The following is a 72,089-nucleotide window of genomic DNA, read 5'->3' as shown; positions in this document are numbered from 1 at the left end:
TTTGCTCAGGACATGTATGTTTAAGTATACATGATTCTAGGATTGGTTTTGAGAAATGACAGAAAGAGAGGAAAGATTCACTCTGTATTAATAATAGTGGAGTTTGAGGGATCCCTGGGTGGCGCAGTGGTTTGGCGCCTGCCTTTGGCCCAGGACGCGATCCTGGAGACCCGGGATCGAATCCCACATCGGGCTCCCGGTGCATGGAGCCTGCTTCTCCCTCTGCCTGTGTCTCTGCCTCTCTCTCTCTCTCTCTGTGACTATCATAAATAAATAAAAATTAAAAAAAAAATAATAGTGGAGTTTGAATACTACGTCTGATTTTAACTCACAATTTTCAACCCTCTGGGTCCTGGGACAGCTATCCCTTCACCCATTTCATTGTTTTTGTTTCCTATACATACTGTCAGGAAAGAATTTGCCTCCTTAATGGCTATATTCTTGCCTTAGATTCTTAGATTCATGTATTATTTGAGTGAGGGAGAATTGAAAGCAAATGCGGGCTTGCAGTTGGGTCCTTGCGACTATTTAATTAAGAAATAAACCCCAAAGTGGCCTGTCTTCCTCCACCTTCCATTTTGAACTGGGGAGAAAGAAAAAGGAAGTAGTCAGAAGCAGGGGCAAAATTAAAGCTAATTATAAGAAAATTAGAAATACCAGTGTTGCTAAGCATCCCTCTTTCTAGTCTCCTCATAACAACTACAACAAGTAGAAATTGCAAATGATTCCAGTTACATTTGGAATGGGAAGGTAAGAATAATTTGGTATTAGCATTTTTCTGAATTTTCTGCAGGGCAGCTCCATTCCAACATCAATGCTGCCATAATGCACGGCCAAACATCCACTAAAGAAACCATCTATCTACCTGGCATCACCCTGCCTAGAATGTGGAGAATGGACAGTTTTATATGTTGAAATGTCAGTATACAACCTGCTGTTCAAGCCCTCTGGAATCCCTAGGCCAGAAAGTCTGCTTGCAGAAAGGAAATCCTTAATGAATGAATGCTCAGAGCTCATTACCTCCAAGGAGGTCTGAACTTTCTTCCCCATGACCACTGGACAGATGGAAAAAGAAGAAATCTACTGTTATAGTTTCTGAGGGATGAAAATCTTTGTTAATATTTGTTAATAACATGAAACCTGAAATCCTCAGACAGTATTTCTCTTCATTTTGTCTGCAAATCCCCTCACTATCCTTTTCGGTATGATGGAGTTAATTCCCAGAGCTGGCACTAAAATAACAAACATTGACAGCTTCTCCTGCAGCTCAGTGTGGGGAACATGAAGAGTCAGGTTCAAAATGGTGGTCTCATGTCCTGTTGCCTTGTGTTCACTAGCGTGAGGTACACTATAGCCAAAATTATTGAAATCTGCCTTGAAGTCAATTTGCATTGGTCTGTCCCCTGCCCTTTGTTACCAATAGGTGGAGCTGCTGCAAAGCAGATCAATATATATGCAGCGCCTACAGGATTGTTAGTCAGACAGCTGCAGACTTGTATGCACTGGAGCATATGTGCTCCAGTACACCCTAACAGCAGAGGGACCAGCCGTAATTCTATCACCAAAAATGGTATTTATTCATTAAGCGGGTGATCATCCACAAATTAAAATAGAGTATCTGCACAGGATCCCAACTTTGACCTATATTTAAATAAATCTAGGCTTTCCTTTCATCATTTTTCACTTCTTTGCTTTAAATGAGCTTAACTATAGTTTACCTCATTAAAATATTTTAAATATTCATTGCATTACAATTCCCTAAGTAAGTCCTACTGTTAGAGTATTGTCGGTTTTAAATCTCAGAAACAAGTTTTCATTTTTCCCCCTTTCTTCCCTTACCTGACACTGTCACCCTTGGCTTTGAGGAAAATAGCATCTAATCAATGCCATGGGCCATGGAAAAGAACAGAAGCTCTGACTTCAGAAATCTGACAGAGACAAGTAAAGTCAAAACAGGATCAAAGAAGATACACACACAAACACACGTATATACCCATATTTACACACACACACACATATATATGTGCATATACGTATGCATGTTTATCTTCCCTAGAAAATTCACCCATGTTTTATTCATCAATGCCTTTTCATATCTTGACAGAGAAAATGTAGTCATTTTATTAAAGTGACATGCATAAAGTGAGGTTAAAATAACAGCAACAAGTAGAAAATCACTCCTATACATCTGAAATGAGTTGCTGATCACCTAAAGAGAAGCCGCAAGGAAGTTCATGTGCATTAGACCAATGGTCTTACCTGCCTTATGCTTGTCTATCTTTCAATCACAATTCTGGGGATCCTTAGCTGGTGAGTGATGCTGGAGCTCTGCTTCAGAGAATTATGATCCCACAGAGAATGGGATCTGTCCATGAACTATACAGATTCTTCCAAACTCATGAGACATCTCTGAATTTTTTTGCTTCATAGAAATATGACTTCAGCCTTCCAAAATTGGTTCTGAATATTTTTGCTCATAATTCTGGCAAAGCATTAATTTCCAATGACACTCAATATAACTTCCCCTCAAATTATTCCCTTCCCCAAGAGGCTACTAACCTAAACTGTCTTCAAAGCCACATCATTAAGTGAGAATAGGCAAATATTAATTTCATAAACTTGGAAGAACAGAGAGGAGAGTAGTATTCAATAGCCAAAGCAGATACCAGTAGAAACAGTTCACATTAAAGTTACTGGAATTCACTTGTTCTCGACTACAATTGCATCTCCAGTGAAGCTTCTTTGTCTCTGCCAAGCTCAGCCTTTCTAATAAGGGTCATCTCCCCAGAAATAGGTTTAGTATATTCACTTAGTGTTCAGTGCATCTGAAACCTAAGCTGAGCACCATTATAGGTTTTTGGGCATTCTAGGATATTTCATTCGCTAAAGTTCCATGATTAATATTTTAAAATATCTAGTTTCAGGGAGTCTGTCTCTTCTATGTTAGATAATAATGCATTTCTACATAAGAGAAATGTGATGGTATCAGGGAAACATCTCTGACACCCTGACCTCCATCCAAATAGAAAACTATTGAACCATAAATCCAATATTATGAAAATCAATGCTAAACCTCCTACAGCGAAACATCAAGTTTGTTCCTGCTTCTACACATGATACTATATGTCTCTTCAGATGATCTCTTAAATTAATTCATAATTTTCTTTAAAAAGATATATTGTATCTTCCATTTCTAAAACTAAACACTTGTAGCAAATTGAATTATTTCTCATTGATAGTGAAAACATTTTTTTATTTTTTTATTTTTTTAAGATTTATTTGTTTGTTTATTTATTTATGATAGAGAGAGAGAGGCAGAGACACAGGCAGAGGGAGAAGCAGGCTCCATGCCTGGAGCCCGACGTGGGACTCGATCCCGGGACTCCAGGATGGCGCCCTGGGCCAAAGGCAGGTTCCAAACCGTTGAGCCACCCAGGGATCACAATTCTTTTTTTTTTTTTTTTAAGATTTTATTTATTTATTCATGGGAGACTCAGAGAGAGGCAGACATGGCAGAGAAAGAGCAGGCCCCATGCAGGGAGCCTGATGTGGAACTCAATCCCAGGTCTCCAGGATCACACCCTGGGCGGAAGGCAGGCGCTCAACTGCTGAGCCAGCCAGGTACTCCTTTAAATCAACTTAGTCAAGGCAGAGTCTATCTTAGATGACTATCAAGAAATTCCCTCTATTTCTGGTCTCTCTCCCATTCTGTTCCCCTACTTATTATTCACCAAATAACATTAAAGAAGAAAACACACAAAAAAAAAACAGATGCTTGAGCCTACTTCAAGAGATCCTTGTCCACTTGCTATACAAGTAAGAGATTTTAGAACCAGAAATTTAGTGAAAGATTATAGTTTATTCAATTTCCTTTGAATAATACATTTCCAAAGCATCATTTCAAAACACCCATTACACATTCATTGGTCTCAGTGAATTTTTATTAAGTTCTTAGACAGTGGGGCAAATGAAATTTTAAGGATCCAATTTCTCGAAGTGGTTCATCTCAATCTTAGAACAATATTCTTAATGGTACTCATCTTTAAAATTATCATTTTTATTTATATGTTCATGCATTTTTTCTCCTACAACCAAATTAAATCTTGATCAAAAAACATTCAATTAGTGTTTGATACATAGGGACTCAATTATGAACAATGTCTTACACATGCTGGTATTACAGGTAAAAATAATATAAAAAGTTAATTCACTTTAATTCATTGTTGGTGGGAATGCAAAGTGATATAGGCAGTTTTGAAACCAGTATTCTGGTGTCTTATGAAATTAAACCTATACTTGCCATATGACCTAGCATATATGGGACCCAGCAATCCACCTCTAGGTATTTACTCAAGTGAATTAAAAACTTATACTCACAAAAAATCTGTACACAGATATTTCCAGCAACTTTATTTATAATAGAGCTAAAACTGGAAACAATCAAGATGTCCTTCCACAGGTAAATAGTTAAGTGAACTGTGGCACATCCATACAATGGAGTACTACTCAGTGATAAAAAGGAACGAGCTCTTAATGCAATTTAAATTAATTTTTTAAATTTAAGCAAAAAAAAAAAAAAAAACCCGAAACTGCATATGGTATGGTCCATTTATGTGACATTCTTGAGAAGGCAAAACTATAGGAGTGGAAAACGGGTAAGCCTTTGTTTGAGGGATTGATGCATGGGGGCACACAAGGGAGTTTATGAGGCACTAGAACAGTTCTGCATAGCACTATGGAGGTGTATAAATGATGTTGTGCATTTGTCAAAACACACAGAACCATACACCACAAATGAACTTTATTACGTGCTAATTAAACAAACAAATAAACAGAACATGTTGGGATTCCCAGATGGAATGCAGACTCTGACAAATGAATCCAACCATATTACAGATATGTGAGAAAATCACTCTGAAATGGGTGGGGCAAAAAATGAGCCCACTTAAGTCAATTTGACATGCAGTAGCTTAACTGGAAAATGTAGAGCTGAAGACAAATAAGAACTTTACCTAAGTACTGTACTGTGGTCGATAAGTTTGTTTTTCAGAGGTATAGTTAAGCAATTCTGAAGCTACTTTATGTGTATACTCTAGCAAGTGTAAACACTCACTGGAGTATAATGACTCCTAAATAATCGAAGCCAAGTCTTTCACTGCCAAAGGAGGAGATTAGAGTAGGAGACGGTGTGTGTGTGTGCACGTGCACGCATTGTCCACGGAAAGAAAAATGGGAAAAAGGAGGGAAGGTATTGAAATATAAGTATGAGTATATCCACAGGATATACAGATACATTTCCTAGTTCTGCACAGCGAGAGGATTGAAAAGCAATGACAGGCTAGTAGCAGCAAGCACACACAGCTAGTGCCCAGCTCTTGGTTTCAAAATGCCATTCTCTGATAATAGGAACCAGGGCTTCTCAGAAAAATAGTTGATTCTAGGGTTTAGAAAATAGAAGATGATCCTGGAGCATCTTGAAATTCCAGAAATTAGGGGTGCCTGGGTGGCTCAGTCAGTTAAGCATCTGCCTTCAGCTCAGGTCATGATCCCAGGGTCCTGGGACTGAGCCCCACATCGGGCTCCCTGCTCAGCGAAGAATCTGCTTCTCCTCACCCCTCCTCTGCCTGTCCTCTCTTTCTCTTGCCTTCCTTTTCTCAAATAAATAAATAGAATCTTTTTTTTTTTTTTTTTTGGTTCCAGAAATTAAAGAAGTGCTCACAAAAAAAAAAAAAAAATACGGATGGTTCGGTGGCTCAGGTTGTCAAGCCTCTGGCTCTTGATCTCAGCTCAGTTCCCAATCTTGTGGTCATGAGTTCAAGCTCCATGTTTGGGTCCACACTGGACATGGTGACTACTTAAAAAAAAAAAAAATGGAGACATGCCAAAATACATGAGCTTCCAAAGGCCAACACTGGAACAAAATAAAGAGAATATTGGATTATAATGCAAATAATAATAATATAAACAAATGTCTATGATATACTAATATAAATAAGTAATTGAGCAAATTAATTAATATGCTAAATAGACAACTATTCCATCCAAAAGAATCCCAGAAAATACAGAAGATGTGAGGCAAATAGAAAAGTACCTTTAGACTACCATAGTAATAACTACTTTGTTTTTTGTAAGATTCGCTGATAGATGCTAAAGTTAATGAGCAAATGTTAAGAAATAATAGGATAAATGAAGAGCCTCAAAGCATGTCTTCTGTAACTGCCATCATCATCTTTACTATATTTCCAGAAATTCTTTCATAATCCTTCCTACAGGAGGTGGACCTTAATTTTCCTCCCCTGAAATGTGAGCTAGCTAGCGTTAGTGACTCACTTCTAATGAATAGAATATGAAAGGGGAAAAAAAGAATAACTTAGTAGAGAAACCTAGCAGATAAAACTTAATAAAGTGTTTGAGACTAATATTACCAGTGATAAGCCATAGTTGTATCATGTGTCCTCTGCTATAACATGATGTTAAGGATGCCTCATCTCTTCAGTATTCTTCAAAATCCATAACCTCCTCTTGTCATGAGAAAAACCCAAGACAAACACAAATGGAGGTACAGTTTATAGAACACTTGCTCAGTGCCCTTCAAAAATGTCAAGGTCTCATACACACACACACACACGAAGTCTGAGAAACTGTCACGTATTGATGGAGACAAAATGACATGATGATTAAATGCAATGTGGAATCCTGGATTGGAACCAGGAACAGAAAAAGGTCATATTAGAAAAACTGGGGAAATCCAAATCAACTCTGCGTTTAGTTAATAGTATTATACCAAGCGAATGTCTTAGTTTAGATAAATGTACCATGGTATGTAAGATATTAACACTACAGGAAACTAGATGGGGGGCATCCAGAATTCTCTGTACTATCTTTACAACACTTCTGTAGATCTAAAGTCATTTCAAAATACAACTTTAAAAAGAAAAGCAAGCTAATTAATAATACATGCCAAATGAGTGGTGAATGCAAAAACTGAGAAAGGAGATCACTGTGAGTGTGAATGTTATCAAAAAGGGAGCAGATAACAACTTGTTTGTTGCAGGGTGGTTAGGATTTGGACATGGAGAAAGTAAGAAGAAGGTGTAACATAAGTGGAGTTACAGCGGGGAAGTATACCACTGGTTGGGGTTGCCATGAATGAGCCAGTCCAACTAAATCTCAGGCTGACAGAGTTCGCAGGACTCCTTTGTTGTATAAATAATGGTTTTTCAGTGTAGACATTGGATTTAATTGCTTGAAATACTCATTTTTCTAAAAGAAAATATTTTTACTAATATTCCTAGATAAAAAGGGGTGACTTCCTTAATATAATCCAGACATTATCTCATCAACTTGGGACTGGTAAAGACATAGTATTTGTTGCGATTTGGTTTAGGACACTTTTTTCAGCTTTCATGAATCCATTAGTGATCCAAATGGTTGATAAAACATCTGTCCATGTCAATGTCTCAGAAGGAGGTTAGGCAGAAAAATTAAGATCTTTGAGTCTGATTGAACTGTTATTCATGAGCTACAACAGTTGATATGACATGACCTTCCCTAGATCACTATGTTTGTATACAGCTGTCTGTCAAAGACCCTTCCCAGGGCTCCAGAGTGACTGTCCTCAGATATTGGCTATTTCTCTTTTCAGGGAGGTTCCTACCTAAAAAGTCTTGCCACTTTTGTGCATGAGGGATTTGAGCCATCTTTTCTGGAAATGCTAGTAGTGTTTCTATATGATTTAACATTTATTTTAGTTAAGGAATCTGCCTGGGATGACTGCGGCATTCTGTATTTCACATCCCCTATAATCCCCACGTAGGAGGCTTCCTGTGGCACCCAAGAGCCCTCTGTGGTCTTCTTTGGTGTGCACCATCTTCACACATTTTATGGGAGACACACAAAGCTAGTCCTTAAGAGGGCTAGCGTGCTACTTAGCTGAAGGTCAACTAATGATAGGAGCTATAGATAAAGCATGAAAGCTAATTCCCATCACTGCTGTGTTTCATTGACAATCATTAAATGCTACTGGCAAGGTGCTTCCAGGTAGCGATCCTGCCATCCAAACGGAAACACACATTGACTCTCCTCATTGCAATCAGCCTTTACACACACACATGCACACACTGCACAAACTGGCACACACACTTTGCTTTCATCACAGGGAATCAATCCTGGAAATAATTGTCTGCTTTTGGAGAGGAAAATTTTTCCCTTCTTGCTAGTAATAAAAAGTGTAAAAATGTGTCCATGAAAACTCTGTCTCCTAGAAATTCACTGCTTCGTAAGCCAAGATCTCACTGGTAACAAATTCCTGAGGGGGCTGGGGAGGGCCTTTTGATGGCTTGAGGGGTCTTCATCAAAGTCCCGGCAAAAATCTAAATAGTCAGTGACAAAGGAACCCTGGAAAGTGAGTATATACTTTGCCCCCACCCCCAAACATGATTAAATATAGATAACTTTTAATAATTCAAGTTTTGTTCTTAAAATTAATTATGGGCTAGTCCAGAGAGCACTGAAGATTAGCTCTGCCTGACATGAGTCTTTATTGTAAGGGTTGGCAGGAAAACATTTTCTAGGATATGGACTTAATTAAACTGAAATACAGAATGTTAACGTTAAGACCTTAGACTCATGCTGTGGTTTGATCCAGCGAGGGAAAAAAAAATTTCCTTTTAATCTGTGCAGAAAATAATGGTGCATAAGAATGTGAATTTGGGACCAATGAGGGATCCCAGGCAGAGTCCCAGAGGCCAAGAAAAAGCCCAGGTAATTGTAACCCAGAGCCCTTGCCATAGCCTCCCTACCCGCCTGTACTTTGGCCCTGTCCTAGAGGGACCATCCTCTTTACAGAGCAGCACAATGTTGCATTAAGACCTTGGCATCAAAAAAAAAAAAAAAAAAAAAAAGACCTTGACATCGCTGTGGCGATTCAAACAAACACTTCTTTGGAGAAGTGGTTTTCAGCCTGTGGACACCCCATGTTCTATAGGGAAAGGGACAGTGCTCCAATACCGATTTTTCCTCTCCACCATGCTGATGAATTTGCCTGCATGATTCTTTTAGCTCTCCCCATGCTCTCAAATCCTTTTTCCTTGGCACACACGCACCTGAAATGCATTGGAACTGAGTCCTTAAGAAAACTGAGACACAGGCCTCCTTTTTATGCATGGTGCCAAACAGGAGCAAACACTGTCTGCTCCTACTCATAAATTCTGTTTCATTTCAACAAGAAAGCATGCTCTTTCTCTGTCACCATCTCACACACACGCACTTGCACACATTGACTCACAGAAATTTTCTCCCTTTCAGCTCATGATCAATAGAAGGATATATTCCTCAGGAAAGTTGCAGAGTGGGCCTCCTGCATCTTGAAGACAAGGGAAACTCTGGCAAATCTTTGCCTGGAAGGACCATCCGGTGATCAGCATGAAGCCTGATTTCAGTCACCAAGAGAGGAATTGAGTGAGCATTGACCAGGGTGAGTTGGTATCCACCCAGTCACTTCACCAGCTAAACTTGTTACTGGGTGCCCTTACATGATAGCTAGACATTAGATAAATAAATACACAGGATGAGAAATTGCTGAGGAAAATAATTGCACCTAGCAGAGAGGGATGGGATGACATTTCCGGATTCCCAACTGCCTTTTCTAAGAAATCATTCCCTAGCATCAAAAAGTCTCAGAGTTAAAGTCTGATGAGGTTAAGGGATTTTATTCTCTGTAAAGGAAAAAAAAACAACAACAGTCAAACAAAAAAATTTTAATAGGAAAACAATACCATGGTTTCTTTCGCACATCAGATGAGAGAATCTCCAAAATCAATTTACAAAGAAAGTCTTGCTTTTCTTGTGAATTAGAAACTCTGCAGATGAAAAATTCCCCTCTTTGACTTCAATTTCTACTGCAAACCTGAGAAGCAGCCAGCTGATGTTCTTGAAAGCTCCCCCTGTTGAGGACATATGATGTCCAGTTTTTTTGATAAAATGATCTTTTCCTGTCTTATGCATACACATTCCCTTTTCTCCTCCTTGATGCATCAACGAATACAAAAAGTCCCTGCATTCAAGAAGACTTTGTCTTCGACCTCTCTCTTGACATGATGCCCAAGCCTAACCTGAACAATCTCTCATACTGCTTGATGAAATCATTTTCTTTGCTTGAAGAAAAGAAGTTTCAAGCTTTGCAGTGTGATTTCTTTTTAATCTCATCTCATTACAATCACCTTCTAAATAATCAATAATGACTCTCTTTTAACCTTTAATTCTATCTTGGGATGTAGCTAAAGGAGTCACAAAAGTCAGAGGAAGGGGTATTCTCACTCTCCATCAAGTAATTTGTTCTCAGATATGTCTTTCAGAGTCCACCCTCTCATTTGTGCCCATCTTTGTTTCCTTTCTCAGGTGGCTTTTCCTTTACTAGCATGCTGATTTTTTAAAGAATGGTTCATTTAAAAATGAAAAAGTGGGGATCCCTGGGTGGCGCAGCGGTTTGGCGCCTGCCTTTGGCCCAGGGCGCGATCCTGGAGACCCGGGATCGAGTCCCACGTCGGGCTCCCGGTGCATGGAGCCTGCTTCTCCCTCTGCCTGTGTCTCTGCCTCTCTCTCTCTCTGTGACTATCATAAATAAATAAAAAAAAATTAAAAAAAATTAAAAAAAAAATGAAAAAGTGACTTCTAGAATCCAGAAAACACTACTTATAAAAAAGAAGACAAGAGATGTACTCCACCCATCCTCTATCATACATCATTTTCTTTTTCCTTGTAATAAGTGTATGCCAGGCATCACTGATCTAAGTAGCAAATAAGGAGCCTGGGTATGGCTCACGCACAGCTCAGCTGAGATGTGGGCCCCATTCCAGGCCCCTGCTATTGCTGAACCTACCTTCCCTCTGCCACATGGTGCCCTTCCCCAAAGTCATTCAATGGGCATGTGAGAACTATCAGAAAAGATCCAGGAAGTCTGAAACTGGGCATTTTTTTATTTTCTTTCCTTTCCAATGAAACATTAAGTTCTTGAGCTTCAATTTTTAATATCAGTGTCTTAAGTTTTTTTTAATGAGCGCTAGTAGAAATCAGTTAATGTAAAATAATCTTTAAAACCTAATAATTGCACACATTTAATTCCAAGACAAATAGAGGAAATTTTACATCTGTTTAAGCATCTTCTTCTAGATCTTAAAAAAAAAAAAAAATGCCAAGAAAGGAAAAATGGCAGTGCTGAAAGCCAGAAACTTATTAGAAAGAATCTGACCCTTTAATTACCCAAGCTGGATGGAATATAAAAGCATACTGTGAATAAAGAAATTTTTTCTTGGGGAAAGAAATCTTGAGTTAGTAAAAAGAACAAGAACGCATTTTTAACTCTTTGTGTAAGGCATTTACAAGTATACTTAGATCAACAGAATCATTACCACCTACAAATATAAATACAATGTCAGCATTGTACACTTAAAAGTCTAACTTAACGCAATTCAGTTTATTGACAGAGTGAATTAAAATGCTACGTATGGTAGAGGAAGAAACTTCGGGAATCATATACATGAAAATCTATATAGCAATGAATACGTAACATCTAATTGGATTCTCATTTGTTTGTGAATTTTATAATTATAATTGCTTCTCATAGAAGGTAATTATCAAAGTGTGATTACAAAGACCAGCTTAATATTGCAGCAGTATCAGAAATTAATTTAATAGAAAGTAGGAAGGAAATAGCTACATATTGCATATATCTGGTTTTAATGTATAGTGTATGTGTATGTATACATAACAAGCAGTGTGCACCCATACATGTTATACATTATACACTCACATTTACTTGTGTGTATGTACTGCTTCTGTATCAGGGGCTGCCAAATCACACTCAAGGGCCACATCCTGCCCCGCAGCCTATTTTTATAAATAAAGTTTTATTGGAACACAGACCCATTCATTGGTTGACGTATTATGTATAGCTGCTTTCATGCACATGATGGCAGAGTTGAGTAGCTGTAACAGAGGCAATCTGGCCTGCAAAGCCTAAAATATCTACTTTTTGGCCCTTTATGGAAAAAATTTTCCAATCCTTGATCTGTGTATGACACATTATCTCCTGATCAATCTTTGTGGGATTGAGTTTCATTAGGGATTTTTCCTGAATGTATTGCAGCAACAGCTTGTATAAATTGATGAATAGGCCAATTCATATGCTTGAATAAACTCTGTGATTATGTTTCTGCTCAACATGTTAAAAGTGAAAAATTATTTTTATATATTGTGTTATATAATGTGCTATATAAGCAAATATTTACATATAAAGGCAAAAATTCATATGAACTTTCAAGGAAGATTAAAAGTTGCTCCTTATCAGCTCTGAGGACTTAGCCTTTCTAGGCCTCAGTTTCCCCACTGGTAAAATGATGATAATAGTAGGCATATTATTGCATACTAGCATCATATTGCTGTAAAGATGAAAGGAAATGAATGCCTGGCACAGACTAAGCACTGAATAAATTTAAGTTACTAATATTTTTATTACTGTTGTAACTATTATCAGGAATCTTTGCCCACAAGCAGGCACCTCTATCTATCTCTGAAAGGTATTGTGTAATCTTTTATATAGGGAAGACTTCAAATCATTATCCAAGACTGTTAGCTTTGCCATCCAGACAACAAGTATATAAAGCAAATGGATGTGCCTTGATGTGCCAACAGTCTGGACTCCAGATTCTTGTCAGAGCTTAATTAATCTGGGAGAGCTTCTTATTCAAACTCATGTGAAAAGAAAACTTAGAATGATTGGAATATGCTAAGGGGGGTATAAGAAAAATGTGAATCGTCCATTCTTACAGGCTTTCTTGAGTTCATTTTGTATCAAGCTTGCTGATAAAGAGAACACAGAATCTAAGACATATTCATTCATTCACCTCACATCAATTTATCAGGTGCCAGGGAATACATTTAGGGCATTGCTAACACTAGCCTGGTCTTATAAAAATTAGTCTAGATTAGTGGTTTTGAACATCCAATGACATTTGGGGTCTACCTCTTTCCTGTACTTCTTTCTCTCATCAGCTCAACCTGGTTTTTGAGTTATTGATGCCAGGTAATGGTTTCTTAGCTCTAGCTCTGGCTTCTCTCTTGTTTGGCTTTTATCATCTTTTATATATTCCATCATTTCAGTGTTCAGCTCTGTTTTTACTTAATTACAGAGAATTAATAAGATTAATTTGCTGTTTCTTCAGCAAACTTTCACCTCTGTTGCTACCACACAAGATAAAATAAAATACTTTTACTGAATTAAAATCTAACATTACATCCTAATTTTTATATAGGATCATGATAAGAAATGCGTTCATGGGAACACCTAGCTGGCTTGGTCAGTAGAGCTTGCAACCTTTGATCTCAGGGTTATGAGCTCGAGCTCCACATTGGGTGTAGAGATTATTTAAAAATAAATAAAATTTGTAAAGAGAGAGAGAGAGAGAAATGTGTTCATGAAGTAAGTTTTTGCATCTTCTAGCAAATTTTCTTTTGAAGAATTCATCTGTTATTAATCAGGAACTCTAACCTGAGGACTTATATTAAGTTGTCTGCACAGAATTTAGCATCAGACATTGTCTTTTCTAAGTAACTGAAATCCATGTTTTTTTCAGGCTATGAAGGCACTGTAACTTTTCTTATCTATCTGTCTATCTATCTATAGACTAAATATCTGACTAAATATGGCATGTAAGTGTAATTATTGCATAACCTAAGTTTCTATGAGAATTTTTCTTCAATCTGTGAAGTCACAGATCTCTTTTGGGGGCTTAAGAGCAAACATGAAAACAACTCCCAAAATATATTTTATTGTGAGATTTTTGCTGATTTTTTGTTCCTATGATTTATAGATAAGTTGGATATAGTACTAGCATACCATACATTCTGAGTAAATAAGCACTACTTTAAAATATGTTACAATTATGCCTATATACATGTTTGAACAAAGAGAATCCCTCTGTGAAGATGCATGGAGAGAAAATCAGATGCTTTTAAATCTGTGTATTGTTACAGAGATCCACTGATATATCGGTATTCTAGCTTAATAAGACATAGAAACAGCAGTCTACTTGTAAATAGTGATTGTTGCATAAGGTAGGATGCTAGATCTTGGGAAATACAAAACATGAAATGAATAACACTTGCTTAAAGGCAATCCACATCCTTTTCTATGACTTCACACAAAAATTCAGTATCATCCCTCTTGGTTGTTAGAGTAAACCAGGTTCATGTGGGTGGTGTCACTTAGGGGCCTCTCATCCCACTTAGAGTTAGATGGTCATGAGGCCAGAGTCATCTGGAGGCTTTTTCACTCATGTGTGGTGCCTAAGTGGGACATTAGGATGTCTGCTTGGGCATGTCTTTCTTGCTCTCATGCTTTCTCTCCATGCAGCCTTTCCACATGGTATGGCAGCCTCAGTCATTAAATTTCTCACCATGGCAAATGGCTTCCCCTAAGCAAGTGTACCAAGAGCTTAAAATCATCTTAAGAGGTAAAATAAAACAATAATGATACTTCAAAGATTTATTTATTTGAGAGAGAGAGAAAGAGAGAGCATGAGCCGGGGGAGGGGGAGGCAAAAAGAGAGGGCGAGAGAGAATCCTCAAGCAGACTCTTTGCTGTGTGTGGACCCCAACATGGGGCTTGATCCCACGAACCTGCAATCATGACGTCTTGCTTTCAGCAAGAATCGGATGCTTAACCCACTGAGCCACCCAATTGCCCTGACAATAGTACTATTTTAATTATCACCGTTTCTATGCCAGATATTGTGAATATGTTTTATTTTATTCTCCTAATAACCTTGCAAAGTGAGTACCACTACTTCTGGTTTAAAGATGAGGAAACCAAGATTCAGAATTGTTGTGTAATCCACATTGCTGTAAAGTAGGCAGTCCAGGTTGTCCGATCCAGTTGTGTTGGCCAATTTAAGTTTAAGCTCTTGTCTTGCTAGAACCCATATCCTTTCTCCTATGCTGAGCCACCGCTCATAAAACCATGAAAAATTAAATGGCACTACAAGAGATAAATAACAGTTCAATACACAATACACATGAATCCAGTATGATTAATTGCCAAATTAAAATACAGATAACAAGTACTCTAGGAGTACAACAGAGAGAAAATTCCCTAAGAACTAGTATTTCTGAGGAGCTTTCTTAGAATAAGTGATCTAAGTGCCACAAAGTTTTGTTCACAAACTGAAGATAATTCAACAAGGTATACATTTTTTTTTTGTTTATCAGACATTTTTGCTTACCTCCAAATTCTGTGGATATATTTTTCCCTTACGTAGATATTAAAATTCCAGATCTGTAAAAGGCAGAACAGATACCATTTTCTTCAAGTGGCTTAGATAATAACTCTTGGTCATCTAGATAGTTTTGCTGATTTCCTTTTTACTGTATTAGATTATATGACCATTATTATTTAAGCCTAAAAGGGAGTCCAATCCGCTGATTAAAGCAGGAAGAAAGGGTTATTTCATTAGAGGAGACAGTTGTACTTTCCTTTATGGGGAGAATGATCCCATGTTAAATTGGAGTAGTATTTTTCTCTGCTCATTGCAGGGAGAGAGAGAAAGAGAGAGAGAGAGAAAGATGAAGAAAGGTCTTATACAACCCTAAAATGCACTTCAAAGTCTACTTTATGCCTGTTGGATGTGTTAGAAGCAAGTTTAGAGCTTCAGCTTGTGTTGACTCTGGTTTCCTACTGCACACCCTCCCCCCTGCTAACTCCCCCACCCCCTACTCCCCACCCCTGCCCTAGTGAGGGCTCCACTGAGGATCTGTTCCAACAAATACAGATTCCAAAAAAAAAAAAGGGAGAGAAATGACACATGCTCATACTAGACCTGCAGCCGATTCATCTTCATGCTGATTAAATTGCCCAAATCAAGTAAAGTGGGCCCATGACAAATTAGGCAGTGGAGCCCCTTGATGGGTTTGCAAGCTAGAGTTTCACAGAATTCAGTTTTGCCAGAGAGAAAGCAAAGGAGAATATAGTTGCTCAGGGCATGTCTACATACAAGTGTTGTCCAGACCTTTTTTTTTTTTTTTTTTCTCATGACACTTTCTATTCCTGGACTTCCACATTTTTAAGACTTCTGTGGCACCATCCAGAATCTTTTGGTTTGGTAAAAAGTGTAATCCAACGATCCCAACAGGCACCTAGATAAACTCTATGCTTTTTCTACCGGAGGCAGAAATGTAGGCAAGACAACCAGATGCTTCCAGGCATCTCAGGTAGTGGTTGCCCACATTGTATTTACTTTGCAAGTCAGCGTCTCTTGAATGCCTGCCTGCTTGCACACTTCATACTCAAACGAGATCAAACTCTTGCAGTTGGCTTAATACCCAAGTCATGCTCTGTGACTTGTCTATGTCCTTTGCACTCGTTCTTCACTTGCCTTACTCCTGCTTAGCTTCAAGTATCAGCTCAGATGTTTTGCTCTCCAGGAAACTTTCCGAAGCCCCATTCCATGCCATGCACACTTCTATCATGTCCCTGAACAAGTCTGTCGGAGGCATCCATGTATTACATCTGGCTTCATCAGCACACTGAGAATAAAGATCACTCCTTTTTCATCCTTGCATTTCAGTGCTCAGCTCCATGCCTGACTCGTAGTTTGAGCTCAGTAGTATTCATTGCACTGAAGAATGAGATAAAACAGGAAATCAATGAGGCAAACAAGGGAGCCAGGCATCCCAGGTGCCACCAGTGTCTTCCATATCCTTTAGAAAGGATAGCTTGTGCAGGGATTTTTGTTCAGATTAACTCCATGCTGCCTCCCAGAAACACAAATCGATATTTTTTCACTTTTTAAAATTCAAAACTGCTGGTGAAAACAGAATTGGGAGGTTCTAAACAATGACTTGAATCTCTCCCACTTCCCTTCGGAGTTGTGGGAAGACCAAAGAGGAAACACATAGAAACTGATGTCTCCAAAGGTGTTCCACAGGTGTCAGGGCTAGAGTGGGAGTTTCTGATTATCAACAGAGATGCACTAAATCTAGGAAAGCAGGCAAAATGGAGGGATACCACGCTAAAGAAATGTGCTCTCCTGGCACAGGAGAAAAGACAGCAAGCCAAAGAGGTTAAACATAAATGGAAAGGAATTCAAGTTAATTTCCTAGAAGAACTGATGCTATTTGAGACTTGCTTGAATGTGCCAGATTTGAAACAGCCACAGGCTGATTGGATAGTGATGCTGGCTGCCTTGCAGGGCTTTCCAGAGATCAGCTGCATCTGCCGGCCTGCACCACAGCAGATCAGACATGAGAAAGCGTGGGATGTTGGTTGCCCCTGTGAAGGATCCCAGTGCCAACCAGCAGATCACAAAGTTATTTAAGGCAAGAGGAAACAAAGTAGGTATGAGGGCCCCCCTAAGGCTTTCTGATGAGCTTGGAAGGCAAGGCAATGGGACTCAGCAGATAGTTCCCCGAAATCAGTGAACCATCATTTGCATCTCCTTGGGGAGCAGGAGATAGGTGCCAACATGAAAGGACCAGGAGGACATTTCCTTCACCATCATGCTGTGAAGCTGCTGGGAGCTTAGTCCCAGCCTCACTTGCTCCAATGCTATTTGAATTGGATCTCCTGAGAAAATGCTGCTTTTGCAAGAGATAATACTAATGTTTCTTGTTGGGCTTAAAGAAAAAGAGTGAAAGAATTGTCTCATCTTGCTTAGCCTCCTCATCAGTGAATGGGATTCATGACCCTGGACAGAGGGAGGTTTTGGTTTCTTCAGGTCAAGTTCTGTCCCTGAGAGGAAGGCATGTGGGTTGCCCTGAGCTATTGAGAGATGCTTCTGGACAGAGGAGAACAATAAATTGCGGTTCCCAACTGCATACTGAATGTTTCCTATTAGCTCGCTATCCTTTGCAGTAAATCAACTTAGTCTCCATTACAATAGATGGCAATAGTGCATTACTTGTCAGCAACATGCCGCAATAATAAGGCTCTTTCAGACTGCCTCTCAAATACCAATTGTGATGTCTGTGGAGGAATAGAACTGCTTTTAAAAAGAATATGAGCAATAGCTCTGTAATAAGGCCAGATCCAGTATTGAAACAGGAGGGTTTCTGAATTTTCTTACATCATGACAAGAAATGTATTGCAAAGAGCATGGTGAAAATTCATTATTTAATTGAAAACTATTTATGAAATTGAAGTCCTATTAATTCAGCAACAGAAATATAGCCTCCAGAATGTTCAAATTATGAATTATCTGGTGGACTCTGGGACCAGCCAGAAGGACTGGATTCAAAGTCCATCTCTGCAGCTTACCATCTCTGTGACTGCACTTGGGCTACTTAGACCCCCTACTTACCTTCTGTGTCTAATGGAAGTCATAATAAGACGTAGACATAATAAGTCTATACAGGCTTGTGGATAAAATAGCATAACATCTGTAATGTGCTGTAACAATGCCTGTAACACAAGTGTCTGATCAGTGTTATTTATTACCTTATGCTCAATGTTGTGAGTTTCTACCATTGTAAGACCAGACACACCATTTAGTTCAGGAAACCCGTAAGATGCCTGCTCCTTATTTCTTGCCCTTCCCTTCATGCCAATATAGATTTGAATTCTGTGAAAATATTCCAGGGGGATTGAATTCCAAGCTTCCCAAAGGAAGAAATAAAGAGACCAAAGTCAGCTTGTCCCCGCTGAGTTGGCATCTGACAAAGATTTGAAGTGGCTGTGAGGCATCACAGCGAATGGCTGAAAATCACGTTGTCAGCCTGAAATGCATCAAAGCTATTTGCTGGCTTGAGCCACCCCAGGGAGACTCTCCATTCAGCTTAGTCCGTGCAGAATCACGTTTGGCTCTGGCAGGATGGAAACTAACTTCCCATCCCATATGGCACCTAGTTTGTAAGTAAGCACCTGATGGGAAAGAAATAATGACAGTAATAACCCCTCTTCACCCACAAACAATATTCCGTTAGGGACATCTGTTACCATTATCACCACTGACACAAATTCTGATATTACCCTGTGCCGCAGAAAACCTGATGAAGCTCTTCGCTTTGGAGCTAATGAGGAGGGTATCTTGCCTAAGCTGTGAGCATTAAGGAAGTCCACCAGTGGTATCAAGCAAGCCTGCCCCTGTCCTCTGGGGGTGTGTTGTTAGCACACAGAGAGCACTGATACAGCAGCCAGAATCATCTTCCTTGTACCTTAATATAATCCAGATTCAGTGCCACGCTTGTATTTCCATTTGGCTTGAGGGATGAATGTGCCTTTTCCAGAAAGTTCTCTGCAAGTTTGGGGAGGAAGTTCCAGCGAGACCTGTGACTAGTCTCTCCTTGTTCTCTGCCTTCATTAAGCCACCTGGTACACAGGTCAGATAAGCCTTGAATAATTCAGCTTCTTAGCAACCAGGAGTATACCGTGTTCCTGGGACAGTGACTTATAAGAAATATGAAATCACTTTTAGTTTCTTCATAGAGTTAAGGTGCTACATTATGGGCTATTTCTACATAGAAGGAAGCAGGTTAATGACAGAAGGAGACAGCTTTCCAAACTCCAGAATTGGACAAACATCAGCCCAAAATAGAGCCCTATTTTCTCATGATTTCTTAGCAGGTCTCAATATTCTGGTTGGCTAGGAGGAAATAAAATCTCCATGCTTGATTACTTCAAAGCAATGAGCAAGTCAAAGTCCAGTGAAATGTCTTCAATCAAGGCAAGCACAATCCACAGCAGAAATGATGAGTACTAAGTCCCTGCCTCCTGTTGCTTAGACACTGGCATCTTTTGGTAGCACTTGGTTTGTGTCTCTACTTTGGTGCATGCTTTTCCTCATATACTCATCATTTTTCAGAAAAGATTGGGCTAACGGTGAGATATTCTGAATCACAAAATCAGCTAGAAAAATTTGGAATTTAGATTTTCTGTTTGTCACTTAAAATTGTTAGCATGCATGAGCCCAATTCTACAAAAAAACTGTTTTGATACATAGATAATATATTATTTATTATGTATATTCCAAAGCAATCTGGAGACAAATGTTCTAAAGGCCTGAAAATAAAAGCTGAGACTTAGATGAGTAGAGTTATTGTTGACTTGTAGGAGACTGAGTTTCGTACTCTGTTTTTTGTTACCTGTGTTCAGGGGAGCCCTTCTACCTACCCTTCAAATTATTTGTCCTCTATAAGCTTCCTTTGTCATCTCTAAAATGAGAGAAATAATCTTCCTGTCTCACAGAGTTGTCATAATGATGAAATGAACTAATTCACAAATGACACTTAACCGTGTACCTACAACACATTAAGGCCTTAGCAAGCATTATCCATGCGATGTGATGATTTCTATTTCACTTTATATTTTACCAAACATTTCCATGTATATGAGCATATGGGATTTTCTTCTTCATTTCACTCCTTTTGTTCCTCATTGCTAAAAGGAAAGGAGTACTTGAAAGATGGCCAGTGATAGCAAGAGCAAGTTTCCATTGCCTTGTAAAATATTCCACTCTTAAGGAGGTAAGTATCAAAGGCAAAAGATGAGAATTTCCAGAGAATATTTTGCTTAAGTGAGGATCCTATGAGCAGTGATGGGAAAGGAAGGCAGTTATCTCAACTGGGCAGCTGGTACACAGAGCTGCCTTTCTGGGAGCCCTTAGGAGGTGAACTTGTCACTGACCGATGAAGACCCAAAAGAAAGGAAGATGATATTTACAGCATTACCTGAGCAGAAGCTGCTCCTAATTGGCTGCTTGTAAGAGTAGAGTCTTTGGGAAATGGAATAATGTAAATACTTCTCAGATATTGAAGACACAAAGGCAGAGTTATATAAGTTTTACATCAATGTTTCAACTGATGGTCAGCTTCATTCTCTGAGGGAGGTAGCATTATTATCCACATTAATAGATGGTAGTTTCTTCATAACTTTTTTGGGGGTCACACTCATTTTTATCATGATAAAAAATAACAGGCAATCTATCCTTAACAGATCATGATACAGTACAGTATTGTTAACTGTGAGCAAAATGATATACAGCAAATCTCTAGAACTTTTTCATCTTGCATTACTGAAACTTTATGCATATGGAACAACAACTTCCCATTTCTCTCTCCCTCAACCCCTTGGCAACCATCATTCTACTATCTGTTTCTAGGAGTTTGACTACTTCAGATACTTCATAAAAATAGAATCACGCAGTATTTATATTTCACTGGCTTATTTCACCTTACATAATGTCCTACAGGTTCTTCTACATAGTTGCATATGGCAGGATTTCTATCTTTTTTAAAGCTGAGAAATATTCTGTTGTATGCATATGCCACATGTTCTTTACCCATTTTTAGGCTCTGATGAAAATTCTGATCTCTTCTTTAGAAAAGTCTTCATGCATGTAAAGTGCGGCATATAATTTTTAGTAGTCCAAATCTCACCTAAGGCCCATTCATAAAACTCCTCTGGGAAGAAAGGAAGGAATGAACATTTCTCCCCCACAATGGATAAGCTACTTGAGCATATGGACTGTCTTTTCCTCATGTCACCATCACAGCTGCCAGAATAGATATGTGAGATGTGGTTTTCAATGGAAAAATAAATGAATGAATGTCAATCCAGGCCAAGTGTTTTGTAAACATTGTCTCAGTTAATCTTCATAACATCCTATAAAGAAGAGATTAGGATCTCTATTTTACAGATGAGGAAACAGGGAAGGATTACGTGCTTTCCCAAGATCACAGAGCTTGTACATCACAAACTCAGAATTTGAACTCAAGTCTGTCTGACTTAAAGCCTGTGTGTTCAGTATGTACTATATTAGTCAGCTCAAGCTGTCATAGCAAAATACCACAGACTGCATAGCTTAAATAACAGACATTAATTTGCCACAGTTCCGGATGCTGGAAAGCCCAAGATCAAGTGCTGGCTGATTTGGTTGCTGGTAAGAGCTCTCTTCCTGGCTTGCTGATGGTTTCTTTCTCCCTGTGTTCACACACGACAGAGGGAGAGAGTTCTGGTGTCTCTTTCTCCACTCATAAGCCTTATCAGGCAAAGGTCCCTCCCTTATGACCTCATTTAACCTTTATTACCTCCTCACAAGCCTTATCTCAAATATAGTCACATTGAGGCTAGGGCTTCAACATATGAATTTTAAGGGAAATAAACATTCTGTCCTTAGGATGCACTATTCTGCATGTAGAGGTAAGTAGTAAGAGAGAAACATCTGAGTTTCTTGTTGTACTAACATATCAAAGGGTGTATATTTTTGATGTCATTCAGTCTCTCAGAGACATTCTTTGGTAATTTTTGCAAGCTTAGATGATTAATTTCCTATCCAAAAAAAAAGGGAAGAAAATTCATGTTAAGTTAGTGGTATGCTCTGGATCTGCCAGATTGGTTTTCTTGCATCCAGTCAGCATGTGGTTTCCTTAGGACGGAGCTCTTCACATGCTACTAATCATATGTCAACATCGATATACCATAAGAGTTTCAATATCTAAGATGATGGGGTAAGTGAATTTTTACATTTCTATTCCCACTGGACTGGCCAGCTCTCACAGGTTGGTGGTGAGATTTTGTGCTCATGGGACTTTAATGTAACTTTTGATTATCCTAAGAAAAAAATGATTCAAAAGCAGTGGATGGAAGCAGCTGGACTCAAACCTTTCATTCAACTCGCCTTCCACCTTCACCCACCCAACTAGGCTTCAGCTGACAGAGGAAGACATTTTTCTCTTCCTCCTTTCAGTTACCAATCTCAGCAGTCATTAACACTTTAAAAGATCCTTTTTGTAAATTCAATGAGCCGCTTTTAATATCCCCAGCGATGGTCTTAAACTGGCTCCTCTTCCCAGGAGAACCTGCTTTTTTACTATGTGCCCGTGGTGATGGTGGTGGAGGGAATCACCACTGCTTTCTTATTTTTTCTAATATAGAACATATAATGCACTTTGTAACTTTTTATTTTTTTATTTTTTAAAGATTTTATTTATTTATTCATGAGAGACACACAAAGAGAGGCAGAGACACAGGCAGAGGGAGAAGCAGGCTCCATGCAGGGAACCTGATGTGAGCCTCAATCCCAGGACTGGGATCACGCCCTGAGCCAAAGGCAGATGCTCAACCACTGAGCCACGCTGGCATCCCTGTAACTTTTTTTATTATTTATTTTGCTAAGTTAATATTACTTGTCTGAGGTTCAAATCGAAAGATATTCCAGGGTTTAAATGATCTTGAAATAACAGGGTTTGAGCAGATTCCCTCCAAGTAAGTCACCTTTATACCACCATAATGTGTTTTTTGTTTGTTTTTCCAGTTTTGTTGACTACTATGGACATAATGACATTGTATAAGTTTAAGGTGTACAACCTAATGATTTGATACATGTATATATCATAAAATGATCACCACAATAAGTTTAGTTAACATCCATCATCTCACACAGTTATTTTCTTCTTGTGATGAGAGCTTTTAATATCTACTATCTTTGCAAATTTTAAAGACACAATTGAGTATTGTGAATCATAAACTCACACATGTACAGTGAACTAATATTTGACAAGGAAGCTAAGAATACTCAATGGAGAAATTCTCAATGGAGAAAAGACAATCTCTTCAATAAATGATGCTGGAAAAATTGGGTATTCACATGCAAAAGAATGAAACTAGATTACTCTCTTACACCATTCACAACAATTAACTTAAAATAGACTAAACACTTAAATGTAAGACCTGAAACCATAAAGCTCCTAGAAGACTATAGGGGAAAGCTCCTTGACAATGCTCTTGGCAATGATTTTGTTATATATATACAACACCTAAAGCACAGGCAATAAAAGCAAAAAAAAAAAAAAAAAAAAAACGGTACTGCATGTTTTATTAATAACATGATGATAACTAATATTTATTTATCCTTACTACATGTCAATAATATGCTAAGTACTTGGTATGGCTTATAACATTCGATCTCATAATAGCTCCATGAAGGAGATGCTGGGGAAGTATTCCTATTATGTGGATGAGGAAATTAAATTAAGAGAGTTTAATGGCTTGTTGAGTGACAGTCAAGAAGAGATAGTAAACCAGGATTTGAGCCCAGGGTGGGTCCAAACTCCCATCTTTACTTGTAACCACTACAGATGATGCACTGATCTAACATCTTTCCTGTCACACCTTTCCTCTTCCCTTTATTTACTTCCTTTCCCTACGTCTCAGTAGCACTGGTGGTTGTGATTAATTGTGGCATAGGCATTCATTTATTGAACAAGTATTTATGATAGCCCATGAGTGTGTAAAAGCAATTTCAACTGGTAGAAGGGGGAAAAATAGATACATAAAAAATTATTTTCTCAACTCCCAGATTATTTCTTTGTCCATATCCCCTGTGTTAAGTATAATCTCTCCATCTTGCTCTCTCTTATAGAGGCTCTGTCACTTTTTGTACTTAACAACCCCTATTTTACAATATGCAGTGCTATGCACAACAATGTATAAGATGTTTTAAAGACCATCTTGGGTAACTTTCCTGTAATGTTGGAATCTGAAATGTTTTCCCCTAAGCCCACAATTTTCTATATCATCAAGCTGCTAAATTGCCTCTCTGAAAGGCAGGAATTACTCTGCTGATTTGATTTCTTTTGTTTTCTTAAGCAAGTATAAGATATTACCAATTTCTTTTTAATCTACCACTATTGCCATGTCTCGCTCCTCACTTTTAAAACTCGAGACAGTTTTCAACAAAGTACCTGTAGAAATACTAATTTTTAAAGAATGAGGAAAACTTATGTGCTCTAATGTTTTAATTGGTATCCTTAACCCTCTCTGAGAACCTTCTAGCCCAATTTCTAGCAGCAAACAAGCAATCACAGCAGTCTGGAGTCAGGAGTCAGAATTATCTTCTTGCTATGCTTCTATGTCTTCTGTTTGTCAAGCAGTGATTGTAAGGCTGCCTTAAAGGTCTCCCTTAAGAACTAGAGGCAGATGTTTCCTGAAGACTTTTCTATGCGCTAATTAGTCAATATGAGAAGATACAGACCTTTGTGTTACAAAAATTTGTCAGAGAGGTGACACTCCTTCTGGTAAAGACAGAGTCGGACTCTTGTCCTGTGTATATCAGAGTTACTTAAAATTAGAAGGAAGCAAGTAGTTAATGACTAGCTTCTTCCCCTGAACCTGGATCATGACACAATTAAGTCAAGAGAATATCAAGTAGGGATAATTTCTCTCAGTTACAGAACAAGTAAAGTATTATAAGGATTTATGCCACTTCTTTAAATAACTGAATCCAATGATTCAAGAGCTTGAATTTGATTATATACTTGTGACCAGAATTCCATTTTTGTACATACTCTACTGAAAATACAGCATCTCATAAGAGTTTCTGCTTTGGCAAAAAGTTTTTCTATAGAATTTGGTCAGATTTTGAGTGTCTTTTCTCCTTCACCTTAGAGTAGTTTGCTTATTCACTCTCAGAGTTGGCTTATGACTTAGGTGTCTATTGGCTTTGTTATGTGCCATCTGATTTGGGATATTTCAGAACTTCAAGGTAAAGATTTCATCACGGTTTACAGGAGATACATACTAGAGAATGAAACCTACATGCTTCTGTGAATAAGAACAGACTACTTAGAAATTTTAGAAGTTTCTGATTTAAATATATGTTTGCGCACACACACACACAACACAACCTAAATCTGATTTATACAAAAATTCACTCTCACAGAAAAACTTTGGCTTTATTGAAGTCAAAATGGAAAGGCCTAGAACATGCCTTTTAAATAAAATGATTATTTTGATGAAGCATGTTTTAACTGGTTTTTATATACCTGAAATGATTTTCATATTGAGATAAATCAGAACATTTAACTAAGTAACAAATTGAATGTTATTGGTCATAATTTCTTATGCAGAATTTTAGACTTTACATTATATTTACACGGATGCTCATAAGTATGAAAAATAAACAGAGAAGTTAATTTGTCCTTGCCTGAAATTAAGTTTTCTTGTATCATGGTGCAGGGCTGGCTGAACAGAGCCTCGGTGAGTCTGTGTGTGAGGGAGAAAGACTCAGGTGGAGGCTAGGTGCTCACCAGGCCCAGACCTTATGGTTATCATTTCAGCACATCTTCTGGAGCATTGTAGAATCTCTCATCACCCCATAAACTTCTGCCATTCCTGTACCAATTCCCAATCCTGAGCCTTCATCCTGTACTCTCTCCCAATCTTTTAACTCCCAGCTGCTGAACATGAGGAGAAAAGTCATGAAAAAATATTCTCTGTTATGTCCTAATTCATCTTCCCAACTCAATTAGACTGCCTGCACTACCCAGAAGAAACTTTTATTTATCATTTCTTATCTCCTTTAATAGCCCACAGTAGGTGATTCTACATCCCAACCAAGACTACAGAGTCTTTGGATGCCCAGTGTCATCTCCATATCCCTAACTCTCAGGGGTGACCTTTTATTCTTCTTCTTTACATGATTGAGAAATTCTAGCTCATCCAGCCTTAATTCCTAATCTCATTTCTGCTTCATCTGACTATTGCTCCCCATCATCTCAGGGTTGGCCTGAATGTTCCTCTAAGCTCTTTCCCCCCCTCTCCTGGAGAACAAGAACTGTCTCTGTGTTACTGACACAACACTGTTTTGCATCTCTCAAGAACTTCTTTATATTTCTTTTTCTTCAAAGTTTTATTTTGTGACTTTCCATTGGCTTTTTTCTATGTATTTTTCTCTGTGTTTGTCTCCTCATGTATAAAAATAACTAAAACCTAACAAATAAAAAGCACCCTAGTAAGTAATAGCAAGAATTTAAATCAGAATCTTCCCTTGTTCTCTAGGAAATTATAGAAAGAAATAATGGAAAAAAATAAGTGCCCCCAAAAAGATACACACACACTCCATTTAAAAAAGGACAAGAAATTAGAAAGCTGCTCGGGCAGGGGCAGGTTTGTCAGGGAGCTGGCATGGTATTTGGGATCAAGAGTAGTAGTGAACTATGAATGAAATGAAAAGATCTCAGTGCAAGAGTTCCCAGAAAGCACTGGCAAAAATAATTCCTAAAGATAAAGTTTATATCATAAGGTACAAAATCTGCATAGGAATGCTGAGAACAGAGGTGAGGATTATCCAAGAGACTCAGTGCACAGAAATGGCAAGAAAAATGCCAATAGAGGCTGGGACAAGCAGTGTCTGCTGGGAGAAAGCATTTAGTGAAATACCCTGCAATAGATCCCATGAAAACAGCCAATTGCAAGCCCAGAGCTAGTAGCAAAAGCCCTTCTGGACCACATTAACTTCAGAAAAGGGTGGAGGCCTATTCAGAAGTCACAGACAGAAGTACATGGAAGTGTCATACCAAAGTAAACAGTATGTTCCTCCAGCAGCAGAAGACAGATCCTTGAGTTGTGTGGCCATTTTCTTGCTTCACACTTCCTGGTCCCCTCTACCATGGAAATTGCTTGTCTGGAAAAAAATCTAACCTAGTTCACCTTGAGTCATAAAAGAACAGTGGCACAGAATCCATTCAAAGATACTATTAAAAATGTGTAAAGAAGCAGTAAAACTTTCCAACGAGAGAAGGATCTGGTGAAGGCACCAGAAAGATAATTGTCAAGTTGTAGCCAAAGATTTAGCCAAAGATCCCACCATTAAACTGAGTTATGAAGCAATTACAGTAAAAAGGAAGACCACAAAGCAGAAATATAAGAGCGTGTGGGGAATGGCCACACAACACAGACAAGTGAAACAAAAGCTGACAACACTCAGAGAAGGAAGAGACAAAAAAACAAAAGGATTACACAAATGAGGATTATTGGAAAGAAAGCAAGGAGAGCAGTTTTTGTGGCTATCAGTAGCCCTGAGGGGACAGTAGGAACGGTAAAATAAAAGAAATAAAATGGGTGAAATCTCTTAACTCTAAAGACTCTAGAGAAGGGCAGGTAACATATTCACATTTGGAATCCTTAAAATCCAACAACAATAACAATGGAACAAAACAAAGGTTTTAAAATGTAATTCAAGAAACTTTTCTGAAAATAGAGAAACTCAGCCTACATTTTGTTCCAGAAAATACTCATGAGAATAGTCAACTCTATGATGAATGCTAGTAAGGTTACTGAATGTTAGAGATAACGAAAGAATCCTTCAGATATAAAACCAAAAAAAAAAAAAAAAAAGAAGTCATAAGGAAAAAAAAAACCTCTATATAATTAAGCTAACATCAGATGTTTCTCTCTACCATAATATCCAACACCAAAAGACCAAAGACAGTGAGTGAAGTCGTGCCTAAAAAATATGAAAAGCACATAGATTATGAATCAAAAATTTTATATCTAGCCATGCTATCCTTTAAGCATGTAAGATATAGAAAGCCATATATGATAGCTACAGACAGCTTAAAATGGAAAAATTCTGAGAATACTTTTTCTGTAAGCTTTGCTTGATGAAATGATTTAGGGCTTTTACTCAGTGGAGAAATGATAGCAGAAAATTTAGCAACAGGGTAACAGCATCATATGGAAATACAAGATGGTTTGGTGACATACAAAGAAAACAGCTTACAAAAGGAACAATGGAAGAGTATAGACCTAGAAAAAAGGAAGCACTGAAGCAAAACAGAAGCCTTTATTTTAGGTCTTAGAACTTCAATTCAACAGCACAGATTTGAGTAGCATCCCTAATTATGTCTAGTTGACATAGAAGCTTTTATTAGCAGAGCGCTGGGGTAGCTCAGTCAATTAGATGACGGACTCTTGGTTTCGGCTCAGATCATGATCACAGGGTCCTGGGATCGAACTCTGTATCAGGCTGCAAGCTCAGCACAGAGTCTGCTTGAGATCATCTCTCCCTCTCTCTCTGTTCTTATCCCACAACTCTTTCTAAAATAAATAAGTAAATCATTTTTAAAGGCTTTTATTAACAAATGACAGAAGTACTAAGAAACAGGGCAGCCAGGTGGCTCTGTGCCACCTTCAGCGTAGGGCATGATCCTGGAGTCCCACTTCGGGCTCCCTGCATGGAGCCTGCTTCTCTCTTTGACTGTGTCTCTGCCTCTCTCTATGTGTGTGTCTCTCATGAATAAACAAATAAATTTTTTTAAAAAAGAAGTACTAAGAAACATACACAAGTTGCTTTCCAAAAATTACAATTTACATTTTACCATTTATTGGTTATCTGAGTAGCTTATGACAGTCACTAGGAAAATAGATTTTGCAGTACCCAATTTTTACCAAGAATGTGGGTGTAATGGTCTGTGTTCAGTCATATGCCTTTGCACAGCTCAGAGGTTTAATGTAGTTTTGTTTTCAAAAAGCAGGATAAAGTTTTAGGCCCCCAAAATCGAGTCTGCAATGTTCAAAGAGTTTATAGAGGTTCACAAATCAGAGGGTGCCCATAAAATAAACTTGCTGATACCTCATTGCTAGTAACGGAGATGCAAGAGATAGCATTGAAAGCTGGCAAATCAAAAAACAAGTATAAGCAGGGTTACACATACAGTGGTCACATATAGGGAAAGTACTTTGAAGGAGGAGGAAGTAGAAAAGAGAGAAAAGAAGGTGGATGAAGAATACACAAAGCTATCAACTAATTTTCCAATGCCCACAAAAAAGAAACTAATAGATAGTAGGTATGATTATAGTGGTAATCACCTGGAATGAAAAAAGTTTAAATATCAGAGGATGCGCAATTTTAAAAATGAATAGTATACATAGTGGGGTCTACCCATGAAAAATGAGTTAACTGGAGCCTAACTGACATTGGGGAAGGGAAAAACCCAACTTGAAGTAACTCCAGCCACCTTCCACTACCCAACAGGAGAGAAAAATCTGAGAAACACTTGCATATTTACAATCCAAAAGCACAGGCTAAGAGACCAAGCCCTCGGGCCCCTGTGTTGCTCAGTCAGCTAGGCGTCTGACTCTTGATTTCAGCTCAAGTCATGATCTCAGGGTTGTGAGAGCCCAGCACCAGGTCTGCATTGGACATGAAGCCTGCTTAAGATTCTCTTTCTCCCACTTCCCTCTGCCCCTCCCCTTTCTAAAAAAAAAAACAAAAAACAAAACTGAGCCCTGACCACAGTACTATTGAATGCTTCCATTCCCCCACATCTCACTACTACATCACTAAGAGTCCTCTGATAGCAGTAAACACAATGGATAACATATATTCATATTTGCTTATATGCATAAAGAAAAATTAGGAGAGAGATTCAAGAAAATGATACACATGGTGGCCTATGGAGGCCAACAAACAAAAACCAGAGTAAATGGGGACTCATCTTAACATTACACTTTTCACTTGGTTTGATTTTGGTTTGTGTGTTTTTTTTTCTTTACCAAAATGAATGTATTACCTGTAAAAATTATTTTTATTACTCAAAATTAAACATTCAATATTTAAAAATAAGAGAAATTCCATTCCAGCAGCAAAAATTTCATCAGAAAACTGTCCTTTGATTCCATTGTAGCTTCATACTACCATCTGAGTTCATTTTCATATACACTTAGACTTCTTAAAAGTATAACACATGCTATTGTAATAAAAGCATGAGTAAATTATATTGGCTCTCTTCACTTTCTCACCCTCTTCAAATAAATATTTGCAGTTGACTTCCCAAGGTCACCAATGATCTCATGTGGACAAAGCTATAAAAATGATCATCATTAATATACCTACTTAACAATTTCGTATAATGCTGTTGCTAAGTCAAATGCTGGTGAAGTAAGAATATTAGGGAAGTTTGCCATTTACGGGAAATAAAAAATGACTGACTTTTTGTAGTAAGTGATATTTGTCTCTTTATGTTGCAAGTTTTGATACTTTCAATTTTGCCAAAATAATGTTAGATGGAATGACTTTGATTTTTTGAAATGAGATTTTAGTAAGAATATTACTTTTTGATTCTGTTATTTCAAAAAAGGTTTGTATATATGATTAGGTATGCATTTACACAAGGCTTCACAAAATCTCCACACTCCCATACCAGGGCACCAACTTACGCATTGCAATCCAACCACACAGTTCTACATCACATAGTGTCCACTCATAGACTCTCCTTAAACACGCATTCCAGGACCTCTTCCTAGATCATCCCCACCAACACCCCCACAAGTTCTGATAATATTTGTTATTGAAGCAATAAGTTCACCGATAGGCACTTGCTTCCTCTAGTTAAAGCCAGCTTCAGGGACGCCTGGGTGGCTCAGTGGTTGAGTGTCTGCCTTTGACTCAGAGTGGGATCTCAGTTCGGGGATCAAGTCCCACATCTGGTTCCCTGTGAGAAGCCTGCATCTCCCTCCGCCTATGTCTCTGCCTCTCTCTTCACATCTCTCAGAAACAAATAAATAAAATCTAAAAAAAAAAAAAAAAAAAAAAGAGCCAGCTCCATTTTCCAGACATGATGTGAAGAAAAAAGAATCTGAAATAGCATTTTTGTCTGAAGTAATAAGGAATCACTAATTTTCCTGACACAGTTGGAAGAAAATGTGTTTTAAAATTATATATATATATATATATATATATATATATATATATATATATATCCTGCAAAATGGCCTTTGTTTTCCTTTTGGTGCTAAAGCTTACTTCATTATGCTAATTCTAGAGGGCCAGTAAAAGAAAACTGACTTAAATTGAAGAGTAATCCATAGTGAAATTGACTAATCTGGTTTCACTTATTACTGACTCTGTTAAATGCAAAAGTACTATACTAAATTGAAAATAACAAAAGAGCAAATGGTGTTTCCAAATTGCTAATACTTTGGAAAGCCAACATCTTCCTGCATGAGGTATGTGTGTAGCATAAGGGACATGTGTCCTAATGGGGATTTTGCAGCTTGTTCTTATAAAAACCTGTATGAAACTCTATCAGAATTCAAGAGTAATCTTTAACTCAGACAAGTCAAGGGAGCATTTTTATCTGGCAAAACCAGGCACAAACAAAGAAGAGCACGTAAGTGGCAATTAAGAATTTCATTAGGAAAAGCCATAAAACAATATAAATGTTGACTATACTATGTAAAGGACTTCAGTTGTAACAGATACCTCACATCTGTACATTCCCTTCTCTCATCACACTGCAGCCTCTGGCGCAACAGGTTGTCTTTTTTTTTTTTTTTTTTAATTTTATTTGTTTATTCATGAGAGACACAGAGAGAGAGAGAGGCAGAAACACAGGCAGAGGGAGAAGCAGGCTCCATGCAGGAAGCCGGACGTGGGACTCGATACCGGGTCACCAGGATCACGCCCTGGGCTGAAGGCGGCGCTAAATCGCTGAGCCACCGGGGCTGCCCAACAGGTTGTCTTCTTCTTCTTTTATTATTTATTTATTTATTTATTTATTTATTTATTTATTTATTTATTATAGTCACACAGAGAGAGAGAGAGAGGCAGAGGGAGAAGCAGGCTCCATGCACTGGGAGCCCGACGTGGGATTCGATCCTGGGTTTCCAGGATCGCGCCCTGGGCCAAAGGCAGGTGCTAAACCTCTGCGCCACCCAGGGATCCCCAACAGGTTGTCTTCTTAAGTACTGTTTCAATTATAATTAAAACAGTATTCTCAAAAATAGAGAAAAGTATGTACAGTTTGCTATTCATCCATCAAAGGGAGGAAGGGAATACAAATGTGTTTGTGTGTGTGTGTAAATACGTACGTGGGTGTGTACATACCACATGAAATCTATATATATATATAATATATATAAAAATATAAATATATATATTTGCTTACATTGTTATGCACACCTATAAGGGGGTAGGTGAGAGAATAAGGTAAAGGAAACAACAATTCAAGCTAAACTTCTTTGACAGTGGCTTGTTTTATAAATTAGAATTTGAAATTATGTACATCCATTATATAATTATAAAATAAAATTTAAATTTAAAAATGATCCTAGAAATAAAAAATAAAACAAAATAAATAATAACTGTGTAATTCGATTTCTGGCATAGCCATTTCAGAGAGGAAATATTTCAAGGGACTCTAAAACACAATAATTTGGCTGCATGTCCATAGTGGGATAGATCCCAAGGGAAACAAATTGCAAAAGAAAAAATGTAGCTGTTTTCAGTAATCATATCATTGATGGTAATGTTGTATTACTGTTATGAGGCTATTGTGTGTATAATGTGAGATAAAGCAAATGAGTAATTACATTGGTGTTATTGAGAACTATCATTTGAGGCATGGGATAAGTCTTGATTTTTAATTGGAAATATCAGTATAAATTCAAAATGTATTTTTAAATGTATATTTTCTAGCTCTGTCCCCTAGGAAGGCCTAGAAGCAATGAATAATACCCCTGATGCCCAGTCATGGTCCTGATATGTTATCACCAACTGAGAAGAACGAGAAGTCTTTGAAGGCATAGCTGTTACCAGGAAGAAAAATGTGACTTGGATAATTTTCAAAATAATCAAGGAGAAGATACCTGGGAAAGTGTTAGGTGTATGGAAGAAACAGGATGAGCATTTCTTGACCAAAAAGCAAGGCAGCTATCTGAGAAGACTACACTGTGGCAAAAGAACTTAGAAGCCAACTTAAACCAGTCCTTGCTAGTCAAAGATGAGACATTTTGAACATCAATAAAGGTAATGACCAAAGTAGCTTGAAAAATATTAAACTATTTAAATCCATGAGTTCATAATGATATCTATGAAGTCAATCATCACCTTTGGAAAATATTAAGCCTCACGATTTTGAAAATTCATAAATGGAAGAAAATAACCATTCAACCCTTAACAGCTATACCTTAGGGCAATCAAAGAGTTGATGAAGACAGATTTCTCTATATAGAAGTATTTATAGTAAGGATTGAGGAAGGAATGATGGAATATTACCCTTCTGTAACGTCAAATGAATTAATTCATCTAGTGATTAGTGATTAGTGATTTTCAATAGCTACTACTATCATAACAACAGAGAAAACTGGAAATTAGTTACCTCCTATGGGAAGAACACAGCACTACCTGAAGGAGTCTGGAAAAAAACTCTAACTTGAATATGATGACTACTCATGTACATGAGATATAGAGAATGCAGGATGTTAGCATTATGCATATGACCTCCACAACACAGCCTGCAACAAATTCTACAGGAAAAATGATGGATTCTATATCAACAAGAACAACAACAACAAAAAAAAATGCAAGAAAAAAAAGAGAAATGGAGAAGACACTTAAGGGGCATGTTAATCACAGTGCATGGATCTTGTTTGGATCCTAGTTCAATAAACAAAGAGTAGAATTTGTGACAGGTGAGTACTGTATCTGAGGCTGACTTCACCACAGTAGTTCTCGGGCCTGCCAGACTCTTTATGGGTCTCTCTGAGAACATTCTCTGGCCTCAGAAACAGGCCAGATGTCCCAGGACATAACTCTCAACCAGTGAGATGTGACAGAGGATAAATACGCAGCCTCCATGCCCTTCTGTGGGACAATATTGACATGTGCCCCACACTGTGTCTCCAAGGGTCTTCAACGGGATTGGATCCTACTTTCCCACAACAGCACTTCTCCATTAGCACGCTCTTTATTCATTCCCTTGCCCACTTCCTCCCACTTGGAAAGGCTTCCTGGTATCACCTCCAAAGATAGTTTATAATGGCATCCAAATCTTTGTCTCAGGGTTCCCTAATTTGGGGGAACTTGGACTAAGACACTGGGAATTTCATAATCATAACTTTATTTTTCTGTAGTGTGATTATAGGGTCAATGTCTTATTTTAAAGAGATACTTTTAGGGGCACCTGGGTGGCTCAGTGGTTGAGCATCTGCCTTCGGCTCAGGTCATGATTCTGGGGTCCTGAGGTTGAGTCCCACATCAGGCTCCTGGCAGGGAGCCTGCTTCTCCTTCTGCCTATGTGTCTGCTGCGCTCTCAATGTCTCACATGAATAAATAAAATCTTTAAAAAAATTAAAGAGGTACTTTTAGAGATACTTTCTAAAACCTTTATAGATAAAATTATATGATGTCTGGATTTGTTTCAAATTTATGAGTCACTGGCAAAGTAGGTAGAGTTATAGACATATAAGATTGCCTGTGATTTGATAATTGGGAAAGTCACATGGTGGGTGTATGGAGGTTTGTTATACTGCTATCACTACTTTTAAAGATGCTTAATATTTTCTATAATAAAAAGTTTTATCAAATTAAATCCACACTAATGGCACCTCTGGAAGGATTCAAAGAAAATAGAAAAATCGGTTGCCTCTAATAGGGGTCACCAGGGGACAGGAAAATATTGTGGAAGGGAGATTTTTCACCACACAATTTTTTTTTACATCTTTTAAAGTTTGGCTATGTGACAGTATTACATTTTCCAAAAAAAAAAAATTTCTATAATAATAAAACTGCAGAATTTAGAAGAGAAAGTAAAAGGCAGTGTGACTGATCCACTTTCTTATCTAAAACCCTTCATTGGTATAAATGAAAATTCTTTGACATGTCCTAAAAGTCCCTGCAGGATAGTCCACGTCCACCTCTCAAGTTTTAGCTCTTTATAACTTAGCTCAATATACTTCAAACAGGGCACCTGGCTGGCTCAGTTGGTAGAACATACAACTCTTGATCTCAGGATTGGGAGTTTGAGCGCCATGTTGGGTGTAGAGATTATTTAAAAATAAAATCTTTAAATATATATATATATATATATATATATTTAAAATATTTAAAATTTTATATAAAAATAGAAGTCTTTAAATATAAACATATTTTATATATAAAATATTTATATTAAATATATATATATTCCAAACATTTTTTTTTATTTTTGTCAATCTCTTTCTCTCCTTAAAGACTTTACACAAGCAATTCCTTCTTCCTTTTGGTGGGCATTTCCTAATTCTAGACTATGTCCTCATTTCATATACACTCACAGTATCTATGCCCCGATGATCATAATTGTGATTTCATTATTTTTATATTATATAATAATATATACAACACCTATGATTTTAGTCCACAAACTCAGCTCTGTAAGAAATATTTCATTATATGTTTCTTTCTGTTATCTCCTTCTCCCATTAAGACTCATCTTTACAAACACATGTAGACTACTGTGGTCCCTTTGAAAACTCAACTTAGCATTTATTGGATGGAAAGGGATGGATGGAAGGATGATGGATAGATGGATGGATTGAAGAGCAAATAAGTAAATGAATGGATGCAGCTTTTGAATTTTGGCCATTAGTTTTGTTGCCCAAAGGTTTGAGTTAACATGTGGCTGATCTTTGTATTTCAGTGTTTATAAAACTAAATGAAAGCCTTGGTTGTACACTATGAATAAGGAGAAAAGGAGGATACTTGATTGAAGTGGATACCTCTAAGTAAGTTGAGACCACTCCACCCCCATGTGTCAGAGTAAGCATCACTCTCTTTCTCTCTCTCTAAACACTTTGATACTGCCCGCAGTGCAGAAGGGACTCTGTCTCCTCCACTACAACTTGGGAATGTTAAAATCCCTTTGCAACATTATTACAGGTATCAATAAGTATTAATATATGTCAACCTGCATTGTAAATGTCAAGGCTTTTAAAACCGAAGTTAGTCTGTACCTTAAATGATATCAAAGTTAAACATGGAAGCCATTCTTGGGCAGGAAAATTTGTTACAAGAGGAAAAATGCAGATATGGAATGCACCTGGAGGAGAAGAAGACCATGTTGACTATGGCTTTCCAGTAGAATTCAGTTGGCAAATTAGTTCTTATTGTTCATTCCATCTGGTCTTTTAAGGATCATTGTGTCCATTGGGAATGTAGCCTTCTCTGAATTCAAGATGAGATCCTCACTGAAGCACCCTTTTACTTCATGTGTTTAACGCATTTATTCTGTAACTAAGTCAACATCATTTCATATTGTTGGGAAAGAGGGGCATCCCGACAGCTTATTTTCATTATTCCAGCTTTCAGAAGGAATCACGACATGCCTACGAGGGAGAGACCGTGCTTGTAACCTGGAGGGAGGCAATTTAGGAACACAAAGTAGGTACCTACAGGCTTCAGACCTGTGTATTTTATGATCATACACATCCACACTGCTGAGATGCATCATTTCTTTTTTCGAATTGTCCTGCAAGATTAGGCCCACCTCACCAGACAGGGATAATTAAGAGAAGAAAAACTGCAGGCCCTCACCCACAGTATCCCACAGCAAAACATTCAGGGAACAGACACACCATGTGAGTTGGCATTTTTTAGGGTAGTCTCCATTCTCGATTGCCTCTCTCTCCACAGGGCAACCATGCAAGCAACATGAATGGTGAGGGGACACCTACAGATCTTGGACTCCAGACAGCCCAGATATGATTGCTAGCAATTTTACAGGAATTGCCTAGAAATGCCTGCTGCCCAGAACCTGGGATTCTTGGGATGTTGCTGTGCCTCTCCTTCCTATAGGAAAGATCCCATGAATCTCAAAGGAAGCTGACCTTGGTTGCAGCTCCTCTAGTTGGAGAAAGACTTCCCTATGCCAACCCTCCCACTAGCTCCTTGTCCAGACCACCTGGAGGAAGTTCAGGTTCATTTTTAAACAGTCTTGCTTCTTACACAACACAAAGCAGCACTAACATCTGTTCAAATTCACTGTGAGTTAGCAGGGGCATGCAGCACACAAAACCAAAAGTGAGCCTACCAATACTGCTAATCAACTAAAAAATACAAACTGACTGAAAAATATAATTAAACAAGCAGACATTTTTCTGGGCTTTCCTCCCTGTGGAGTCAGTTAAAGGGCTAACTTAAAAACTCTCTAGTCATTCTCATGCTTCTATAAACCCAAGACCAACTCTTCTCAACAGATGGTCATGAAATAACCCCTCATATCTTTATAGAAAAGAGGAACAGTGTGCTCAGAAATGAAGAAAGATCTTGAAATAAAGAGCACAAATTGGAGCAGTAAAGAGAAACTATTTGCTGCCCCCAGGAGGGTATGCCCTCCCTTCAGATAGCAGAAGTTTCATAAGCTACAGACTGATCAGATGAAAGTGAGAGCAGAGAAGCAAGCAAGTGATGTGAAATGACATAAATGTTTCATCACCAACTTGAAGCAGACCTTGTCAGGACTTGCAGAGTAAGATGAGCAAAGTAAGGGCGTGTTGTGCACTTGAAGCCGGACACTCTTTCTTCCATTGGTGTTGCAAAAAGAACAGCTCTTGGTCATGTAGGAGTTTTAGGCAAAAATGTTAAGCTTCTACAGAAGCAAAATTCTCACAAAAATCACAGAAACGGCATGCCCATTGTGGACATTGTCTCTATTACTGTTTAAACAACTATCGAAAACAACTAAGTCTTTTGGTTTCGACGCAAAATCATTGTGGTAGATTCTTGATGGTACAAGATATAATATATGCTCATGAAAACTATTTTCTTTTCATAGGCACTTAATCTTATCTTTCTTTTTTAAATATTTTATTTATTTATTCATGAGAAACACACAAAGAGAGAGAGAGAGAGGCAGAGACACAGGCAGAGGGAGAAGCATGTTCCACGCAGGGAGCCAGACCCAGAACTCGATCCGGGGTCTCCAGGATCACGCCCTGGGCTGAAGGCGGCGCTAAACCGCCTTCAGCCCAGGGGCACCCCGGGCTGCCTTAATCTTATCTTTCTTTTATCAGCATAGCAGGTGCAAATTTATCCTCATATACTAAACTGTATTTTAAGTTAATTAAAAGAAACACTTTCTGAAGAGAGTGACTGTGTTGATTCCTCTTTCAGCTAGTTGTAATGACTCACAGAATCATCCTGTCTCCTTTCCTAGGCAATAACCCATATCCCTGACTCAGCTACAAAATCAGTTGAGTCATCAAGTTGATCTATAATTGCTGCAACAAGTTCTCATTCATCTTGGAATGTTTCTTTGGAATACCCAATGCCAGACTCTTTGGTTATGGTATCGCTAATGTTTTGTCTCTTGTAGTCATCTCTTTTTACTTATTTATTCAAATGAGGATCTTGACTTATGCTTCAAACAGCTTCTGAAAATTAAACTTCAAGTTACCAATCCTTAAATCTTCCAGTTTAATCTTCTGCTAAGATTCTTAAGTGTTAGGGTATCAAGTTATGTGTGGTTTGACCCCTCCCCTTTTATTTGATTGTTCAGGAGACACAAATAGTGTGAGATTGATGTTTAAATATTAAGTGTTGGGCAACCCCGGTGGCACAGCGGTTTAGCGCCACCTGCAGCCCAGGACGTGATCCTGGAGACCAGGGATCAAGTCCCACATCGGGCTCCTTGCATGGAGCCTGCTTCTCCCTCTGCCTGTGTCTCTGCCTCTCTCTCTCTCTCTGTGTTTCTCATAAATAAATAAATAAATAAATAAATAAATAAATAAATAAATAAATAAATAAATATTAAGTGTTGTGGGGCACCTGCATAGCTCAGTCAGTTGAGCATCCAACTCTGGATTTTGGCTCAGGTCATGATCTCAGGGTCCTGGGATCAAGCCTTGCGTTAGGCTCCAAGCTCAGCATGAAGTCTCCTTGAGGATTCTCTCTCTCTCCCTTTTCCTCTACCCCCTCCCCTGCTGTCTCTCTCTCTCTCTCTCTCAAATAAATAAATCTAATATATATATATGTGTGTGTGTGTGTGTGTGTGTGTGTGTTGCACAATGTCCATTGTCTTTGAATTCCGTCCAACTCCCTCACACAATGGAATAACCATGGTAGCTGCCATTGTATCTAGGGTTTTGCAACATGACACCATCTGGACATATGGGAGAGATTTTCCCATGGAACAACCTGAATCTAAAGCATTAACAAGGAGATGTTAACAGAATTCAAACAAGGCCCAGCCACTCCCACATCACTAAAACACAAGGTGAAGAAAATCTCCACAATAACCAAGATCTTTTTAGCAGCAATACTACCATTCAACTCAGTTCCGCTCTCCACTGCGCATGGATTATTTATCATTTCGACAAGTTTTGCACCAGCAATTGTGACTATTCACTAGAGAGTCATGCACACTCATGAATTATTTTGGCAGAGCTTTTTCTCATGTCTTATTTGGATCATGATAACAGGACTGTGAAGGGACATATACCCAAAATATCAGTTGGTACCAAGGCAGAAAGACAGTGCTAAATGATGGTTTGGCTCGGTGTGGACATTTTTATAGCTCTTATTACTCTAGGTCCTAACTCAAGAAATTACTCCAATAAGGCAAAAGCTTGCCCTTTCCTTTGTGTCTAAAATGTGAGAGGAGGGCAGCCCCGATGGCTCAGCGGTTTAGCACCGCCTTTGGCCCAGGGCCTGATCCTGGAGACCCGGGATTGAGCCCCAGGTAGGGCTCCCTGCATGGAGCCTGCTTCTCCCTCTGCCTGTGCCTCTGCCTCTGTGTGTGTGTGTGTGTGTGTGTGTGTGTGTGTGTCTCATGAATAAATAAATAAAATCTTTAAAAAATAATAAAAATAAAAATAAAAATAAAAAATCAAATGTGAGGAGAGAAGAGTCTAGATATACTTTTCTTCTCTCTCTCATATACATAAGAATATATATATATAAGAATAGATGGGATTTTTATATCTCAGGTATATACATGTACATTCATTATACATATATATGTGCTTATATATTATTGTATATATATACACTTGTGCTATATATAATGACTTTCTTATAGCCAATTAGTAGACTTGCATTTTTATTGAATTGCACGATTCTGTAACTGAGCACCTTGGAATGCTTTGCATCATTTAATTACATGCTGGTAATTAAATAACTACATTCAGGGAGAAAAAACACCACCTAGCAGATGTCGTATACTCAAGGAATGTCATATTTGTTCTACAGATAAAAACAATTGTATTAGTTTAGAATAGATAGATGTTAGTGTGGTTTTTTCCCATGCCATGTTTGTGTTTTTCCTCAAACTATATGCTGAGAGTATTTTTCTATTTCGATACTAAAAGCCTCTTCCAAGGTGTCAGTAAAGAATTGCCTATTTTCCTGTAGCTTGGTAAGTGAAGATCTGAAATGAGCAGGTCATTTTCACAACCAACACCAAACCACCCTTCCACCTCTTGTTTTGTGATTTGCAGTTCACACTTCTCAAGTAACAGAATCCTCTTACACGAATACTTATGCATAATACAATTCATTTAATTTATTTTTACCAGGTGGCTTTGCTTTGACTTGTTTCATAGTACTTGAAATTCTGCTTTGTTTACATTTCTCTTTCTGAGTACATTTTGTTTGTGTCATGGTTATCACAAGAACCTCTAGATGATAGGGACACTGCCTTCCTTGTGTTAAAAAAAAATAAAAACCAATCGGTTAATTTGTCAAACCTGCTTTTCTGTAATGTAGCAAAAGCAACATTGACTGTGGCCAAGTTAATGTTGCAATGCACAGTGTGTTCATTCTCTGACAGAATACTTAAGCAATATACAATAGAGCTTTAAATCATAAGGTAATAATCATGTTGTCCTGGCATGAACAATAAGAACACATAAGTTGTTCATTTTTGAAATAACATTAAGCAAAACATAATTGTATTAGATACTGCTTTAGGTGAGGTGCCTGGGTAGCTCAGTCAGTTGGGCATCCAACTCTTGATTTTAGCTGGGGTCATAATCTCAAGGTCATGAAATCAATCAAGCCCCACATGGAGCCTTAGAGCCATTTGTTGGGCTCCGCACTGGGTGTGGACCCTGCTTGTGATTCTCTCTCTCCCTCCACCTTCCCACCACCCCCCTGACCCCACCTGGCTCTTGTGCTTTCTATATCTCTAAAAAAAATAAAAAGACAGAAAGAAAAGGTACTACTTTGGTACAAACCTAACTATATTTTGTTTTAATGATATAATTGAAGCAGGCATATTTTTATAGGGAATGATAAAACTGTAAAAAAGGAATCCCATCTCCACTTATAAATTCAGATATAAATTTGGAAAACAGTCTACCCGAATGTTTTATCACAAAGGACTCAACATATATTTTAGATTAGCTATTGAAAGAAATCTTCAAAAAGAGAATAGTAGTTCTGACAATCAAATGTATTTGGATGACATTTGGGCTATCTTCAAAATCACTTTATATGTACATTATTTCATCATGTCATAATACCAGAACATTTTGATGACTCAAACAACAGTAAAATAAAGAAGCCTGTGAATTAAAGGATTTGCCAATATGTTTTTATATTTTCCAAAATGGCCAGTATAGTGGATGATTCTATTGACCAGACTTCATTATGTAGCTGAAAGACTAGGATGAAGAATGGCAATTTCTAATGTTATGGTAATATGTCAGAGGTACCTCTCAGGGTCCTTCCTGACCTTCAGTACTCTGCCTTCCTACAGAATGAAGGTCACTCATCAAAACTCCATCATCTGCATACCACAATCTTGCAGCAACAGGTAGGATTATTTATTTAGATATTCCTATTATCCCTTGTAGTAAGTAAGCATTCTTGTCTGTCAGTTTAATATAGGCTTACAAAGCAGCCAAATCATTTCATGTCAAATCACTGAGAATAAGTTCTTGAACCCACAAAGGAGATACAAGATTTCGATTTGCAATGACAGAAATAAAGTGCAGGTGATCCTTATAGCCATGCTTTAAATTGAATGCCAACTTCTTTCTGTCCAATATAGCCAATTGTTTTTGTCATATGCTAGTTAGTAAGCAGTTAATGGAAATACTTAAAAAATAATGTGGTTTTTACAAACGTAAGATTTTAGTTTATATATCCTCCATTCATTTGTTCTAAAATTGAGTGTCAATATTCAGAAATGCCTATTTTTTGACATAATCATTATCAAAATCATCATCATCATAGGGTGCCTGGGTGACAGTCAGTTGGGTGTCCAACTCTTGGTTTCGGCTCAGGTCATGATTGAGCCCTGTGTTGGGCTCCATACTCATTGGGGAATCTACTTGAGATTCTCTCTCTCTTCCTCCCCATCAACCTCCACCCTCATACTTCCACTTTCTATCTCTCTCTAAAGTAAGTAAATAAATCTTTTAAAAAAAATCATCACATTTGTACAGACAATAGAACCATCTCATGATTTCATAGACAAAGAGAAGACATACTTGCGAAGAAGTAACTCCCTTTACAACAATGGAATCATGGCATTGTTTTATGTCTAATAGAATGACCACAAGTCCAAGCCTGGGGTAATTTACTCAATGACATAGCCTCAAACTCTATATTTTTGGCAATATAATAATGGTATTTACATAAAAAGAAATGGGGGCACCTGAGTGGCTCAGTGGTTGAGCGTCTGCCTTTGGCACAGGTTGTGATTCCAGGATTCTTGCAGAGAGCCTGCTTCTCCCTCTGCCTATGTCTCTGCCTCTCTCTGTGTGTCTCTCATGAATAAATAAATAAATAAAATCCTTTAAAAAAGGAAATGAAATACAGCTTTTCAAATGAGTTTTAATCAAAATGTAAATTATATATCAGACATATTCTTTCTTATTTTGCTTATGGGGGTTGACCTCCATACTTCATGATTTTTGTAGTGTGGAATTTACCTACAAAATTTTGTCACCTGATGGATCCTGTAAATATTCATACTTTTAAAATATCTAAATAATTGGCTGCATGAAGCACTGTCAGGAAAGATGTAGTTGCTTCTCAGGGGCTGTAAGGAAATGCTAGTTGTTGTATTAAAGATTTAAAAAATAAAAAAGGTTTCATATCAGTATATGAAGCCATAAAAAGAAATTTTAAAAAAGGTGCCCATTTAAGAGAAAAGGAAAATGTGAATATGTCTACTATCCAAATTTATGAATTTACATGTTGCGGAGCTGGAGTCTAATAAATGTTTTCTATATCATCTGATATAATATTCTATTATTAATCTTTGAGAACCTGGAGCATTGCAGAAATTATTAAATTACCAACTTGAATTATTTTCATTGGACAAGAAGCAAGAAACCATTGTATGTTCTGAGGCCAGAAAGTAAGATTGTAACTGAAACTTAAAACAACGTCTTGATTCCACTGTAAAATTAAAACATTCAGAATACAGGATATAGGATAATGGTTAAGGATATGGGCTGTGAAGTCAAGGAAATTCCTTGCTATTGTTTAAGCTATTTATTGAGTTTTAAATTTTCATTGCCTAATATAAATTTCTAGAAATCTGACAGTCATTTTTAATTTGTGATTTACATAAGACAACATTCACTTATTTTAAGTGTACAATACAAAGATTTTGAGAAAATCTTAGTAAGAAAAGTATATTTTTTAGTTTGATGCAGTCCCACGTGTTTATTTTTGCTTTTGCTACTTGTGTTTTAGGTGTCATATCAAAAAAACTTGTTGCCAAGACCAGAGTCAAGGAGATTTTCTTCTGTCTTTTCTTTTAGGAGCTCTATGATTTCAGGTCTTACATTTAAGTCTTTAGTCTATTTCAACTTAATTTTTGTGAATGGTGCAGGATGAAAGGTGCTCAACATTCTAATCATCAGGGAAATGCAAATCAAAATCACAATGAGATATTACCTCACATCTGTTAGAATGGCCATTATATAAAAGACAAGAGATAAGGGCTGACTGGGATGTAGAGAAAAGGAAACACGGTACACTGTAAATTAAACTTATATAGCAACTGTGGAAAACAGTATGGAGGGACACCTGGGTGGCTCAGAGGTTGAGTGTCTGCCTTCAGCCCAGGGTGTGATCCTGGAGTCCCGGGATCAAGTCCCACATCGGGTTCCTTGCATGGAGCCTGCTTCTCCCTCTGCCAGTGTCTCTGCTCTCTTTCTCTCTGTGTCTGTCATTAATAAATAAATAAAATATTTATTATAAAAACAGTATGGAGTTTCCTCAAAAAATAAAAAATAAAATGATTAATATGAACCAGCAATTCCATTTCTGAGTATGTATTCAAAGATAAATCACTATTCTCAAAGAGCTATCTGCACCCACATTCATTGAAATATTATTTACAAAATCCAAGACATGGAAACAGGCTAAGATGTTATCAATATTGATGTAAAAATGCTCAACAAAATACTAGCAAACTAAATTCAACAACATAATAAAAGGAATATATACCATGACCAAATAGGATGCAAGAATATTTGAACAGAAAAACCAATCAGTGTTATACACCACATTAACAGAACGAAAGAGAAGAAAATGACACATGATCATTTCAATGATTCTGACAGAGAAATAGACATTTCTCTAAAAAAAACCCCACAGAAATAAATGGAAGAACTAAAACTCTAAAATTTGTTTTAAAAAATAGAAAAAATCTTGTGATCATGCATCAGGTAAAGATTTCTATACTATAGCACCAAAAGCATCATCCATTTAAAAAATGACCAAATTTGAACTTTATCAAAATTTAAAACTTTTGTTTTTCAAAAGACACTATGAGAAAATAAAATAGTGAGGTGAAATATTTGCAAATCATGTATTTGATTATAAACATATTCAGAATAATTAAAGAACACTTATAACTTTTTGTAAGAGGACAAAAAACCCCAAAAGAATGCATAAAAATTTGAATAGTTGCTTCACCAGTTCAAAAATAAATGAAGACAATCCAAAAGAGAACTGATAGAGGCTATTTATTCAGAGTTTGCTATTGTAAGGGTGTCAGCCACCATCACTTGAGTTTGGCAGAGACTCAAAGGCAGGCAAAGGAGTGGGAAATTTTTATAGTGAAAAATGAAAAAGGTTTCAGGCAGGTTTTGATGAGGGATTATTGGCATGGAGAAGCTGGAGACGGTGCTAACTGGGGGTGGAGCAGCCAATGTAATCGGTTTGGGAGAATATTTGGCCTTCTCTGGTCTAAGTTGAAAGTGGAGGCAAAAATAAGGAAAGCTGGCAATTACTGATCAATTCCTGACCTTTCTCTGCCCATGGGTGCAGCAGCTATTATTTGGCTTCCTGGACTTTTTGCTGCAGAAGTTATGAGTCAGTGCATTTTCATATGTGGTCAGGTCCATTTTTTTCTTTAAGATTTATTTACTTATTTGGGAGAGATTGAGAGTGTGTGAATTGGGGAGGCAGAGGGAGAGAGAGAGAAAGAGTGAGAGAGAGAATCCTCAAGTAGACTCCTTGCTGAGTATGGAGCCTGACATGAGGCTTGATCCCATGACCCTGATTAGGACCTGAGCCAAAATCCAGAGTCAGCCCCTCAACCAACTGAGTCATCAAGATATCCTAATTATTTGTTTTTAGTTAAGTCTTTTTACCAAAGAAAACATGAATGACCAATAAGCATATGGAAAATATTAAATGTTATTAGTCATCAGGATAATACAGTTAAAACTACACAATATACCACTACATAACCATTAGAATGGCTAAAGTAAAAGAGATTGATTATATCAAATTTTGGTGAGAACAGGGAGCAACTGGAACTCTCATACATTGCTGGTGGGTACAGTTAACTTCGGAAAATAGTTTGGCAGTTTTCTGAAACATCTAGCATATATTCATCAACCAATCTTGCAATTTCACTCTAAGGTAGCTTTGCCTTGGGGTTGCAGAGGGTGGTGGCAGTATGGATTGTCTATAAATTTGTGGGTGGTAATATTTTAAGATCATGGAATTGCTCTGAAACTAACAGCTGTTCATAGAGCTCCTAAAAGAAAAGACGGGAAAATCTCCTTGACTCTGGTCTTGGCAACAAGTTTTTTGATATGACACCTAAAACACAAGTAGCAAAAGCAAAAATAAACACGTGGGACTGCATCAAACTAAAAAATATACTTTTCTTACTATGTCTTTATGTGGCTTTGGGAACTGAGTAATGCTCTCACAGAATGAGTTAGGAAAAATTCCCTCATTTTCAATAGTTTTGGAGGCATTAGAGAAAGTTCAGTGTTCATTTTTCTTTAAATATTTGGAAGAATTTACCAATGATGCCAGCTGGTACTAGGCTTTTCTTTGTTGAGAGGCTTTAAGTTACTGATTCAATCTCTTTATTGTAGAAATCTGTTCAGATTTTCTACTTCTCATGTTCAATGTTGGTAGATTGTGTTTTTCATGTTCATTTCATTTAAGTTATACAATTTGTTAATGAACAAATAGTTCATAGCACTCTCTTTTCATCCTTTTTTATCTGTATAATTCATTAAAATGTCCTCACTTTCATTTCTGATTTAGTTATTAAAGTTTTCTCTCTACTTTGTGAATTTAGCTAAAGTTCTGTCAGTTTTGTTGAATTTTTTGGAGAACCAAGACTTGGTTTCACTAATTTTTTCTAATGATTACCTATTATCTATTTTTTTATCTATTTTTTCTCTGTGCTATAATCTATGTAAACATTACAACTATAAATTTCCACCTTAAAACTTCTTTCACTGCATCCCCCAAATTTTGTTATAATTTTTTCCTTTGTCTCAAGATATTTTCTAATTTCATTTATGATTTTTTCTTTGACTCATTGTTTGAATGAGGTTTTTACACATATTTGCAATTTTCCAGTTTTCCCTCTGCTATTGGTTTCTACTTTTATTCCACTGTAATCAGAAATGATACTTTGTATAACATTAATCTTTGTAAATGATTAAAATTGTTTGTGGTCTAATATATGGTCTATATGTGCATAAGAGAAAAATGTGTATTCTGCTATCTTTGGATGGAGTACTCTGTGCATGTTTGTTAGGTTCAATTGGTCTATAGTATTCATGACTTCTATTTTCTTATTTATCTTCTATCTGGTTGCTCTATCCATTAATGTAAATGTGGCTTTGAAGTTTCCAGTTTCCTACTATTATTGCAGAGCTGTCTGTTATCTCCCTTCAATTCTGTCAATGTTTGTTTCATAAACTTTGGAGCTCTTATACTTGGTACATATATGTTTCTAATTGTCATATCTTCTTGGTGAATTGACACTTTAATCAATATATAATGTCCTTTTTCTCTCTTATAACAGTTTTTGACTTAGTCTATTTGTTTGGTTTTACTATAGTATAGCTACCGCTAATTTTCTTCTGGTTATTTGCACAAAATTTATTTCTCATCCTTGTACTTTCAACTTAGCTCCATTCTTAGGTATAAAGTGAGACTCTTGGGACACCTGGGTGGCTGAAGTGGTTGAGCACCTGCCTTTGGCCCAGGGCATGATCCTGGAGTCCCGGGATTGAGTCCCACATCGGGTTCCCTGCATGGAGCCTGCTTCTCCCTCTGCCTGCGTCTCTGCCTCTCTCTCTCTCTGTGTGTGTGTGTCTCTCATGAATAAATAAATAAAAGCTTTTAAAAAATAAATAAATAAAAATAAAGTGAGACTCTTGTGGATATCACAGAGTTGGATTCTGGCTTTATATCCATTCTACCAATCTAGGTGTTTTGATGGGGAAGTTTAATCCATTCACAAATTTTGAAGTAATTACTGATGAACTTATTTTTAACATATTGTTATTTATTTTCTGTATGTCTTAGAGGCCACTTTTAGGTGATAGGCTTGAACTGTGGAAACCTGAGTAAGGTAAAGGGACCTATAGTGACCACCAGGCCAAATGCAAATAGGCCCATTAGGAGACCCACCTCAAAATGTCCATAAGCCCTAGCTGACCAATGGGCTACTTACAGCCATGTGCAAGTGCCAACAAAGGAGAATTCCATATGTCCCCATACCTCTTCATCTTTTCCCCTTAACCATCCCCCCCACCCCCCACAGTCCTGCCAGCTATTCCCCTGCAGTGTATTCAATAAACTTCTCTTTGTTCTGCCTCAAGTGAATCCTTTCACCCCCTGTGCCACCAGCCTCCACCTGATTGGGTCACTCCACCTGTGTTATAACTTTATTGTCCCAACCATATTTCTATGTTTTTATATGGTTTCTATTTCTCCTTTGGCATTTGGTTGCCTCTTTCCTGAATCAATTTATTATATTTAAATTTCAGAGCCTCCCGGTGCATGGAGCCTGCTTCTCCCTCTGCCTGTGTCTCTGCCTCTCTCTCTCTCTCTCTCTCTCTCTGTGTGACTATCATAAATAAATAAAATTTTAAAAAAATAAAAAAATAAAAAAAAAATAAATTTCAGAGCCTGAAAAGGCTCATTTTCTCCAGTTTTAAACTTGTTTATTTTTTTTCAAAAAGGATCCACTGAACTTCTTTTCTTTGAATACATATATAAACTGCTGGAAACTTTCTCACCTAACCCAACACCTTGGCCCAGTAAATTTCTATGACAGTCTTTTTTTCTGAATATAGGTTTCATTTCCCTGTTTCTTTGGGAAGCTCATAATTTTGGTTTAAAAATTGGATATTTAAAATAACATATTGTAGCAATATCCTGGGTTCTCTTTGTTTTTTTTTTTTTTCATTGTTTTTATTTTGAATATCCTGCCTTGAATGAAAGTGTGGAATCTGTCTCCCACCCAGTGCAAGTGATGTTTCTTAGCTTTTGATTTTTCTATTTTATGTCCTAGTCTGGTTGCCTAGGGTTTGCCTAGGGGTTGCATTGCTTAGTGGTTAGCAAGGTGATTTGGAAAGAGCTTATATCCAAACACCTGAAGCCCATAAGGCTGCCATCCTGTGCATTTAGAACTCTGTGGTTTGGGGAGCACATTCAAATTTAGAGCCAGTGCCCACATTTCCCTTGCCTTTTACTTTGTGCTGGAATCTCTCAGGTCTCCTGTGCTCCTATATGTAGTTTCCAGGCAGATAGAACTTATCTTAGCTCTTCTACGGCTCTCACCTTTCCAGAATCTCACATAAATTTCTGCATGATTGCTTGCCACAACTTGGGACCTCAATCTTGGGATTGCACAGTCGCAGGTGTTTCCCATTCATTTCCTATGGAGTGTTCCATTTCAAGCTGATGAAACTAGCAGATGTCCCCCCTGCCCAAAACTGAGTCTCCCACTCTGGCAGCAAAACTCTTAGGACTGTTGCCACTCCTATGCTGGCAAAACCATAGTTCTTACTAGTCAAGTGAGGAAGGAAGGATAGGAGTACCTTAGTCCAGAAAGCCACAGACTCCCACTGTTCTTACCCTCAAACTTGTCTCATTTTGTCCTCTTGGTTTCTCTCAATACCTCTTATTCTTAGAGCCCTGAAATGGCTTTTTTTTTTCCCCAGATAGTGTTTATTGACACTCAATGCCTCCATAAGCATAAGTTTGTTTTCTTTATCAAGTTTGAGTACTCTGAAGTAGTTGTTGTATTCTACAGCCCACCAAGGTAAGTTAGCTAAAACAATACTCTTTGGATTCCTCCTTAATTTGATTTTCATAAATTCTGTCTTGCAAACTTTTGTTTTCAGCTATTTTGGGGGAGCTTTATCAATCACAAACTCTTAGTGAACATCCCTATCTACTAATTGTGTGCTGGATTATAAACATATGGAGAAGAATGACATACTCCCTGCAACCTTCCTGAGGTAAATGATCTGTTTAGCATTTTGTGTAGATTTTGTTTAGCATCTTGTTTCCTGCCAGTGTGTTTTCAATTATTTTATTTTGTTAAATATTATAAAAAGTCTTATGTAAATTGCATAAACAAAATTGCAATATCTGAATTTTTCAGTAACATGACTCTTCAGTTTGTTCATTCTGTTGATGAACTTTCATTGATGTTTATTTCCCGGTATTTGCCATACTGACTGTAAGTTTATTTGCCCAGGTTTTATGGGGGGAAAAAAATCCCAGTGTTCAAGGGTACTCTCTCCAAAGAGGACATCCTTTCCCTTCTGCTACGTACGCTCGGCCTGGGACTCTACCTGTCTAGCACAAATTAGTTTCATGGTTTCACACAGACAATATAATTTTGACCCTCAAACCTACATTTGGGAAGGCCTCATTTAAAATTCTTAGATTTTTTTTTTTTTTTGACCTAGATTTTAGGCCAAGACAGATGACTCTTTTTTGTGGCCTTTCTTTGTTGATAAGTGGATATTTCCGGTCCACATTTTCAGTTGTGTTGAAGTACTTAACGGGTCCCTGGTTTGTATGTAGATCTCAAGTCTAATTCCTCCCTTTTGGAAGACCAAAGAATTAGCCTCTTGTCCTCATAATTAGCATTAAAATGCAAACCCATAGGCTGTAGACTTTGTTAGATACATCAAAACAAACACAGCCTCAAAGTAAGCTTATCATTCTGATTTCCAGAAAAATTTTAAAAATTTATAAAATTTTTGGCTTCTGCACTTTCCCCTTAGTTTTACATGAACTTGACAATGCAGTATAGAGAGGTTTTTGCATTATGGTATTTAATGCAGGATTTCTAGGTCTGTTTGCTTTTTTTCTGGTGCCACAAGCAGAAATCACCATAGTGGTTTTAGTAATTTTTAGTTTCTACTTAGAAAATTATACATATATTTTCAAAAAGTAAAGAAAAGAAAATCATACACATATAAATAATGTTTGTTACCTAGTCTCCATTCTGGTAAGTATAATTTTAATAATACAATTAACCTTTGAACAACGTGGGTTTGAACTGTGTGGGTCCACTTATATATGGGTTTTTTTTTTCAATAAATATATTTAAAAATTTTTTGGAGATTTGTGATTTTGAGAAAATTTGCAGACAAACTACATTGACTAGAAATGTTTAAACACTAAGAAAAAGTTAAGTATGTCATGAATCCATAAAATATATATAGATGTCTCTTTTTTCACATCCTACCACAAAATATGCACAAATCTATGATAAAAAGTTAAAATTTACCAAAACTTACCCACACACTTACAGACCATACATGCCCCCATTCCCAGTCCAGGGAAATGTAGGCAAAGGTAAAGATGCAGTATCAAATCATGACTGCATAAAATTAACTATACTACATACTGTAATAACTTCAGAGCCACCTCCTGTTGCTATTGCAGTGAGCTCAAGTGTGGTGAGTAGCCACTTGAAATGCCATGTGATCCTAATCATCTCCCCATAAACAGTTCATCTCTCCAGTAAACTGCATATGGCAGAAAAAAAGTGATCTCTTGAATTTCTTGTGTATTTTTCATCATGTTTACTGCAATAGTGTAAATTTTGAATAACACCATGGGACCTATACGAAATGCTACTAGTGATTCTGGAGATGCCCCCAAGAAGCAGAGGAAAATCATGACATAACAAGAAAAAGTTGACTTGCTTGATATGTACCAAAGATTGAGGTCTACAGCTGCAGCTGCCATCATTTCAAAATAATAAATCCAGTGTAAGGACCATTGTGGAAAAAGAAAGGGAAATTTGTGAAGCCATTGCTTTGGTTAAGCCAACTGGCATGAAAATCTGGGACTTTTTGTAAGTACCTTTTTATCTCATATTGAAAATGCAGCTTTGGGACACCTGGGTGGCTCAGTGGTTGAGCGTCTGCCTTTGGCCCAGGGTGTGATCCTAGAGTCCCAGAGATCGCATCCCACATCAGACTCCCTGCGCAGAGCCTGCTTCTCCCTCTGCCTGTATATCTGCCTCTCTCTCTCTCTCTCTCTTTCTTTCTCATGAATAAATAAATAAAATCTTTAAAAAAAAGAAAATGCAGCTTTAATGTGAGTGCAGAATTGCTATCAGAAAGACTTACCTATAGACTCTAATATGATTTTTTAAAAAAGCAAAGTTATTATATGACAACTTAAAGCAAATGGAAGGTGAAAGATCTAAAGCTAGAGAATGTAATGTTAGCAAAAGATGGTTTGATAATTTTAAAGAGAGGTTTTGTTGCCTGGTGGACCGGGGGAGACCTCCGGCCCTGAGTCATCTACTTAGCCCATCCATATTGGAGTTTCTTGGTCTCTTAGCAAGAAAGAATTCAAGGATAGACCAGACACAGTGGTGAGCCTTGCAAGTAGAAAAGTTTATTAAAGTGAGGATATACTCTCAAGAAGTGAGAGAGGGTGAGCTAAAGGGAGCAATGAGCCTGGGTTGGGTCTCTATAATTTATTGACAATTGTACCTAGGGAATGGGCTCTTCATTATTTAGGGAGGAGATTTCATTGACAGCAGTGTTTCATATCTTTTCTCCCTTACTTGGTCAGCATTCCTGGCCTTCTTTGTCTTGGGCCTGTCTGGTCTGATCCAGCTTCTTGTGGCTTTGTTTTTGGAGTGCTGCCAGAACAGGTCTCTAACTCCTCCTCTCACGTAGTAGGCCATGATTCCCCCCCCCCCCCCTTTGCTAGCCTCCAGGCATCTTGTTATAACCTAACTGCCTACCCTAACAGTTTGGCTTAAAAATTGCAAACATAACAATAGAGGTAGCTTCTCCCCACTAAGAGGCTGACAAGTTCCTAGGTGCCATCAAGAGAATCAGTGAGGACAAAGGATATCTGCATTAACAGGTTTTTAATGCAGATGAAAGTACCTTTTCTGGAAAAAAAAAAAAAAAGATGCCACAAAGGATATTTATTAATGGTGAAGAGCAATGAGCACCAGGATTTAAGGCAGGAAGGAATAGGCAAATTCAATTGGGTTTATGATCAGGACAGCCCTTGTCTATAAATCTAATACCCTGAGCTTTAAAGGGAAAAGATAAATACCAGCTCTGGTCATGTGGTTGTACAATAAGGAGGCCTGGATAATGAGAACCTTTTTCTGGATTAGTTACAGTGATGCTTTGTCCCCGAAGTCGAGAAGTACCTTGCCAGTAAGGGACTGTCTTTTGAAGTTCTTTTGATATTGGACAATGCTTTTGTCACCCAGAACCCCATAAATTCGACAGCAAAAGTGTCAAGGTAATTTATTTGCTCCAAAACACAATATCTCTAATTCATTGTCTAGATCTGGGGGTCATAAAGACTTTGAAGGCTTATTACACATAGTACTCTAAGGAAAGGATAGATTGTCAACCCTATGTAAGAGAACCTTGATGAAGAGAACATCATGAAAGTCTAGAAAGATCACACCTTTAAAGATGCCATTACTGTTTATATATATATATATATATATATATATATATATATATATATATATATTATACATATATATATATAATAAATACATAAAAGCCATGAAAGCCATCAAGCCTGAAATAATAAATTCCTGTTGGAGAAAATTGTGTCGAGATGTTGTACATAACTTCACAGGATTAAAAAAAAATAATCAAGGAAATCATGAAAGAGATTGTGGATATGGCCAAAAAGGTAGGAGATGAAGGGTTTCAAGACATGGACCTTGGAGAAATTTAACAGCTAAGAGACACCACACCAGAAGAATTAATCAAAGACAGCTTGATCTAGATGCATGCTTCTGAACCAGTGCCAGATGATAATGAAGAAGACATAAAGGAAGCAATACCAAAAAACCATATTGACATTAGACAACATGGCAGGAAGGTTCTGATTATTTAAGACTGGTTTTGACTTCTTTTACAACATGGACCCTTCTATAATATAGGCACTGAAACTAAGCAAATGGTGGAATGATTGGTACCATATAGAAATATTTTTAGAGAAACGAAAAAGCAAAGACAGAAGTTAGAATGTATTTCTCCAAAGTCAACTGCAAGTATGCGTGCCTCTGTCACTTCCCCTTCTGCCTCTGCCACCCCGGAGATAGCAAGACCAACCTCCCTTCTTCCTCCTCCTCAGCCTACTCAATGTGAAGACAATTAGGATCTATTCCATTTAGTTAATAGTGAATACTGATGATTGCATAGAGTGAAAAACTTAGCTGTTGTGTATGTGTGTCTTTGTGCGAAAATCTAATAACTGCACCATGGAACTATAAGAGACATTTTGTGCCATCAGCAGCAGCACCTAAGTATTCATCATGAAAAACCTGGTATGCAAGGCTCATGCAGAGGTGGATGGCCTATCTTTACATAGGCAGAAAGTGAGTGATATTTAATATAAAATTAATAATGTGTTAATTTTTTTTACTATTTTATGACTTTGCTTTTGAAGAATTACATTACTGGAGAGTATGTCTCTCTCTCATAACCAGAGAAACTATGTACCAGCCTATCATCACAGGTAAGTGCTTTTCAAAAATAACAATTTTTCTAATACTGTCTTATGAGTATGACTGTAATACTGTATTTATTTTAAATTTTATAATGACTAATTCATTAGTGTATAGGCTACAATAAAACAATCATATCAATTAGACAAGGCTGCCATATAGAAATCATATTGCCACTTCTTTATCAGCGCATGAATCATTATACCTGCAAATAAATATGAATTTATTTTTCACATTATCTTTTCATTTTTATGTCTAGTGTTAGTAATATGAATAACATCTACACTGTTTTGTATTATATAAGACAATATTGATGTAGGTACTGACAGATGATTCATCTTATAAACAGATAATGTAAACTTAGGGTTTTGAGAAATGTAGTACAGGACTGTAAATGTATTTTCTCTTTCTTACGATTTTCTTAATAACATTTTCTTTTCTCTAGCTTACTTTATTGTAAGTATACAGCATATAATACATATGACATGTAAAATATGTTTTAATCAGCTGTTTATGTTATCAGTAAGCCTTCTGGTCAACAGTAGGCTAGTGGTAGGTAAGTTTTCGGGGAGTCAAATGTTATATATGGACTCTTGGCTGTGTGGGAGATCTATGCCCCTAATACCAGCATTGTTCCAAGGTCAAGTGTAATGTATTATGGTGGCTGAATCATCTGGAGCCTTGTTAAAAAAATTAGAATGAGAGCATTGTAGTTCACTCACAGTTTTAATGAGAATGACTGTATTTTGCTTTATAAATTTGGCTCTGCTTGGAATAGTCAATCATAAGAGTGTCTTCCTCTTTTCAGTTTAATAACTTTTAGTCAGAATATATATGCAGAATGTGGCAAATGTCTTTTTAGCTTCTATTGCGATGACTGCAAAGTTTCAAGTATTTAAGTATTTTTGCCCAGCAAGTGACAGCTGTTATCACCTTCAGGGCAGGGATCTTACTCCATCAGGAGCCACAGTCCCAGGCTGTCAACTCACTCTGTGTTCTGGTGTGGCAAGAAACATGAGTCATACACATATCAGATGGAACAGAGCTTACTTCCAAACAGAAGAGACAGAGCAACATCAGTTTCAATGGTGGCTGTTAGGCCCCCACAGCCAGTGGGTCCCCTCCCAAAGTGATAGAATGATGGTCTGCATGCACCCCTCTCCTGCAAGCAGAAGATCCTGACACCTCCCCCATGGGGTCTGGAATTCAGAAAGCTGAGAGCATGGCTGAGGGTCACATGATGCACACCCTTAAGCAGAACAAAGAAGGCATACATCAAGCCCCGAATAAGGAAAAATACTCCCAAATAGGGAGATATGCCCAGAATAGGCTGTGGGGACTCCTTAGCGTTCCATAAGGAAATATTTCAGACCCAAGGCCCACACTTCTGCAGACATGAGGGTAGAAAAATGAATGCACAAAAGGAAACAAACTGCCTTTCCCAAAAATTTTCTAGTATTGAACCTCTCTACATTCCTGAAAAATCCCTACTTGGTCATATTTTAGATATATATAAATATATATGTAAAGGTATATATATATTTTTTGCATATATATCATATATTACATATATACACATACAGGTATAATGCATTTGTTTTAATTAATTTAGAGCTTTGTAGTTATATTCATAATTTATTTGCTATATTGGGACACTGGGTAGCTCAATGGTTAAGCATCTGCCTTTGGCTCAGGTCATGATCCCAGGGTCCTGAGATCGAGTCCTACATCGGGCTCCTCACAGGGAACCTGCTTTTCCCTCTGCCTATGTCTCTGCCTCTCTCTGTGTGTCTCTCAGGAATAAATAAATAAAATCTTAAAAAAAAAGAATTTATTTGATAGGTAGTTTTCTGTTTCTGGTACACACTGTGTATTTCAGTGAATTATGCTAGTTTTTTAATTAGGAAGGAATTTTTTTCTTAAATTTTCCTTGTCAACTTTTGAATTTCAAAAGAAATACACGTTCATTTTATATAGTGGAATAATGAAAAGATGCATAAAGTTAGCAATCTCTTCCCACTCTCAAAAATTTTGTCACTTTATTCCTACATTTTTCTGCAATAAAAATATACAAATACTTACATATTTCAATGTTTTTGTTTTGGTGCTTTATCGTTCTTATTAAAATGGAATCCAGAGTGCTCATGACTTAGTGTCCTATGTTAAAGACATTGGATATATTGGGTATCTCTTCAGGTCTACGTATGTAAATGTCTCACCTACTTTTTTTAATGGTTACATGATATTTCACAAGATGGATGAACTACAATTTATTCACAGTTTCCTCAGGTTAATGATTATCCATATAGGATTTACAAAGAATTTGTTATTGCTTTGTTGTTATTTGCCCCCACAAAAAATAAACATCTTTGTATATATAAATTATATACCAGTATTTTCAAGCTTATAAGATAAATTTATCAAAGTACCACTGTAGTGCAATAAATATTCTCGGGAAAGTTTCCCAAAGGGTAATAGTAATTCACACTCATCAGTAAAATATGAGTGAGCATTTCTTCTTCATAACATCATTTTTGTATTGTATCTTATGTTATAGGTGAACAGTAGAAGAATATTGTATACTTAACTGGCTTGCCCAGACTACTAATAAAATCAATTACTTCATGTGTGTATTTTCCATTGGATTTTCTCTTTTAGATAATTGCCTTTCTTTGATTATAATATTATCAAATTGCTTTTAGTTATTAATATATAGAAGCATGTTGTTACTAGAACTAGTAATTATTTTTTGTCATTTAAGTTGCGAAAATTTTCCCCATTTTATTGTTTGTTTTTGATGTTATCAAGTTATGATGTTTGGACATAATTTTTTTTTAGAGAGAGAAAGAGCAAGGGTGAATGGGCAGAGGGAGAGGGAGAGAATCTTAAATGTTAAGTCTTTTTTTTTTTTTTAAGATTTTTATTTATTCATGAGAGACACAGAGAGAGAGAGGCAGAGACACAGGCAGAGGGATAAGCAGGCTCCATGCACCGGGAGCCCGACGTGGGACTTGATCCCGGGTCTCCAGGATCGCGCCCTGGGCCAAAGGCTGGCGCCAAACCGCTGCACCACCCAGGGATCCCGAGAGGGAGAGAATCTTAAACAGGCTCCACACCTAGTACAAAGTCTGACGTGAGGCTCACTCTCATAACCCTGAGATCATGACCTGAGTTGAAATCAAGGGTTGGATGCTTAACCGAGTCACCCAGGTACCCTGGACACAATTTTTAAAATCATTATTGAAGTATAACTTACATATAGAAAAATGAACAAATCATACTTTTGCAGCTTAATAATTTATCACAAAATGAACACAGCCATGAGGCCATCAGATAGATCAAGAAATAGGTCAGCACCAGCAGGAAAAAGACTCTCCTGTGTCTCTTTTTTATTCATCATACTCTCCCTCATCCCTCACTTTTAACACCCTGGATTAGTTTTGCCCATTATTAAAATGTATATATGTACACACATTTTAAACACATAATTTCAGGGGCACCTGGATGGCTCAGTTAAGTGTCTGCCTTCAGCTCAGGTCATGATCCCAGGGTTCTGGGATGGAGTCTAGGATATGTTGTGACAGGTGCTTCTCCCTCTCCCTCTGCCACCCACCCCCCCGGTGCTCTCTCTTGAATAAGTAAAAAGTCTTTAAAAAAACATAACATTATATCATTGCTATAATCAATTTTATTTTGCTAAAAATGTCATCTTTGTATTGCTTTTCTTCTGTTTTCATATTTGTCTTTTCATAAGGTATCTTTCTTCTGCCTGAAGAACTCCCTTTTAGTACTTTTATATCTGCTTGTGATAAATTCTCTCATTTTTTTGTGTGTGTGTAAAAAAAGTTTACCTACTTTACTTTCATTTAGAAGGATATTTTCTTTTCTTTTTATTTTTAAGATTTTATTTATTTATTCATGAGAGACAGAGAAGTGGAGACACAGGCAGAGGGAGAAGCAGGCTCCTCCCAGGGAGCCTGAGGCAGGACTCTATCCCAGGACCCCAGGGTCAGGACCTGAACCAAAGGCAGACGCTCAACTACTGAGCCACCTAGGTGTCCCTTGAAGGATATTTTCAGTGAATATAGAATTTAAGTTGACGTATTTTTCATTCTTTTGATGATACTATTCCACTGTCGTATAACTTTCATCATTTTGTTGTGAGGAGAACAATAATCATTATCATTACTCTGCCATTCCTTGGTTTTTACTGCTTCCTTCTAAAAAACAATTTCAGTCCTTTTTCCCCCTTCTTCCAACAGTTTTACTTGCTATAGTTTTGTTTTGTATCCTGCTTCAGCTTTTTAAGCATTTGAGTCTTTATGAGTTCCATCGATTCAATCATATTTTCAGGCATTATTTTTTCAATATTGCACGTGCCCTTTCTTCATTCTTGTCTTCTGGCTACTGAAATTCCAAGTTAGACTCTTCTAGAATGTAATATGTCTCTTGCGCTCTTTCCTCTATTTATCTCTGTTTTTTTTTCTCAATGTGTCATTCTGGATATTTTCTTCTGATCTCTCTTTCACATCCCCAATTATCTCTTCCTCAGTGTCTATTATAATGTTACTCATCCAACAAATTCTTAATTTCCATTATTACTCTATTCTTTAGATCTAGAATTTGTAATGGATTATTTTGACTTTTCTAGTTCACTGATTAAATTTTCCATATTTTCATGTAATTTGCTAAAATATTAATCATATTGATGTACTGATCTGTTATGTGTAAGAAATCATTTAATATGTTCTATACTATAGATTAAATTAATTACCTTTTACATTGATACTTAGTTCACTCTAATAGTCTGGCGATATCATTCCATGGTCTTTAGCCATCCACAATAGCTGATGCTAAATCTTTTCCTTTCTACATAATACATATTTTCAAAAACATCTGATAACTTTTAATAGTTCTCTATTCTGACATATCACTATGAAGTGTTGATATGTGGATATATTTTTATGTATTGCACTTAGTAATCTGAGTATAATTTTCAGCTGAATAATTATTTATGTCTTTAAGCTTGGGAAATTTTCATTTTCTGTTTTCTAAGAAGTTATTTCTCCACCATTTCCTTTATGATAATTCTCTGCAACTCAGATGTTTGTCAGAGTATCTCAATCTAACCTCAGAGTCTCTTAATTTTGCTTAAAGTTTGCAATTACACTTGTAGTTTTTTCTATATCTGAGGTCGCTTCAGTATTATTTTCAAATTAGCTAATTGTCTTTTCAACTTTGTCTGCCTTGAGCCTTGTGTTTATTACTTTTCCATTATTTGACCGTAATGTTCAGTTTCTAGATTTACATTTTTTCTTATTTACCAATACTCATTTCATTTCATTTGTTTGAATTCAGTTATTATTTATTTTCTATAATTTTGTAATCAATGTAGTTCTTTCTTTTACTGCTTGGAGCATTCCAAATAAATATATTTTAAGTTCTATGATGCCTTTTTTCTATGAAGCGTGAATTGACGTTCAAACATTGCATTTTTCTGTATTTTTTTTAACATCCTGTTATCTGCAAATGTTTTAGGATGTTGGTCAGTATGCTCATTTTAAAGGAGGAGGTTCATTTTCTCTTTCCTCCCCACTATCACCTCTGTCCTGTGACTACCACTCTTTGAACTGCAGATTTATGGCTACCTCCACTTAAACCCAGGATCCAAGTAGAAAACTAGGTCTTATAAAAGTCATTCAGGACATCTGAGTTGTAGTATTATTGGGGTATATCATATCAGCCCTTGAACCAGTATATGGCTAGGTTCAGTTCCCAGGGAAGAGCTGTGTCTTTGTAATTCTTGCCTCCCTAAATAGCAGTCTTAGGTTAGCTGATTTTTTTTTTTTTAAGGCAATTCCCTTGCGTTGGGGGATTCCATGCCAATCCCTTCTTTCAGTTGTACAACTGGCTCTGACATCTCATTTGTCATGGAACCATTTATTGCCCATTACATTGCATTATTCAGGTTTCTGTATTCCACACCTGCTTCAAGAGCCAGGGCCCAGAAAGTACACGGATTTAGCCCCAGTCACCATTTAGCAATTTTGTTTTGTTGATGATTCATGCAGATATTTATCTTGGTTTTGAGCCACGCTATATTTTTCAGTTTCATATTTGATATGTAGTCTCATTCCTGGGTGTCTAGACCAGACAAAGGTTAAAGTAAAATTATGAGGTCATCATGGTCAGAAGTTATCTTCTTTTTTTAAGGAGTCTTAAAAATACTTTTAAATGTTTCAGTTCTGTTTTCACACATGCACACAAACCACTCTGATTAATTGTGCCAGTTCATTTATATACACACATAACACATATATGTATGTGTGTATGTATGTATGTTGACATGTGATATATGCCTATGTGTAGAGACATATTGATTCATTCATCTGTATACACATAGTTCATTCATATATACATATTTATAAATATATAATATTCTTTCATGTATATGTAAATGAAATGGCACATCTACCCAGAGTATGTATACATATATATATATGCATGTGCACATATATATGTATGTGTATATATATTGTGAGTGTGTATAATTTGCTTTCTCTTCTCAACAGAAAAGTTATAGTCAGTAGATTGAGTACAGGAGAATCAAAGGAGTTCTAGCTTTATCTTCTGTTTGGATTAGTTTCTTACCAAAGTAATAATAATGACCATGGTCTTCTAGTGATCCCTCCCAAATCTACTCTACAACTAGATTGTCTGTCTCCAGGGAAATTGGTACTTGAATTGGGATGAAGTCATCCTTATACCTGGTAAGATGAGTGGAATATGTGGTTGAATTAAATTGCAAATGGTACTCTCAAACTTTATTTTCAGTAAAATACTACTTAACATGTAAAGTAGATCCTTTCTCCTTCAAAATGCATGACAGCCATTTACTAATGAATGCTTTTAAATCTACTGTCTGAGCCTTAAGATATAACAAATTATAAATTCATAGGGTTTTTAGGGTTTGGGCTATAAAGATGGAGAAAGGAAGCAGGTATGGTAGGATTTGGGCCATGAAAGTCAAAGCTTTATTTGAAAATTGGAAACAATTCTGTTTGTTAAGCTAGCATTTTCTCTTTGCACACCTTCAAATGGAATTGTGAAATAGTTACTTAAGTCCTGCTTTAAAGAATCTACTAGAGCTGTCATCCTTCTCCTAGTGACAGGGATTAATTTATAATATCTTATTCCAGATGAGAAGTCAAGGAAAGTGAAGGAAAGAAGAAAATGAGAGCAGAAAGTAAAAACTAAATGGGAAGAAAACTTATGTTATTTTTCTCTTTCTTTCTTTCTTTCTTTCTTTTTTCTTTCTTTCTTTCTTTCTTTCTTTCTTTCTTTCTTTCTTTCTTTCTTTCTTTCTTTCTTTCTTTCTTTCTTTCTTTCTTTCTTTCTTTCTTTCTTTCTTTCTTTCTTTCTTTTCTTCTTCTTCTTCTTCTTCTTCTTCTTCTTCTTCTTCTTCTTCTTCTTCTTCTTTTCTTCTTTTTACATTTCAGAGAGCCATTCCTTTCTTGTCTTAGTGATTTCTAGTTGGCATTTGTACAAGTCGCTTATGATTAAAGACTTTTAGGGGCAGCCCCAGTGGCACAGCGGTTTAGCGCCGTCTGCAGCCCGGGGTGTGATCCTGGAGACCTGGGATTGAGTTCCACGTCGGGGCCCCTGCATGGAGCCTGCTTCTCTCTCTGCCTGTGTCTCTGCCTCTCTTTTGCTCTCTAATAAATAAATAAATAAATAAATAAATAAATAAATAAATAAATCTTTTAAAAAAAAGAAAGACTTTTAGATAAATTCCTTTGATAGCATAGGCTACCCGCTAAACGTGTACACTAACCTTCTGTTTGTCAGATTTTGTTCCAGAGCCCAGACAACCTCTTTTGGTTCTGGTACTCTAAACAGGTGCATTTGCCCTGTGAGTCCCCAATTTTGACACACAGATATCCTCCTGACTGTGTCTGTCTATTCCTTAGCCCTTTTCAGGGAGGAAAATGGGTAGCTTTAGTGTGAAAACATATCTACTGGCCTGAGTCATGTCTGTTTGTTGAAACTGTATCTAACTCTACCTTCTCACAGAGGTTTGCTGTGGGTGTTGTGCCAGAACCAGGGAAATCAATCACCTCCGGATTTCATAACATTAATTAGGGGATGGTAAGATTGGAATATGAGTTTGTTCAGTTTGTTACCATTTTGACTCTTGACTCTATTCTTTTTTTTTTTTTTAAATTTTTTATTTATTTATGATAGTCACACAGAGAGAGAGAGAGGCAGAGACATAGGCAGAGGGAGAAGCAGGCTCCATGCACCGGGAGCCCGATGTGGGATTCGATCCCGGGTCTCCAGGATCGCGCCCTGGGCCAAAGGCAGGTGCCAAACCACTGCACCACCCAGGGATCCCCTCTTGACTCTATTCTTAACCACAACTGGCAGGGCAACCGTTTCCTCTGGGCTGAAGTCTTCTGTTGGGAGATAGCTATGTGTTTAACCTATGTGTTCTAACTAAGGCTACATGGCAGTTATATGACTTTGAACTATAGATTTCTTTGTCTTTTTCTTCTTTTTTTAAAAAATTTATTTATTGATGAGATAAAAAGCGAGCGAGGGGAGGAGCAGAGGGAGAGGGACAAGTAGACTCAGTGCTGAGTGCTGAGACCAACTTAAGGCTCCATCCCAGGACTCTGAGATCATGACCTTGAGACTGTAACCTTGAGATCATAACCTGAGCTGAAATCAAGAGTCAGATGCTTAACCAACTGAGCCAACCAGGCACCCCTACTTTAGTTGTCTTTGGATGTCTCTTCCCTTGCCTCTTCTAGTAGGCACAGTGTCTACCATAATAGATGAAGAGGAACAAATGAATGAGTGACTAAATGATGTCCCAAGGCAGGATTTGAAAGGAACAAACAGAAACAAAACTGAGCAAGATAAAACCTGTCCCAAATACATATTCCGAAGAGGTTTGGCAGCATCTTCCATTTGACAGTAAGAGCCATGGTGTTTTCTCCCATTGTGGAAAGACACCAGGCTATCCCTCAGCTACCACAAATACCACAAACTGCCAGGATGTGTAAACTGTCACATTTCTGAAGCTAAATGCCAAGGTCAGGTAACACAGGCTCGCGTGTTGTGCTGTCATCCGAGGCTACATCTCTTATGAGTTAACATATCTCATCTTTTCTCCCCAGTTTATTATTTCTTTTAAGCACTAACACATTAATTTTTCTGCCAAAGAATTGTGTTTCTTGTTATTATTTTGAAGTTCTTTCATTCGTCTGTGTCAGCAGCTGAAGCTGAAACTCCAGGATGCATGATTCCAGGAGGAATTCCCTGGGTGCAAAATGGGGAAGGCACACTTGCAATGTCAGGAAAAACTTGTTTAGTTAGACTCTTATCTTGGTGGCCCACTGCCCTTTTTAAACGAATGTATTGGATTTTTGTACTTTATTTGCTGCTCTATAGCCCAATATCTAAAATGGACTTCTCTAATTTTGTGTGAGAGGGTTTACTTAACAAAACGATCCCATATTGCTTTTAACAGGGAAGACTGTTAACCTGGATTATTGTGCACAGATAGAACATGACATGTGAAGAACTCACAGCTCCCTGGTTTTGAACATCCTTTTTACCCCATGCTTCCAGCAGGTTCATGAATCATGAGCTGGGCTGTGAGCACACAGTGCTGCTGAATAAAATTCAGCATGTTCTCCGAAAGTCGCATGCATTTCTAAAATGTGCTGCTCTGATTGAACAAGACCTTCCTGGGGGAAATGATTGGCACAGAGTATTCCCTATGGAAATATCACTTGTAGAATATCTCATTTACTTCCATTGCCAAGTTCACCCATTGAAGTTGCCAGCTGTTGCCCTTTTGTCCAGTTGATATTTGGTCTTCTCTATTTATTATCATAATTGTATGATTGCTACAAATGGTGCTTTTATCAGAAATATCCACCAGTTGTGTCTTCTGAAACACTAGTCAGCTTCTGGGAAGAGAGAGGCTATAGTGTTAACACCTCAAATGTGGGAAGACTACCCTTTTCCTATAACCCATGCCTAGGAAAGGATCTGTGTGCAGTGTACAAACATCCTACAAACCTTAAGAGAAATTCTTGGAGCAGTTCTAACTAAAATTGCCAGTTGAGCCTGGAAGGTTAGATAAAAGCACAAATATATTACAGAATTCTTTTCAGGTCTTCTTTCCCGAAGTCTTTTTTTTTTTTTTTAAGATTTTATTTATTTGAGAGAGAGAAAGAAAACAGGAGCAGAGGGAAGGGGCAGAGAGAGGGAGAAGCAGACTCTCTGCTGAGCAGAGAGCCTTTCGTGGGGCTAGATCCCACGACCTCGAGATCACGACCCCGAGATCATGACCCTGAGGTCACCACCTGAGCCAAAGGCAGCCACTTAACCAACTGAGCCACCCAGGTGCCCTTTCTTTCCCTTAGTCTTAATGTTCAATGTTCTTAAGCTCATTTCCTCTCCCTTTCAATTATAGCTGTATTCCTTTCCGAAAAGTCTTGATCTCACTGACATCTGACATCGTGCTTTTGTTCAGATTTTAAATAAGGCACTTCCTGCTCCTAAAAGAATCCAGGTATCTAGTTTAGGACAATCCAAAAATATCTCCATACTTTCCAAAAGTTTCCACATCTAAGGTCCTTTTGCTGTCTCCTGAGTGTCTGTTTTGTCTTTAGTAATCTAGATACAAACTACAATCCCGTCACCAGTTTTCAGAAATTCACTTGCCTCCATAACCTTAAGGATGATTTGGAGCTACCAGGAGAAAGGTCACATCTTGGCTGGGCGTGGCTTTCCACCAACCCTTTGGCTCCTCTCTTCCTTCCCCAAATTCTAGAACAACAGATTCTTCCTCTTACTTATCATGTATTTCTATTTTCTTTAACTTCCCTTGGAGTTTTACTATTTACACCAAGCAGGTTAGTTAACATCTTTAAATACTTTTCCCCAGTCAAATACAGAGCTTTTCTTAAGGAATTATAGTAAGCCATTAAAAAAATTCATTATATTTGGAAAAAAATTCATTATATTTGGAAGGATGTATCTCTCCATGCTCAGTCTCTATCTCCTCTCCTTTTAAGTTTGATTCAACTCAAACATTTTCTATTTTTGAGACTAGTTGGGCTAAAGATGGTCAAAGGCAATGCAAGTGGAAATGTGGTAGAATGTTTCGTAATCTTTCTGTATAAAGTGTTAGAAAATAGTCAATTCAAACAACAAAGAATTGAGAAATAACACTTTACCAAGTCTGTTCATTGAGTTAATATTACCAGATTACAGCTAATACCTTTAGGGTGGCTATAATCCCAAATAACCTATCTAGAACATATTTTGCATTCGTTACATAATTGCCCCAATTCCAGAATAGGTGGCTTAATTTCTGATTTGGCTGTACTGAGTATTCAGACTCATAACATACTATGGTTGAAAATGATGGATCTGAAAAAGGATTGCTCTTAGAATCCTCTAGTCAAGGGACACCTGGGTGGTTCAGTGGTTGAGCATCTGTCTTTGGCTCAGGTCCTGATCCTGGGGTCCCGGGATAGGGTCCCACATCGGGCTCCCTACAGGGAGCCTGCTTCTCCCTTTGTCTGTGTCTCTGCCTCTCTCTCTGTGTGTGTCTCTCATGAATAAATAAATAAAATCTTAAAAAAAAAAAAAAAGAATCCTCTAGTCAAATACCCTCATTTTTCCAGATGAGGGAACTGAAACCAGATATTGACTTGCCCCATGTTATAGAACCAGTCCCTGGCAGTGTCATGTCCCTGGCAGTGTCATGGGCTAGTCCCTTGGTGTCCGGACTCTTAGGCTGGTTCTTCTACTATGCTTTGCCGCAGTTACCTGGCTGGAGACATTGATCCTGGGCAGTGACTATTCAATTTATTTCTCCAAATGGAATGGAAAACAATTCATTTATGTTTAAAAATAGCCAGAATTAGATTATTACAGGATATACCAATATATGGAACATAATTAGTGCGTGGTCTATAATTCATACATGACGTGTAATATGTGGGAATAATATAAAAGGTTCAACTTTTCCCAACTCAATAGCTAAATAGTACTGAGAAGGATGAGGGGGAATGTATATTTCTGGAACACCTGATTGAAAGGACACTACCTCAACCTTCATCTTGGGTTTAGAATCACACAACCTTGTGTCTCATTCTTGATGTTTAGACACTCACCTATGTGATCTTGGCCAAATCACTTCTATGCTCAGCCTGACTTTTCTTATCTACCAGACAGGCATAATAGTACCTATATTCTAGGATTTGGTACTCCTATGGAAAAAAAAAAGTGAAACACCCATTCCTTGAACAGAGTATGCTCTCAAAGTTTTCTTATTTTCTCTTTCTGTCTCATTTGTCATTGCAGTTTTACTTTATTGACTAAACTAATAATACTAGCTAATCTATTTCTTAGATGTGTTTTCTTTTTAATTTTATTTATTTGAAAGACAGAGTAAGCAGGAGAGAGAGCACACATGACCAGGGGCAGAGGGAGAGGGAGAAGCAGACTTCCCCACTGAGCAGGGAGCCCAACCCTGGGCTCGATCCCAGGACCCCAGGATCACCACCCAAGCCAAAGGCAGACGCTCGATTGACTGAGCCACCAAGGCGCCCCTCCTAGATATTTTTTAATAAATAAAATTGTTTTTACTTTTGCTCCCTCTGGGGACAGTAGTAACACTTAAATACTATCTTGGAAACATAGTAATTCTTTTTTTCTTTTCTTTTCTTTTCTTTCTTTCTTTCTTCTTCTTTTTTTTTTTTTTTTTTTTTTTTTTTAGAAAATACTCATTTGTGATAGAACTGCCACATAGTCTTGAAGAATAAGGAAAGTCAGAGGATGAATGACTATTTTCCAGAAGACAGGTAAAGCATATTTGGTAGATTAATTCTCAATTCACCTTCTCAGAGGAAAAGGACAAAACACTCATTTACCAAGATTCTAAAGAGATTTCCAGGCAAGTCCCCAGCCAGCCCCACATTAGTCTTTGCTTTGAAGCATTCATTCCCCAGAGCTTGGTTTTCTTGACCAGGACCAAAACCTTTTATTGAGCTGCCAGAAGACTGGGAGAAACAAGTGTCTCCTCTCAGTGGCCTTCACATGTCTGGTGGCATTCAGGAGAGGGATGGTTTATGTGCTTATCAGGGAATCAATCTTTCTGCCTACTCTCCTCTTTTTCTTCAGAAGAAAGGAGTTAACGCAATTACCTCATTCAGAACAATTACCTCACTCTAAACTGTTTATTCTCCTGAGAAAGTTGCTTGGGAGCAGGGAGCACTTTGGCCAGAGAGAGATAGATTTTTCTAGAAGTACTTGTATCAATATTGAGGGTGGGCAGTGGGGAACCGTTAAGAAGGTTTGCTTTGGAGCCAAGACTTCATTTTCTGCTGGGGTCAACCAGGCAAAAGGGGACACGTATTCTAACCAGTGGGGTTTCTGGCACCACATTGGGGGCTCACTACCGAGAGGTGACACCCGCTCTGACTCAGTCCCCCGGTCTGTTCTTCCATCTGAAACTGTGTGGCCTAAGGCAATCTCTCCGAAGTTACTAGTGCGGAGGGAAGAATAAGAGGCAACCACCAGTACTTTCAAAAGCAGTTAAAGAAAGAAAGACTTGACAGTTTATTCAAAATAAACCACACCTTTAAGAAAAAGTCTTCTTTCCTTCTTGCTACAAAGGCCAGCACGACTCACTTTCCCTGATACTTAGAAGAAAGGCAATTCCCAGGGCCCAGATTAAAACAAACAAAAACCAGGAGGCATCAGAAAGGAGGAAGATTTCAGATCAGTCCAAAAAAAAAAAAAAAAAGTATAAATAAAGATCTGTCCCACACCCCTTAATGCACCCCTGACTGTAATTCCCCCCCCTCCTTTATTTACATGCATGCATATTTGCCATAGTTCCAATAATGGATTTATTCTAGTGTTATTTTTCGCCACTTGGCGTTTAAGGCTTTTTTTTTTTTTTTTTTTTCCTTTTTCTTTGAACATGTTGGGAGTGCTGTCTGAGCGGATGTTAAAGAATGGAAGCAGGAGAGGCAGGGCTGAGAAAGGGCTCAAAGTTGAACACCGCGGCGGTGTGGTGGAAGCGGCGGACCCCAGCCGGGAGGCCGCTCCGGGAGGCCCGCGGGCGCCGCTCACTCCCCGCGTGGCTGCGGCGCGGCTCCCTCCGTGGGCGGCCCCGGGCGGGGGCGGGGGCGGGGCGGGCGGGGGCGTCCGCGGGGCGCCGGGGCTCGGGGGGCGGGGGGCTCGGGCCGCCGCCGCGGGGCTCACCTGCGCCTCCGGGCCCCCGCCCCGCGCTCCCGCGCTGCCGCCGCCGCCCCGCCCCGGCCCGGCTCATTGGCTGCCGCTCCGAGGGGTGGAGAAGGGGCGGCCGCGGGGATCTCATTAGCGCTGCGGACTCGCTCCTCCGCCCGCTAGTCCGGGACCCGGCGGCGGCGGGAGCGCGGCGAGGGTGCTGCGGGGACGGGGACGGCGGCGGCGGCGGCGGGCGGCCCGCGGCGGGGGGCGATGGGGGCGCGTGCGGGCTCCCGGGGCCCGGCCGGCGGCGGCTCGGGGCGCCCTGCCCCGGGGCTGTAGGCGGCCGCGGCGGAGCGGTCACTCGCCGGAGCCCTCCGGGACCGCGCCTCTCCCGGGCGCCCGGGGCGTGGAAGAGGAGCCGGACCGCGAGCGCGGCGAGGAGCATGGGGAGAGCGGCCGCCGCAGGAGGAGGCGCCGGAGGGGCGCGCCGCTGGCTCCCGTGGCTGGGGCTCTGCTTCTGGGCGGCGGGGGCTGCGGCTGCCCGAGGTAAGCCCGGGGGAGCGGCGGCCGGGCCGGGCGGGCGGGCCGGGCCGGGCCGAGGGGGCGACGGCGACCCTGAGCGGGACCCGCGCCCGCCGCGCCGGCTGCCCAAGTTGCGCCCCGCTCCTGTGCGCGCGCGGCCCCCACCGGGCGGGGAGGACGCGGAGGGGCCCACGGCCTCCCACCCAAGTTTGCCGTCAGCCGCAATCCTACAGGTTGCCGTGCCCGGGCCCCCACCCTTGGCGCCCCCGCTGCCGCGTTTTCGGAGCCCTGCCCGGTTGCTGCAGACCGGAGCGGCCCCTCTTCACCCCGGCCTCGCTCGCCCCTGCCCTGCCCACTAGCCTCCGAGGCGAGAGACCGTGGGTGGGCGCCTCGTGGTGTCCGGGAGCTCCCGGCCGAGGGGCGGGGTGGCGGCAGTCCCCGTGGGGTGGGCTCCCTTGGAGGGGGCGCCTCTTCCCTTTGGGGAGCACCACCCACGCTCAAGTCCGCCGAGCTGGACACCCCTTGGGCGACGCCGGCCCGAGGTCCTAGACAGCCCTGGGCTTGCTTTCGAGGAGGCCGCGGTGTGCGGGAGCCGGGAGAGCTGCGCGCCCCGCCCGCGGCCCCTGCGCCCGCCGAGCCCAGCCGGGGTAAGCGTTGGCCCGAGGCCGCCCGCCCGGCGCCCACTCCGGCTGGGGAGCGGGGAGCGGGGAGCGGGGAGCCGGAGCCCGAGCCCGAGCCCGGGAGCGCGGGGCTCCACGGGGCCGCGGGGAAACCACCGCTGCTTGCTGACTTCGGAACGTGAACCCCATTTTCCCAGGTCCCCCTCCCCGCCCCCCCCCCCCCCCCCCCGTCTGGACTCCAGTGGAGTAACATTTTGCAACTGGTTTCACCTCCACCGTGACCGAGAACCGGGAGCATCAAGTTAAAGATAGATCCCGCCGACTTGTTTTGAGGATGATCAGAGGCAGTTTCAGACGTAGCTTGAATACTGTGGCTTTACCTTTGAAATGATCCCGAAGCTTCTCCTTCCCGCCCATCTTTACCTTTCTCCTTGCCTGTGTGCCATCCATTAGGTTTGGAATATGTAGTTGCGCCGAATGATTTACCTAACGCTGGTCTGGCGAGAGGGGGCACCGAGCTGACCACCTCACCCTCGGCTCTCCGGCCAGCCTCAACAGGACGAGCAGCCGGCAGGCAGAACAGGCTGGAAGGGGTTGACGAGGATCACAAAAGAACCAGTCTAATCTAATTTTTATGAAAGCTAACGGTGTGTTAAAAAGCAGTCAGGGTGCCTAGGATGAAGAATTAAAAAAGAAAGAAAGAAAGAAAGAAAGAAAAAGAGGTGGGTAGAGGCTTTCTGTTTTATGATCCTGTTCAGTGACTATTTGCATTTCATTCCCTGAAAACTTTTTCTTTCTTTCTTTCTTTCTTTCTTTCTTTCTTTCTTTCTTTCTTTCTTTCTTTCTTTCTTTCTTTCTTTCTTTCTTTCTTGGCTTTTTAAAAAGCAGCAAAGATTTAAAAATGAGCCTCTGTGATTGCACACACTGGGTTATAGTGAAGCCTAGTTCTTTCCCTTGCTAGAAGCATAAGCTTCAGCCATTTAATTTACTAGGGAGAATGCCTCCTTGCAAAGTCAGCTTTGAGTTGTTTTTTAATACACTGTTATGGGGGAAAATGGACCTTTTCTAAATTATCTAAATGTCTGAATTCCTACTTGCTGTTTGATGTGGAATACCTAAGAGTGACTGACTCCATATACTGACCCCTTGGAATTTGGTTGGTGGAGTTGTCCTGAAGCCAGCTCCAAACAAGAGGTGGGGACATGCCAGAAGCCTCTTGGATGGAGTTTTGCTGGCTGTGAAACTAAGGCTAGCACCTCTTGTCTGCAAGCTGTTCTTTAAAGGTCTCCTAGAAAACATACTGTACACTCTGCAGGCTTATTTACAACAAAATGTCTTGCACAGATCATAGTAATGTTCAAGACACATGGAGTAGAGCAGTATATCTAATATTTCCCTTGTAGTATTTTATGTTTGGGGGTATGAAGCCCATTCCTTAGCACCTGTCAGAGATTCTATATGAAATGAGCAGTAAGCCGGCTCTGGAGCCTGTGAAGCTCCATGCATCTGGCTTTGGACAGGTGGGCACAATTGGAATTTTCAGAACCATGGGGGTGTTTCAGTGTTACTTAAGTTCTCCCAGCTTGGGACCGTGTCCATTCATTAGAAGGAAGGTGAGGTGCACTCTTGTGGCATGTTTGTTGAGTAGTCTCACCAGACACTGTGGAGTTGGCCCTACGTTGTTCTTCTTTATTCAAGGAATTTTTTTTTTTTTTTTTTTTTTTTCTGCAAGCCTTTTCATGTTGATTTGAACCAAGGTATTTTGTCGCCTGGAACAACAGGGTATATAGAATTATGCCATTTGTTTTGAAGACCCAAGAATAATTAACAATTCAGTAACATTTTCTCTACAATTACTTATCTTTTGTGTGCAAGATGATTGCACCAACT

The 72,089-nt window shown here is 38.6% G+C and overlaps 1 protein-coding gene and 1 long non-coding RNA gene across 11 annotated transcripts in view; both read left to right on the top strand.

Moving 5' to 3' along the window:
- The first annotated feature begins 22,086 nt into the window (after positions 1-22,086).
- LOC111090289 lies at positions 22,087-62,010 on the top strand. Of its 2 annotated transcripts, XR_005371470.1 has the most exons (7): positions 22,087-22,186; positions 33,246-34,240; positions 36,226-36,310; positions 42,283-42,339; positions 50,165-50,281; positions 54,735-54,803; positions 61,992-62,010. It is a non-coding gene; the product is annotated as an uncharacterized LOC111090289 (long non-coding RNA). The 2 variants fall into 2 exon arrangements; XR_005371471.1 differs by lacking the exons at positions 54,735-54,803; positions 61,992-62,010 and adding an exon at positions 51,878-52,228.
- Positions 62,011-69,477: 7,467 nt separating this feature from the next.
- The window catches only part of UNC5D (unc-5 netrin receptor D), a 529,465-nt gene continuing 526,853 nt past the window's right edge, over positions 69,478-72,089 (top strand). For 7 of the 9 annotated variants that reach the window (XM_038560130.1, XM_038560132.1, XM_038560129.1 and 4 more), the window contains exon 1: positions 69,478-69,603. In XM_038560130.1, coding sequence (XP_038416058.1) covers positions 69,501-69,603 — 103 coding nt within the window. In that variant the 5' untranslated portion in view covers positions 69,478-69,500. The remainder of the gene's footprint in view (positions 69,604-72,089) is intronic. The other 2 variants (XM_038560126.1, XM_038560124.1) reach the window with 1 other exon arrangement.

Source organism: Canis lupus, chromosome 16, assembly GCF_011100685.1.
Source record: "Canis lupus familiaris isolate Mischka breed German Shepherd chromosome 16, alternate assembly UU_Cfam_GSD_1.0, whole genome shotgun sequence".
In the NCBI taxonomy this organism is placed as follows: Eukaryota; Metazoa; Chordata; class Mammalia; order Carnivora; family Canidae; genus Canis; species Canis lupus.
Note: the sequence above shows the minus strand (reverse complement) of the source record. Positions and strands in the feature narration are given on the sequence as shown.